General features: G+C 36.8%; 1 protein-coding gene across 4 annotated transcripts; it reads right to left on the bottom strand.

The window, feature by feature from the left end:
* Nucleotides 1–12,101: 12,101 nt before the first annotated feature.
* Nucleotides 12,102–70,872, bottom strand: BBOX1 (gamma-butyrobetaine hydroxylase 1). Of its 4 annotated transcripts, none has more exons than XM_069469729.1 (8): nucleotides 70,639–70,872; nucleotides 61,574–61,830; nucleotides 60,282–60,396; nucleotides 39,947–40,145; nucleotides 25,707–25,812; nucleotides 20,050–20,246; nucleotides 14,003–14,169; nucleotides 12,102–12,627 (listed from the first exon to the last, which is right to left on the bottom strand). In XM_069469729.1, exons 2-8 carry the CDS (start codon nucleotides 61,790–61,792, stop codon nucleotides 12,467–12,469), a joined length of 1,164 nt encoding a protein of 387 aa, XP_069325830.1. In that variant the 5' UTR covers nucleotides 61,793–61,830; nucleotides 70,639–70,872; the 3' UTR covers nucleotides 12,102–12,466. The 4 variants fall into 4 exon arrangements, with proteins under 4 accessions (XP_069325830.1, XP_069325831.1, XP_069325832.1 ...); XM_069469730.1 differs by having other exon boundaries at nucleotides 61,574–61,827; XM_069469731.1 differs by lacking the exon at nucleotides 70,639–70,872 and adding an exon at nucleotides 70,064–70,321 and having other exon boundaries at nucleotides 61,574–61,827.
* Nucleotides 70,873–72,089: the final 1,217 nt, after the last annotated feature.

Genomic DNA, 72,089 nt, shown 5'->3' with positions numbered 1-72,089 from the left:
AGTTCAGTTGAGAAATGATGAGGGCATGAATTAGGACAGAAGCAGGGAAGAATCTTTTTGTGTTTTGAATAAGATCTGGTTTTGGTAGCCTCAGAATCATTCTTCTTTTCAGGCAGGTATCTGTTCATACGCAGATCCTTCCAGATGCCACGGAGTTAAGCTGCTGCTATTTAGAACAATTGCTTAAGCACCACTGTTGAAAGAGATGTATCATTTATAATAATTTCCACCGGCCTACTTTTCTCTCTAGAGGAAACTTATGGCAACAGTTTAGTTGCATCGTGCCAGTTATTCATATATATATGTATGTGTGTGTGTATGTATATGCATATATACATACATATAAACATACATAATATGATAATATATAATGCATCCTGATTCAGTTTCCTCATCAGATAATCCCACTAGGGAACAATTTAGTGATGGCTTCAGATGTGGGCTTATTCCAATTTAAGATCAGGTCTTTCTTTAATTCTTGGGAGAGAAGGTACATTATTCATCACTACCAATACTTTTCAATTGTATCCAAGAAAATGTAGAGGACATTCCAGAGATTATTAAATGGTAGCTTTCATGAAAGTTTCATTTTAATTCTAATTTAATCCAGTATTTTAAAGGCACTGTCTAAAATTTGAAAGCAAATTATTAATATATGGGGTGAAAAATAAAAACTACTAAATAAATTTTCTTTTCACTTGTGTATTTATATTCATTGTGCCCTTTTCCCTGTCTTTGCCCCACCGCTAGTCTAAGAATGAAGTCTTTATATATCTGACTTCCCTCAAAATAACTAGACTGGCAAGAACTGCAATTTTGTATAAGTGTATTAAAAAGGAAATGTGATTTATGCCTTAAAATAAAACTGCATATCTATATTTGTTGCATCTTCTGCACCCTCCTACCCCACCTCCCATCAAAGTATTAGGTCTCTCTGCATGTGACTTAACCCAGAGCAACTTGGGTGGCAAGATCTGTCATTTTACATAAGTGCATTAAAAGGGAAACTTTATGATTTATATCTTTTAGTATATAGTGAAAAATAAGCAGCTGGGTCAGCACATTGATATTAATATTTCTTAGAATCTGTAGCAATACTTGAGTTGATCAAGCATCAGTGACAGTTATATTTTCCATATGGCTTCCAGATTTGTAAAGCTTAGCTCAGGGCTTCTGCTTATATCATAAGCAAGTAAGCAAAGGCACTCTTTGCACTCCATGTAAATGTCTTGTTATTATACTGATTTCAGTAATTTGAGAGCATTTATAACCACAAGATCTTTCCAGCCACATCATAGGATGACCATTGGAAATGCTACTTTCTCTAAAAATAAAAGGAAGAGAAAATTTCCTCTCTTATACCTATCAAATACGAATTTTGGATCATTTCTGAAAGAAAAAGAATTTGTACCCAAAAGTGATACTTTGCTTATTTATTCAGCAACTATTTATTGAGTGTCTGCTGGGTCCCATGGATGCTGTGTATTGTTAATATAATGGATGTTGTGTATGGTTAACATAACAGTGCCAATGCCAATATGTTTGCCCAAGGAGAAAAAAATTTAGATAATTAATTATGCAGAAAATCCTCTGGTCCAAATTGTAAATGTCTCCAAGGAAAAGTTTAGTGTATAAGGAGAGCATGTGGTAGGTGAAAGACTGAGGAAGAATATGACTTACTGGGGCTGAGAAAGTGATCTAGTTGCCAATCCCTAATATTGTAGAATAGGGTAAGGAGACCCTCTCTGTAATGTCTCTCTTTGCTACTGGTGTACCAAAGGAAAACAAGGGAAATCTTTGCTTGAAGAAAGTGAAGCAAGGACAAACAATGCAGGACTACTAAAGGTCCCTAAGGCTTCTTCAGTCAGAACTGAAATGCTTCCTTTGGACCAAGTGATCTGAATGCTATTTCTTAAAGTGTGCTTCAAGGACCACCTACTGCCAAATCCCTGGGATGCTAGTTAAATATCCACATTCTTAGACCTAGGCCAATTGAATCTGAATGGGAGTGGGCTGGGGGTCAACATTTTCAATAAGCTTCCCAGGTGATTCTAATGGACTGCACAATTTGAGAACTTTTGTCCTGATTTAGATTCTCCTGCTTATTAGACCCTCAAATGGCCTCTGTGCCCTTTCACATTTGTTCCTGAATCAGTTCTGGGATTACTTCAGAGGAAATGTAAAGTAAATCCATTGGTCAGACATTTGGAAACTGCCAGGAGCCAAGCTAATTCCACATGAAATTGAAATCCTCACAGTGTGAAACCGTCCAACGAGAACTGAACTGGAAACCAGAACTTGTGTTTGAATTCTGGCTCTGTCACTCACTATATATGGCCATGGAAAGTAATTTCTCTTCTGTGATTATGTTTGCTTGTTCATAAAATGATCAGCATTTTCCAAACGTTAATTGAGTACTACCTTTGAAATAGTACCACCTGCACTATTAGTAATATTTTTCTTTTAATAGTTATTAAAGTTTAATTTGAAAAGGAACTTTATATTATTATTACAAATGGAAAACCAACATCACTTACCATGATTAGAAAGTTTTAACTATAAAATATGTAACAATTAAGAATTATAAAAATGTCTATCCCTGAAGTTCTAAAATAATCTTAACTACTACTAATTATATTGTTATCATATTTTTGGAAATAGTGAATTTAATGATATTTGAGACCATTTTCTGCTTTATAGGTCTAAATATTTATTGGAGTGTTGTGCAAAGGGTTATTTCATTATTTCTAGGGGGAAATGGAGTCCAAGCGTATGAAGCAATTTCTGAAAATTCAACCTTGGGTGATTGTCAGGCAAGAATTTCATAATAAAAGTTATGAAAAAACAATAGCTCCCCCAAATGGCTTTTAATGTTACTCAAATATTTAATTAAATACTTATATCAAGCATACAGTATTTAAGCAAGAAATATTTTCCTTAATAACATCTGCTAACTTCTTCTGTTTCTTTTTTCAAATCTTTAAAACTAAATTGGAATTAGAAAAATAATTACAATTTTGACAGAAATGAAATTTAATCTCTGTTCACAGTACACTTATTGTACTTTCTTTAGGTTAATGGATGGTGGAGATGGGGAAAGTGGGTGTTTGTGGTGATAATCTGAAGGTAATACCATCTAAAGGGGCACTTTCTATTAGTAATAATTTTATAGTGTACTCTAGGACCTTACACTGTCCTATTCATACTGTTCATCTTAATGATAAAAAGGGGGCAGCCTCCATTAAGACTCGCCACAATGACCATCACTAAAGGCATTTATTATGGTTTTATGTACATGACAACAAAATAATTGGTTAATCAAAACTAGATCATAAAAATTAACAACTTTCTGTGGGACTAACTGATCCTCTTGTTCACCAGCAGTATTGAAGAAGTAAAGATGATCACAAATTCATCTTATTTGGATAGTGTTCTACCCACACAGAATGGGAAGCCTGGATCTTCTACTGGGAAAAGAGTAGAACAACCTTGCCTTTTTCAGAGTATAAGCAAGCATTCTGAGTACAAGCAAGATAATGGATTGAAAGTGTTTTGAAAAACTGTACAGGTTAATAACCTAAGAGATTATATGCTTTTTCCCCTTCAAGAGTTAATAAGAACTTTACAAGAATAGTTTCTTAATTTTTTTAACAGGGGATCCCAGTTACCTATAAAAATCTGATAAAATCATGATCCTCAGAAAAACATGGGTGGTACACACCACATGCACAAATACACAGTACATAAAATTTCAGGGTGTTCATGAACCTCCTCAAGTCAAACCCCTGAGCCTAGAATCCCATGAAAGAGAGAGTAAGATTTTTTGGTTTTATAATGACTGGAGTTTGATACCAACATGCCAATACTTATCATGCCCGATAGCAACATTATTAACATAGAAAACACTCGGTGCTATCTACTAACATTAAATAAAAGAAAAAAGTCCTATGATTTGATCATGTTATTTCACGATTTGACCAAAAGAAGCTGGAAAAAAGCTGGTTCTCTTCAGAGACATTGACTGATGAATTCACGTAACCAAATATTAATACTTGAGACCCCACCTACTGCTTAAGGTATTGTGATGTTTTATTTTACCTTCATTTTTTCATTCTCCGATGCTCTTCCTTTTTGAAATGTAAATCTGAGTTTCTGGCCCATATCATTTTCCTTCTCTCTGAAGAACTTCTTTAACATTTTTTGAAAGGCAAATCTATTGGCAACAAATTCTTTCAATTTTTGTTTGTACGCAAGTGTCTCTATTTTTCTTTCACTTTTAAAGGATTGTTTCTCTGAGTACAGAATTCTAGGTGGATTTTTTTTTCTTGTATCACTTTAAATATTTTGCTCCACTCTCTTCTTCCTTGCATGCATGGTTTCTGATGATTAGTATGATATAATTCTTATCCTTGCTCCTCTGTAGGTAAGGTGTTTTTCCTCTCTGACTTCTAAGAAGATTTTTTATTTTTGATTTCTGAAGTTCGAATATGATATAACTAGGTATAGTTTTTTCGGTTGTTGTTGGGATTTATCCTGCTTGTTATTCTCTGAACTTCTTGGATTTGTAATTTGGTATCTGACATTAGTTTGGGAGACATTTGTCATTATTGCTTCAAATATCGTCTGTTCCATTCTTCTCTTTCTGGTATTCCTATATCACATACGTTTGTTGTTGTTGTACCGTAGTTCTTGGATAGTCCGTTCTTTTTTGGTCAGTTTTTTTCTCCTTATTTTTTAGTTTGGGAAGTTTCTATTGTCGTATCCTCTAGCTCAGAGATTCTTTCCTCAGTCGTGTTCAGTTTACTAATGAGCTCATCAAAAGTGTTCTTAATTTCTGTTATAGTGGTTTTGATCTCTAGCATTTCTTTTTGATTCTTTCCATGAGTTTCCACCTCTCTGCTTATATTATCCATCTGTTTTTGCATGTTGTCTACTTTTTTCCATTACAGAAGCACATTAATCATAGTTTTAAAAAAAATTCCTGGTATAAGAACACCAACATTTCTGCCATATCTGACTCACCATTTATTGAAGAAACTATTATTTCCCCATTGTGTGTTCTTGGCATCCTTGTCAAAGATTTGTTGATCATATATGTGTGGATTTATTTCTGGACTTCATATTTTGTTCCATTAGTTTATGTGTCTGTTTTTATGCCAGTACTGTACTATTTTTATTACTACAGGTTTATAATATAGTATGAAGTCAGGAAGTGTGAGACCTTCAGTTTTGTTTTTCTTACTCAAGATTTCTTTTGCTATTTGGGGTGTTTTGTTGCTACATATAAATTTTAGGATTGTTCTGACTATTTGTATCTTCTACAATTTCTTTTATCACTGTCTTTCAGTTTTCAGTACACAGCTTTCTTACCTCTTTGGTTAAATTCAAGCTTAAGTATTTCCTTGTTTTTGATGCTATTGTAAATAAGATTGTTTTCCTAATTTTTTGGGATAGTTAATTGATAGTATATAGAAATGCAACTTTTTTTTTTGTATGTTGATTTTGAATCCTGCAAATTTACTGAATTTGCTTATTAGTTCTAATAATTTTTAGGTGGACTCTTTAAGGTATGTATAAGATTATATTATCTGCACACAGAGACAGTTTAACTTTTTTCCTTTTGTCTGATATAAGTGTAGCTGCCCCTGCTCTCTTTTGGTTACCATTTGCATGAAATATCTTTTTCATTCCTTCACTTTCAGCCTATATGTTTCCTTAAAGATACAGTGAGTCTCTGGTAGGTAACATATAGTTGGATCATGTTTTTTTTTTAATCCATTCAGTCACTTTATGTCTTTTGATTGGAGAATTTAATTGATTTATATTTAAAGTAATTATTGATAGTTAAAGGACTTATTATTGCCATTTTAAAAATTGTTTTCTGATTATAGTTCCTTTGTTCCTTTCTTCCTCTTTTGCTGTTTTCCTTTGTGATTTGATGATTATTTGTAGGAATACGCTTTTATTCTAGAGGTTTTTTTCTTTGTATTTACTATGATGCTTATATAAAGCATCTTATAGGTATAACAGTCTGTTTTAAACTGATAACAACTTAACTTGCAGTTGCATATTAAAATTAAATTAATATTAAAATTTTACACTTTTACTTTCCTCTCCCTCTCACCTTTTACGTTATTGATGCCACATTTTACATTTTTAGTAATGTACATCCATTAATAAATTATTATAGCTATAGTTATTTTTAATACATTTATCTTTTAACTCTTATACAAGATGTAAAAATTGTTTATACACCACTACTACAGTATTAGAGTATTCTGAATTTGCCTTTACTAGTGAGTTTTATACTTATGTGTTCATATTGTTACTTAGCCTCCTATCATTTAACCTTTAAGAATTCCCTTTAGCATTTCTTGTAAGGCAAGTTTAATGGTGATGAACTTCTTTGGCTTTTGTTTGTCTGAGAATAGCTTTATCTCTCCTTCATTTATGAAGGACAGATTTGCTGGGTATAATATTCATGATTGGTAGTTTTTTTCCCCTGCACTTTGAAGATAGCATCCTATTCTCTCCTGGCCTGCAAGATTTCTGCTAGAAATCCACGGATATCCTTATGAGGGTTCCCTTGTATGTCACAGTTGCTTTTCTCTTGCTGCTTTTAAGATTCTTTCTTTATTTTGACTTTTGGCTATTTGATCATAATGTATCTTGGGAAATTCTCTTTGTATTGATGTTGCTTGAGCCTTGTGAATATGGATGTCCACATCCCTCCCAAGAGTTGGGAAATTTTCCATTATTACTTCTTTAAATAAGATTTCTGCTGCCTTCTCTCTTTTTCTTAGACTCCCACAAGGCATATTTTTTTGTTTGTTTGTTTGTTTTTTTTCTTGATGCTGTCATGCTTTCTTCCCTCCTTTTTTTAATTATTTTTTCTTTTTATTCCTTTAATTGGCCAATTTCAAATGACTTGCCTACAAGTTTCTTGATTCCTCTGCATGACTGAGTCTGCTGGTAAAACTCTCTATTGATTTTAAGTTCTGTCACTGTGTTCTTCAGTGCTAGGATTTCTTTTTGGGTCTTTTCTGTGGTTTCTGTTTCTTTATTAAACTTCTAATTTTGTTCATGTATTGCTTTTCTGATTTTGTTTAGTTGTGTATCTTGTTTTCTTGCATTTTGTTGAGCTTCTTTAAGAGACTATTTTGTATTATTTGTCAGGCAATTAATAGATCTTCATTTCTTTGGGGTTGATTACTAGAACTTTATTAATTTCCTTTGGTGGTGTCATGTTTGCCCTCTTTCTTTGTGACCCATGAAGCCTTGTATTGGTGTCTGTGCATTTGAAGGAACAAATACCTCTTCCAGTTTTTATAGACCAGTTTTGGCAGTTAAAGACTTTCACCTGTTGGGTCCTTATCATAATGGGATTATCTCCAAGATCACAGTTGAGAGGGGTTGGGCCAGGTTATGTGGCTGCTGATGGGTTTGCAGTATGTTCTGTGATTGGTGGGCCATTACCAGAGGTTGGGCAGATGTGGATCTTTTCTGGTCCTTGGCCCCTGGGTGGACTAGACTGCTTCTAGGACCTGGGACAATAAGGTTGAAACTCGGACAGGGTCTATTTTATGGGCTGCAGCCATTAGGTCCACAGAAAGCAGACCTACTACCAGGTTCACAGACAGCTATGGCTCCCACCAGGTTCCAAATAGGGCTCTTGCCAGGTTACTGGGTGAATTTCTGGGTTGGTTCCTGGGCAGGCAGGACTGGAACTAAGTCACAGGGCTGCTTCAGAATCTATAGCTGAGCCTGGGGTCTGCAGATATGCCTCAGGTGCATGGATATATGTGCCAACTGCTGGATTTCTGGGAGACATTTTCTAGGGCTGCTTCAGGATCTTCACTCTAACTGAGGTTGGCAGACCTGCTTCCTGGGACATGGATGGGTATGTCTCTTGGCTTGTCCCTGGGTGGGCAGAAGCACTCCTGATCTGCAGCTGAGAGAGGGCTGGAGCCACCCCGCAGGCTGTTTTAGAATCAGCTATGGGGCTGAGGTGGGCAATTATGCCTCCAGGGGCATGGACAGGAATGTCTCCTGATGGGCCACTGTATAGGTAGGACTGTTCCAAGACCATGGCTGGGAGGGGCTAGAGCTGGGTCATGGCTGCTTCAGGGTCCTCAGGTGGTACTGGAGGCAGCAGGCCTGTTTCCTAAGGCACGGGGTGAGGGTGTGACTCCTCCTGGGTTCTTTGGGAGATGGTGCTGATTATAAGACCAAGGCCAAACATGGCTGTATTTATGTCCACAGGAATATGGGGCTGTGTCTGGGTCTGTAGCTTGGATCATAGTCAGTGAGCCTGACACCTGGATATAGACCTCCCTTCTGAAAATAGCGCTTCTTGGTCTTGGGCTCAGCTGGGGTTTTCCAGCTTCTTCTTTGGTTCTCAAAGCTCCTGCAAAGACATTTTTGTCTGTGGATGGTTGCCACATTATTGTTTCCATGGGGGGATATGAGTGGGGCATCTCCTATTCTATCATCTTGATGACCAATCTTGAGCTGAACTTTGGGAAGAGAAGTTTTCCAGGCATAAAGGTAGTAGAGAGAGGTATTCCAGATAGCTGGAAAAAAATGTGCAGAGACCCAGAGGTTTGCTCCAAGCCATAAAGTCCAACCAAATTATATTTTTATTGCAAGAAATTTTGGCTCAAATATATCCCCAAGATGATATTTAGCATAAAAGAATAGTTTTTTTAATAAAATATCTCTTATTCATAGTTTAAATTCCTGAAGAGAAATTACCCTCAGCATCACTCAGTTTTTCTATAAAATTCCTTATTTTGCTTAAATTCTCTCTAAAAATATTCCTGTGCTCACCTTTTAATGGTCAGGTAGGGGGAGAGATAGAAACCAATGAAGATACTTTGTGACATATCATTCTGGTGACCTGGAGGGTTATTTTGATTAACTAGCCAAGCAGCTAACATTCTCCAAGTCAATTCAGAGAAATCTAGCAAAGAGTAAGAATCTATACTGCCAAATGGGGGTAAATTCTAATCCAAGTTACATCAGGTCTATTATGAGTTTGGGGTGAAGTCAAATCTTCAGATGGTTATATCCAGGAAACCTAATCATCTTCAGTCAGCACTAGCTGCTGTAGCCCATAATATGTCATGTTCTATATAACACTTCAGAAATTGTTGCAACTGCATCCAATCCTTCTCTCTCTCCTTTCCAGGGCAGAAATAATATTTGCAACAGAGAAGAAATAGCCAGGCTATAGGGTGGTGGCTTGAAATGCTGTCTTCTAGAGACAAAATATGGTATGTAAGAGGTTTATCTGATTTTGAATATAAGCCCCTACTGATTTTCTAAGTTCTGAGTCTAACTGATTCCATAAGCTAAGCCAATATCATTTGCTTATCATCAAACCGTTAGGGTTGTGACTTTGGTCACATCATTAAATGTCTCCAGGAAGACAAATAATTTCAACTACCATCTATATACTTTCCAAAAGTAGATCTCTAATCCAGATCTCTGTCCTGTGGTCTGTGTGTATGTATATCCAACTGCCAAATGGATTAGCTCAAGCTCAGATTATTTAAAACTGAATTCATTTTCTTGCTGAACAGTCTTGATTCTGCTATTGTGGCTTCTTTTCCTGTGCATGACCCATTTTTCTCAACTAGAAACCCATGAGACAACCTAGACATCTTTTTCATTCTTTATATGCAATGGGTCAAGTCCTCTAGATTTAGCCTTCTAAGTATTTCTTCATTCCATTTCCCAGTGTTCTTATTTAATCCTTCCTAATTTTTCATCTGGCTTCCTACAGTAACCTCATAACTAGATTTATGGCCTTTAGTCTTGCCCATTTGTAATTCCCTCCACAATGAAGCCAGATGGATCTTTAAAAATGAATGTCTAATCAAGGCACTTTAATGCTTAAAAACCTTTAAAAGGCTCCTCATTGCTTGCAAGATAAAATATTGACTCTTTTATGCAACATGCATTTAGACATTTCATGACTTGGCCCCTGTCTCTGTTTCCAGCCTCACATATCTGTTTTCACCCCAACCACCCTCTCCCTCTACAACTTTTGTTATTATAACTAATAATATTTAATGCCTATTGAGTGCTTACCCTGATCCTGGAGCTACGCTAAATGTTTTATATCAATATTTTCCAAACTTCACTGATGATGTATATCACCTGGGATCCTTGCTAAAAATATAATTCCTGGTCCTCGTCCCAGATCCATTGAATCATAATCTTCAGGGAATGGTCTGGGAAGCTATATATTTTTTTTTTAAAGGCACCATGGGTGTGACTTATTGTCTGAGAAATTTGGGAAAACACTGTTTCACATGAACTTTCATTTAATCCTCATAAAAATTTAATGGGAGAAGAACTGTTATTAGTCTTATTTATAGATAAAAAAGGAGGCTTAAGAAGAAAAGTTATTTGTCCAAAGACACATGGTTAACTGATTTTTATTATTTTGGTTTGAACCTAGGCATCCAACTCCAGAATTTACACCACCGCCGTGATCTTGATCTTCTACTGTCACTTGAAAGTCAACACACGCCCTGTTCTCACTCTCAATTCTCTGTGCTCCTTCTGCCTTTAACTTGGAGTCATTTCCCCATCTTTGCCTGGAAAACTACTATTAACTCTCATAATTCAACCCAGACTGAAGCTTTCCTTAGCTTTCCCGGTTTGGCTTCGTTGCCTTCTGGCGAACCATTCTGTTAACATGGCACATTATCATCTTTATCTTTATTTGTTTCCCCAGCAGACTGTAAGAAGGCACACTTCAAGTCCTTCTGTATCCTTAGCCTGGCAGAATGCCTGATATATGCCAGATACGTGATAAATATCTGCCAAATGAACAAAAGCCTAAGAAATTACTTTAGCTGGGTCAGTGCCTTGGGTTTAGATGCTATGAATGGATGGATCAAGGGTCGCTCCAGCGAATTATTTGTTTTTAAGTGTTGAATGTTGTCCCTTAGAACCAGGCCATTGAACTTGCCTGTTTTTATTCTAGGAGCCTTTTAGGAGAGATGGGGTTGAGAACTCAAGCCATTCCGTTTGCAGTTCAAAGGAGTCAAACTTGTGTGATATACTACAGTAGTCCAAGTCAAAGCCAGCTGATAGGGAAGGAGGGTGAAGACCCCAGAAAGGGACTGTTACAAGGGAAGGGGCATCGGGGCTGGCGATGTGGACTTGATACCAAAGTTCAGAGCGTCGAGGGGTGTGCCCACATGGGCTAAAGGTGCTCTTGATCCAGACTTCCAGTGCCGTGGGCGTAATTTGTGGGTATGGAGAAAAAGTTAAAACATGGGTGGAAGTGGTGTTTTCACTTGGTCTTGAGGCAGCAGGTAGAGCTCTACAGTGATGGCAGTGATTAAGACTTTTAGAACAGGAAATTTGGTTAGGCCCAAAAATCTTTTGAGGGGTGGGGAACCTGCCGCCTTCTGATTTCAAGATTGTTCCTTTTTAAGCACCAAAGGAGGCAAGAAAAGCTTCATCTTTCTCTGCTGCACCCCTTTTAATAAAAGGATTTATTTCGTAAAATTTGGATTCAGTCAAAAGGCCACACTCAAGGATCCAGAAGGCCACATGTGGCCCCAAGCTGCAGGTTCCCACCCTACTGGACTCGACAGGATTGAGACTTCTATGGCTGGCAGTGACACTTGCATTTCACTGCTGGGGCAAGGCAGTGGCTATGAAGGAAGCCGAGGCCGGTAGGTGAGGCTGTCCAGAGATTAGCAGACATCCTGTTCATTCAAGAGGTGCATGCATCTTGGTTTTTCCTTTCCCAGTTGTTAGCTGGAGGCAAGGAATGAGGAGAACTGATTCACAGACAGGTGTAAGCAATTCTGTCAGTCCTTGAGAGTGTTTATTTGGGGGAAGAGAAAATTAGTGAAACCAGATTTTCTCATAATTTGGCATGCTTTGGTTTTGTTGTCATAATTTAGGTATTAAAAGGAAATGTTGAGATCACCAGGTTGGTGAGGTCTGGAAACTCGGGTAATCAAATTTTATAATAAAAGTGAATACAACAGATCTTTGAAAATATGAAGCGTTTCCCAAGCAGGCTAAAGATGGTCCTATGAAATCACGAAAAATGAGACTCTGTAGGCAACAGAGCAGAAGCATGTTTTATTTGAAACATAAACTTTATTTGAAACAAAAGCTTTATGTAAAGAAAGGTTTTATTTGATACAAAAACTATTTGTAGGCATTCTGGAGACACTCATATGGGCAAAAGAAATTAGAGCATGCATGCCGCAGAACAGAAGGAAGGCTTTATTTGGAACAGGGTGCACACTGCTAAAACATCTAAAAAGTTGACATTGTATATGATTACATAGAAAAAAGTACTTAGAGAGGTTACATGTTCAATGTTGAAGAAATTATATGTAAATGACATAGATGCTGGTCTGTGAATAACTGCCACATCTCACCCAATACATTCATTGGAATCTTACTAAAATGATAGACGGGATTTTCAGTTTCCATTCTCCACACTCTGCCTTAAGATCCGAAGCCGTGACATTACCACATCCCAGTCAGCGTAAGCTCCCTCTAGATGGCGGGATATCTCAGTGCCTGCTTCGTAGCTCCGTCGGCCGTGAAGTAAGCGCCAGTTATCAAAAGTAATCACATCCCCTAAATAAAAAGGTTTTTTTCAATATGAATAATCATGTGTTTAAATGACTTGCAGAGCTAGAAAATGTAACAGGCAAGATACGACTGCTACTTGGTTCACATTTAAGAATTGCCTATTTCTTTACATAAAACTGCATATTCACTTTTCTACACAAATCAGGCCACTGGATGCCAACTGCTTTAGTCCGTAAACTACATTGCCGGATAGGCTCCTGTAGACGGTTTAAACATTTGTACCCCTGTAATATTCTGAAATAATAAATAAATAAATAATTTATAGTGATGCCCCCCACTTTCAAAAAAAATCATTCCTATTGAAACTGTTATCTATGTGTAAAACTTTTGAATTTTTACTGATCAATACTTATCTTTTAATTAGAAATGTTTCTTTGCAGTTTAAAAACTTCAAATAATAAAAAGGACAGTGACATATTATGTTACTAGTATTTTATGTATACTATTTCTAAGCCTCATAAGAATCCTGAAGAGAATGTATTATCTCATCTTTTCCTACATGAAACAAACCAAGACTTCGAGAAGTTGAGTGATTTGCTCAAAACTACACTGCCATTAAATGGTTTGAGCTTGGATTTCAACTGCTGCTTTTTAATATGTTTTTTCTATAATGTTTTCATTTTACATGTTGCCACTCTTAAAATCAACCTGCTGTGACCAAGTGGCAGTGGATTCATGGAGATTCCTATTTTACCTTATTATTCCAAAGATCAATCAAAAAATAATTACAAGTGAAAAGGATGTTCCATGTGGCCACATCAACACCAGGGAGAAATTATGCTTTTTCCTATAGATACCAAAAACCTCAAGTTTAATGGCACTTTGCTGAGTAGAGATGGTCCAGAGAAAAAAATAATGCTTTTTGCTCACATATTTCAAATAACTGGGATACTTCAAGAATTACTTTATTTCTGGTAGTACTATCTTTGCTAGTAAGCCTAATGAATAAACATTACTTATGTATTTTCCAGTGAGAATCATGAGGATAATTTCTCTACCAGTATAGAATTAAATACAAGCCTCAATTTGTATTGATAGGCTATCAGGATAGAAACATAAAACATCCGTGTTAATAGCACACATGAGATTTCATTTGGCCTATGGACTGTCTTTCAAGTATTTATTCTTTAGGGTGGAAGCCCTAAATTTTGGAGTGCTTAAGATTATCGAGTAGCTTGTAAGAATCAACATAGCATAGGTGAGTTCCAGGACTCTGCTATTTAGGTAAGTCTGTGGCTCATCAAGATCCTGTTATAAGTGTTCCATGTGCCATACTTGAGGAAAACTGCACTGGATTCTAGATGGTTAAGGTGGAAGAAAATCCATGCTTTCAGTTGTTTTAGAAAATGTATTCACTGACCTGGATTCATCTTGAAGGTAAACTTGAATTCTTTGCTATTCATGAGGCCAACAAACTCCTTCAGAGCAGCATAAAAAGGCTGAACTCTTTCAACAGGTACATCAAATATCGTGTCCCTAGTTGCATTATTGAAGTTGATGCGAACCACTTGGCCTTTATCGTCCAACCTGTGTTTTTTAAGAGAAAAAGTTAATATATAATTTCCAAAGTATCTGTTCACATTTGTAAGGGTCAAGTCCTCTTGGAAGATATTTCTGAAACACTGTATTAAAGAATCCAAACATGTATACAGAAGATCTTAAGGTTATCTGTGGCATAAAGTATTCCTTTGTTTTTTTCATTTATTCATTTAACAAGTGTTTTTTTTTTTTTTAAAATCTTACTACCTAAGTTTCCAGGAGGATTTAACTTAAAATAAATGTTACGGAGAGATTCAAGTTAAAATTTTTGTTATGCTTAGTGATATTTATTCGTTCTTTGTTCTTTAAAACAGACTTTACATATTAAAATCATTTTATGTTATAAGTTTGTAGGTCAGTTGCTTTATGTGTTTCATCTTTGGGGTTCTAAGTATAGTTTTACTTGGAGTGTGTGATGGGAAGAAAGTTTTATTCTTTAAAAGTTTGAAATACATGGTTCTAATTCAATTTTTATTTATAGATGGGCAAACTGAAACACAGAGAAAATAAGAGACTATCTTTTAGGTACATTCTTTCTGCCTATCTACCTATACTACCTGTGTTAGTATATAGGCTTCTAGAAGACTGGTACTGTATCTCATTCAATGTTTTATTCCCAGCACTCAACATAAAGCCTGGACATAACAGGAAGTTAATAAATATTTGTTGCATATGCAACTCTAAGTAGTTTTCGGTATGTTGGGAGAATACCAAGGTTTTTTTAGTACCACGGGAGACCTTAATGTTGTGTTCTCTGTACCTTTATTTAGAATATGGATTATGATCATGACAATGTAAAGTAATACAGCTTTTAATGTAAGAAAAGCTAGCATCATTTCTTGGATTTGAGCTATGCTGATTATAATTAGTGAGACATAGACATAACCCAGATATAGAGGCAAAAGGAGGAGAAATTTTTTTTTAGCTTATCAGGAAGGTGGACTTTTAGGTAGTCCTAAAGTGTCAACCAATTTTATCTTTTCTTTAGGTGGAAACAGGAGGGGTAGATGTAAACTGAAAGTGGTCAAATATGGCAGCAAAGTGCCTAGGATTACTCCGAGGGGTAGTGTGCCTGGAGGGTGAGCCCAGGAGGTGGTTATGAGAGCCAGCAACTGACTGGGGCCCAGGCCTGGTGGGTCAGACCAACCTCATTGTCACATGTGTCTGGGCTTGGTGATTCTGGCTTGGGGTCTGAGTCACACTTAGCTGACCAGACACACAGAGTGAACACTGTCAACAAGTCAGGGTACAATTGACTGTAGTATACAAATTGTTACTATCAGGGCCGCTGTGCATTGTGCCTCAGATGAATGTTAGATTCTCTGAGCCGATGGCAACTGTCATGGTAAACTCCAAAGTTGGTGATTAGCACCAATCCTTGGCTTACTGGTGGTTTTCAACTACCTATTGAACCCACACTGGGAAAGAGAGTAAAAGGAAGGAACAGATTTTCAAAAGGCCTCTTAGAGTTTGGAAACATGAATTTACATATATTGATAACAATACAAATATGTCTCAATAGGTAATGAAGCACCCCCTCCTCCCCCCCACATACACACTTCAACATAAATAAAGGCTACTCTGGGCCTGCAGGGTGTGGCTTTATGAACACATAATCAAGGAAAAGGTAAGTCAGTAGAAAAGACTACGAACCTCCAGAATGTAGGAGCATAAAGGAGAGTGTATGACGTTTCAACTGCTCCTTTAGGGTTAATGCTGCTGGTTGCAGACCTCCTTCGCAGTGTCTGAGGCCTTTTGCCTTTTAATTTCATCTTTAAGATTCTAGTCCTACTGCTCCTGACCCACTTTCCCTCTTTTCTCCTTGTTATATATTCTGTGCGAGTAATATCACTCTCTGTGTCATCTGCCATGTTATTGAAAGGATGTCATGACTTTGGAACTTCTGGGAGGGTCTGCCATTCCACCTGCCCTCGTGATCTGTTCCCCCCACCCCCACAAATCCCATAGTTACTTTATTCAAATGGTTATGCTAGTTATGAGCTGACCATTCTAGAGTCCATGTGTATATCCTCATAGATCAGTGAAAGGAACTTTGTGATGAAGAAATAAAATGGAAATCAGAATTAGGTGCTAATGGTATACTAGATTAAGCTTTCATTTTTATGAGTTCACCTATATAGAAAAATAATCAACTTTTTTTGTGTGTAATGTAGTCCCTGCTTCCTTTCACCTGGTGTTTACTTTCTATCTGAGAAGACAAGACACAAATTCATCATTTAGCATTCTCAGCAAAGAAATGAGGGAAAATGGAAAAAAAAATTTGGCTTAAAAGTCTAGAGGGGACATTATTCTTAAAATTGAAGAACGTTAGAGGAGGTGGATGGCTGGTACCTTGAAAATCAACCTAAAATGTAAAATTGAGTAGTAGTAAGCAGGAAATTCTATGCCTAAAAGAATGAAAGGAAGGGTCTAATTTGCATGCCGAGGAAGGGTAAAAAGCCACAAAAAATGAGAGTAACTGGCTGAATATTAGCTATATATAAAGGACAGATATTTAAATGTAAACCAACCATATGGTGACTGTGAATCAGCAAAAGCAAGGTGTTATCAGTGATTGCTGACAAAAGAACTCAATGAAAGGATTATAGTCATCTCCTATAATCAGAGTTAGTGCTGTAAACACTCCTCATTAGTTACAATATTACATCTCATTGATAGATGCAATGCTTTATGCAACTTCTTGCGTTTGTTATGGAAATGTAACTAACAGTGTTGTCTGCCATGTCATATTTTATGAGAATCTGCAGGAAAAGTCTATTTCAGACATATGAAGCATCTTGAATCTTACAACTGATTATGTTCTCTCTTTACTTTGGTTTCTAGAAACACAGAGCTGAAACAGAAATCTATCACTAGTAAACATTTTGGACTTTATGCAAATTATAGCTAGCTAAAATTTATTTTGCATTTTCTAAGCTAGGCACTAGAGTAGGAGCTTCCATATTAACTCTATAATTACTACTTCAAAGGTATGTGGTAAATATTCATTTTTTGTTTTTGTTTTTTGACTGAGAAAGATACTGTGGATTAAGAAAGAGCAAATAATCAGATGAGAGATTATTAACTGGCAAGTAAAAGACTTGGATTCACATGATTGAATTTGTAGTAAATAGGATTGCTTAATTCCCACCATCATTATTTTTGCCCCAGTTTCTTTATTGGCCTATTTTTTTATTGCACTGAATTATAATGAATTCAGTCAGCAGCCTAAAATATGTTTTTGTACTAGACAGGACATAAAAATTTAACCACAAGGAAAATTATATTAACCCAAACACTCAGGAGAGGGAGGCCCTCTGTTAACCAAAAACCCTCTTTGTTTCATCTCCTGTTGTTAGAAATATGTTTCCATGTGGATTAGTGTTAGCCACTTCATATTCTCTAGGGATATTCCAGAGACTTTTCAAATGGCCAAATTCTGGAATTTTACTACAAAATTTTCAAAGCCAAGTCATGATTCAGATGGTAGATATTCAGTTAATCTCAATTGATAGCTAAATTTTTGCCTCTGTTCTCTAGTCTTGCAGAATTTATAATCCTGTTGTATATCAACAAAATTTTTATTTGCCATGGATTTTTAAGGTAATGTCTGACTAGTTAAGACTATGATGTCATTATACAACTAGGAATCTTGAGTTATTTCTTCTCTATCCTATCTTGATGACTGAGAGCTCAGGAAATGCCTCAGGTTTTCCTGAACTGGAATTTATTCTTGATGTCTAGTTTTCTCTCAGACCCCTCATCCAATCTTTCAGGAAAATAATCTGTGTCTACTTGCAAAATGTAACCAAAACTGAACCTTTTCCACATTGCCACTAGTATCACTTCGACCACTCATGTTCAAAGCACCATGATTGCCAGCCTAGAGTCCTGCAGTGGCATCCTAACTGGTCTTCCTGCCACTGTTTTTGTTTTTATGCTCTATTCAACACAGCAGTCAGGGTGATCCACTTAAAATATAATTAAATTTATATAAATATAAATGTCTTTCCTTTGGTCAAAATCGTGCAATAGCTCCCTATTTCACTCAGAGTAAAATGTTCTTATAATTTGCTAACAAGACCTTACATAAACTGGTCCCTCTCTGCCCTCTTCCCCCAATAGTCTTCCCCTTCACTCTGCTCCAGCAACACTGGCCTCCTTGCTGTCCTTGAACACCCCAGACATGTTCTTAGCACGTTCTAAGAACCTTTGCTCTAGAAGCTTCTGGAAAACACTTCTCTACACTTCTGGGTAAACTCTCTCACACCTTTAAACTTCTGCTCAAATCTCACTCATTAAAGCTTTCCCTCACCATACTATTAAACGATGCAAGTTCCCATCCTTGCTGAGTCTTTGGCCCTACAGATTCTGATTATCCTGCCTTACTTTTCTTTTTTTTCTTAAGCACTTGACATTTTTTAACATTCATTATAATTTGCTTATTGGTTTAAAAATTTTTAATTCTCTCCTCCCCCATTAGAACATAATCTACATGAAGGAAGAGATCTTTGTTTTGTCCAATTATGTATCCTAAGTACCAAGATGAGCAGCTGGCCTCAATAAATATTTGTTGAATGAATAAATGAAAGCTATATGTGTCTATCAGAAGGCTGGGTTAGTGTACTGGGGATTTGATTATTTATTAAATGAGTTTATTTTCATACTATTTGCCTATTTCTCTTAAAATAAGAATATAAACTCAATTTTAAAATTGGAAACACTACCCTCTCTCATTAACTGGGGTCTAATTAAACTATGTCCTAGAGAAACAATGGAAGATATTTCTCAAATAAAAGAATAAATCTGTGGCCTCTGTAGGTACTTAGAAAAATCATGATAAAACCATGTTAAATGGAAAAAAAAGAACACAAAATGTACCATGTAGGGAATATATGATCTTTCTTGGCTTAGCATCTCTTGGGGAAGACTCCCTGTTTCATTCTCACTCCATGTGGTTCAGAACAGGCTGGCCATGCTCCAGAGTTGAACATGTGACCCAGACATGACCAATCAGAATTCCTCAACCCCCTGGCCATGGTGATTGCTTCAAGGACAGACTTGGAGAGGAATTGGATAGTGACTCACGTAGCTGTGTTGTAGCTGTTGGGAAATAAATGCATTCTTTGTGCTATGATTACTAGCTCCAAGGACAATAAAAATTTGGAGCTTTTGCTGATCATTTTTGAAATGAAACCAATAGACGATGACAAAGCTAAGTAGAAATAAGAGACCAATTTTAGATGACATTGTTTAACTCCTAGATCTACCTATTTTGAGTTATATTTTCTCACTTCTGGCTGAATGGATTCTGACTAGTATAATCACATTGATTACAACTATGTCCAACTTATATTTTAAAAATGAAGTGTACATGAAATCTTAGTTACTTTTTCTCTAATATTAAGAACAGAGGGGATGGGGGTATGCCTACACAATGAGTGCATTGCGCACCGTTTGGGGATTGGTAACGCTTGAAGGTGCTGACTCGGGAAGGTGGGATGGGGAAGGGAGGGATATATACCTACATGATGGGTGCAACGCGCACTACCTGGGGAACAGACACGCCTGGAGCTCTGACTTGGGGGGAAAGGCGGTACAGGAGCAACGTATGTAACCTGCAATTCTGTATCCCCCATGACAAGATGAAAAAAAAAAAAAAAAAAAAAAAGAACAGATTTCTTGTAATATGATAAAAAATTTTAAGGTGAAAAGACTTTTTTTCCCTTTTACTCTAAATTTGGCTTAAATGGTTAAAAAAAAAATCTCTAGAGTTCATTGAAGCTTTGTGCTGTTTAAACTTTAGGTTAGTAGAGCTTTTGCTGTCAATTGTTTTATTGCTATGGGATATTTACAAATAGTACTTACTCTATAATTTTGTGTTTTGATTGTACAGAAAAATCACAGTAGTCCACTCCTATGTCTGTAAAGTCCACAAAGGTGGAGGACAAAATCTGGAATGCCCGAGGATGTTTTTCCTTGAGCTTTTGGCATACATTAAACCCGTCTACGATTTCTGAATCACCTCCTGTGACTGTTTGCTTTATGCAATGCAGAAGTTGAACCTATTAAAAGAAGATCATAAGCATTATTAAATAAATATTTAATTTAATTTAAAATAAATATTAAAACTAAATATCAAATAAAATAAACAATATGCATGTGCTTTTTTGATATTGTATTAAAGAAAGATTTAAAAAGCTATGAATGAACCAAAGTCAACAAACCTTTTTTTATTTGTCTCTCTTGTGTGTCAGAAGAGAAAAGAATTGGGGAGGAAAAAATTGCTTATAATCAATCCTGTGTAGTTCGAACATGATACAGTTGAAGACACAGACATAATAATGTTCATTAGCAAACAGAAGGCACAGCTCATAAGAGCTGCAGAGAGTGAGCACTCCAGCTGGAGTAGGCAGAGAAGGATTTACAGAGGAGGTGAGATTTAAGCTGGGCAAAGGAAGATGAATAAGCTTTGGGAAATGTAGAATGGAATGAGAGGTGACAGTGATAATGATGTGCAAAAATGCACAGTTCACTGGGTAAGGAAATGTTTGGCTGTAGCAGGGGGACATAAATGGGAAGAGTAGATCATGCTGGAAAAGTAATTTGAGGCCTCATCATGGACAGTCTTAAATATCTGATGAAGGGTTTTGAACTTTCTCTTGTGTAAAGAGGGGAATCATTGAAGGCTTTTGAATGTGAAAGTATGTAAGTCAGAACTGAGCTGCAGAATATTAGTCCAGTGGTGTTACATAGGATACTTTTTCTTTCTTTTTTTTTTTTTTTGAGGGGGGAACTGATCAAAGAATCTTGAGAGTCTAATGTGAATCTCAGACTTATGGGTAAGAAGGGAATGAGGTAGGGTAGGACTGTGAGGACGGATAAACCAAAAAGATAGTAAATATTAATTATTTTTACTAAGATTTTGGGGAAAATGTTTAATATTATTTCATTTTGAAAAGCAAAACATAGTAAAATTTAAAAAATATTGAGTGGAGGTTTTCATTGGTTTTGTGACTACTATTGGTTAAGTCAGCACGGGTAGGTGATTTTGAATACCTAAATTTAGACCCTAGTTTTCTGCTTGAAGATGCTAATACTATTTAGCTGCGAAACTTCATTCTTACAGAAATAAAAAATAAAAAAAACCTCATTGTCTGACTAAGTTCCTATAGAATGGAATAGGCAAATACGATCAAATACCCAGACGAGGGGAGGCCGTCAATTTTAGTAGAAAAAATATCCATTTAGCTTGGTTTTCTCGGTAGGTGGTCTAGAGCAGTGCTGTCCATCAGAACTTGCTGTGATGATGGAAATGTTCTTCTGTGCTGCCCAGTACAGTAGTCCCCAACTCCACATGGCTAGTGTGCACTTGAAATGTAGCTAGTGTGACTGAGGAACTAAAATTTACATTTTAGTTGATCTTCATTTAAATTAGAATTTAAATAGCCGTTTGTGGCTGGTGACTACCATATTAGACAGTGCTGGTCTAGAACATAATCCTGCTTCTTCTCCAAAACCACATGAGTTTCCTGAATTTTTATAATTTTGTATATACTTGTTCTCAAATTGTTGTGTTATGGTATTAATTATTCCTCATAACAGTCCTTAAAATTTGATACTTTTATGTCCATTTTACAGATGAAAAGATTGAGACACAGAGGTGTCAAAACTGGCCAACTCATAAGGACCTCACCAGAAGCCAAACAGATGGCTGGTGCCATGCTTCTTGTACAGTGCACAAAACCATGAGCCAAATAAACCTCTTTTCTTTATAAATTAAAAAACAAAACAAACAAACAAAAAAAACTGGCCAGCTAATAGGAATTTGGCTAAAACATGATAAAACTGGTATTCAAACCTTGGCCCATTTGCCTCAAAATTCACATATAGCAAGTGTCTTTCCTACAAAGGGGAAATCCTTTCAAAGTACACTTAATAATCCAGTATTGTGTGGTATGTATGTATGTGCTTTATACATTTAGAGGGAACATTCATCCTTATTTTCTGATGTTGGGAGAGAAATGGTCTAAATTAATAATGGTTCAATCCTTAAACTAATGCTATTTTGTTGAGCTTGAAAAAATACGTGTATACAATGATCATTGCAGAAAATCATTTCACCAGGGCAATGAGGGTTCAGGATGATGAAAAAGAAGAGGAGATGGAAAAGTTGGCTTCAAGTCTACCAAACTCTAAGAAAGCAAAACAATAATAGCATATCTTTGTCTCTGGGAGAATCAGAGTTCTCTAATTCTTTTTATATTTTGCAATAATGAACTTACAGACTATCTCAAATGTTAATCTTTAAAAAGGTCAGTTGATGTTATTTACATACGGAAAGGCCCAGTATTATGTTGTACAAAAGTCTAACTTTTGTACAGTTACACTTTTAATGCCATTTTATGAAAGGAGAAAGATGATGGAGCCTGACAACCCATTCACTGCTAATTCAGAAGGTAAATATATGCCTGCCCTGTATAAAACTCAATTTTATTTCATGTGAATCATTCAGAACCAAAAATATTTTCTTTCTAAATGTTACTTTATGGCAAGCATGTGACTTTTGGTCCAGAGGAAGACAATGAACAAAGTAACATCTGTGTTTCATTAGAGATGTGTCCCCTTATCCCTGCCTCATATGATCCAAATTGATCAAACCGAACTCTCCATAGGTAACTCATTACCCAGATCATTTCATCTGTACTGAAAAAACATTGGCAGCTTCTATTTGCTACAGAAATCTCAAACTTTAATGCAAAAAGTCCTGAATAATTCAAAATGGAAACTTGAACAATGGTACAAACAGATGCCACATTTTATTCTTCTACTAGAACCTAGACATTTTAGGAACCATCTGTTATTTAAAAATCTCCTATCAAGTCATTTAGCCTTGAATGTTTCATTTGCTGATGCAGACAGGTGCAACTTTGTTGCACTTCTTTGCCTCTCATAGCATATCTGTTATGTCTCTATGATGTGCTAGGTGCTCTGTTAAGTCTTGAGATATAGAGGAGTACAAGGTTCTATTCCTGTCTTTAAAGAGTTTGTAAAGTATGACAATGTCTATTTCATTATATAAATTATGGTATTTAGAAATTAGAACTCAGGACTAGTATGGTGTGGTGAAAAACTAGATGAAGGCCTGGGTTCAAATCCAAGTTCCCCATTAATGAGATACCATCTTATAAAAGTATTTAACCTTGTGCTTCATTTCCTTATCTAACATAAAAAGACACGATCAATCCTATCTACCTTAAAGGAATGTTAAGAAGAATCAAATGAAGTAATGCAAATAAAAAGGCTTTGAAAAAGTATAAAATGCTATGAAAATGTCAAGCATTATATTAAACTTCAGGAATATTTATGACATCATTTAATCACTTTTCCTTGGGCTTTCAATTTTAACCCAGAAACAAAACTTAAACCCGTAAAAGAAGATAATTTAAAAATTCAAACAGAACTTTTCGTTTTCTGATATCATTCTTCAGCTCTATTCTATCCAGCATCTTCAATCTTTCTTTGGCAGATGAGCTGAGCTGATTAGTTTGGCTTTTAACCCCAGGGTTTCAGAAAAGTATCTGAGCCACATTTAGAATAAGATCACATTGTATGTCTCCTTTACCTCCCAAGCCTTCCCCCAAAAGGTGTCCAAAGGGGTCATTTTACTATCATCATTTAGTTCAAAGGAATCCTGCGGTGTTTTATGATCAACAAAATAATGTAAAACATGTGAAGTCAAATACTAGACGAGCTTAGCTAATACTGGCGAGAACAATGGGTAAGAACACGGGCACAGAGAAAACATGTTCTATCAAGATGATGAAAAAAAGGATTAATTTTGATTTTGGTCCATTTCTCCTCTATTGACTTGAGAATTGCCCAAATTGTCATTTACCTTTGAAGATACAGATTTCCTTGTGGATATTCCATTTAGTCCACCTGGGCCAACTTATCTTTTAAAAGGTAGCAATGGGGGTATAACTACATGATGAGTGCAATGCGCACTGTCTGGCGAATGGACATGCTTGAAGTTCTGACTCAGGGGGATGGGTGGGACATGGGCAATATATATAACCTGAACTTTGTACCTCCATAATAAGCTGAAATAAAAAAAATAAAAATAAAAAAGATAAAAAAAAAAAATAAAAGGTAGTTTCCTGACCGTTTGTTTTTTAATTTAGAAAACTGATGATTTTGTAAAAAATGTAGAGGAAGAATGTCCATCCAGAAATTCTCCTGGGGATTTGTGGCTCCACATTGAGCATCTCCGTCCTTAACAAGGGATCTGATAGATGGGATGGGGGATGGTTTCCAAAAATAGCCATGGTTACTCTGTTCTTTTCATTCACACCTCGTCTACTTCCTTTATCTCTTGAATATGGACTAGATTTATGACTTGTTTAGACCAATGAAGTATTGCAGAAGTGACTAGTCTCTGCCTTTTGTTTTTTTTTTTTTGAATTCTTTTTTTTTTTTTTATTTCATCTTATTGTTATGGGGGATACAGAATTGCAGGTTATATATGTTGCCCATGTACCACCTTTCTCCCCAAGTCAGAGCTCCAGGCGTGTCTGTTCCCCAGATAGTGCATGTTGCACCCATCATGTAGGTATATATCTCTCCCTTCCCCACCACCCCCTTCCCGAGTCAGCACCTTCAAGCGTTACCATTCCCCAAACGGTGCACAATGCACTCATTGTGTAGGCATACACCCATCCCCTCCCCCACCCCCCACCTCAGTCTGATATCTGATTGGTGTCGTTCCCAGATGTGTATTTAGGTTCTCCTGGAGAGAGTTGGAACCCATTATATTAAGTGAAGTATCCCAAGAATGGAAAAACAAGCATCACATGTAGTCTCTGCCTTGAGAAGCTGTGGAGCTCTCTGGAAACTCCACCAGTGGCCACGTGCATTAAACTTGGGCTAGCCTGCTGGAGGACAATAGAACAAGGCGAGCAGAGACAAGCCATCTCAGCTGAAGTCAACCAGTCCCTAGCCAACTTAGCAGCTGACTGAAGATAAAAAGAAATGCCCAGCTGAATGCAGCCCAAATTATAAAAACATGGCCCAAGTGAATGGCTGTTCTATTATGACATAAAGTTATGGAGTGGGTTTTTATGCAGCAATAGCTCACTGATATGAATGATGGCCATATGACTGTGGGAAACTCTACATTGTAGTTCACTAATTTCTTTTTTTCTTTTGACTTTTTTGGGAGTGATATATGTGCAGAAAGATCTCAAGGTGTACTGCTATCTTAAACTTTGTGTTGGCAAAGCAAAAAGTGTCAATAGTTATTTCTAGGAAAAAAAAACAAATGTCTTGAAAAGGGCGCTTGAAAATGTCCTATACTTTAGGAACCTTACATTCAGGATCTAGGTATAGAGATTTTGTGAGCTTGGAGAAAGAAGATTTACGTAAGACAAATTAGCTGGTGAAACATATAATCTTCTGGACTCAAAATATAGAAGGATATTGGTCCTTGGCCTGCCTTGTGGAAAATATGTTGAGGTTCACCTTACCCCAGGTGGGTGATGGAGGGCTGGATAATCAGTGTGAAAGCTTAGCTTCCCAGTTGTGTAAGCCACATTGTTTGCATCGATTTTGTCTTGCACTTGCCAAGTATGTCTGTAAAATACAAGAAACACATGTTTAAACTGGTTGTTACTAAGCCAGAGGAAATGTGTTAGAATGAATTTGATATGTGGGGGGAAATGGAAACTTTTCATTTTATGAAATAATTACCATAATGCCTTTGAGCCAGAAAGGGAGTCTGACCTTTCTTTGTCCATTGTGACTATTTCAGAATTAGCATCTCCTCATTTCTCCTCTCCTCTCAACAAGAGTATATTAGTCAGACACATTAGTCTGTTCTACAGAGTTTATAAAGAAGTTTATACGGAATTGCAGGTTATCTTTTTTAATAGCCTTAATCCATTCTAAAAAATGATTTAGTGAGGTGAAAGTCACATAAAATAAACCATTTTAAAGTGAACAATTCAGTGGCATTTAGTACATTCACAATATTGGCAACTGCCACCTCTATATATCTAGTTTCAAAACGTTTCTATCACTCCAAACTAAAACCTCTTACCCAGTAAGCAGTTTCTTCCCATTCTGATCATCTCTGAGACCTTGACAATCAGTTAGCTTTCTGTTTCTATGGATTTACCTATTTTGGATATTTTATATAAATGAATGAAATTATACAGTATGTAACCTCTTGTGTCTAGCTTCTTAGCATAGTATTTTCAAGATTCATCCATGTTGTAGCAGGGATATAGTACATCATTTCTTTTATGGCTGAGTAATATTCTATTGTATGGATATACTACAATTTGTTTATCCATTCGTCCAGTGATGGGCATTTGGGCTCTTTCTATTTTTTGGTTAATGTGAATAGTGCTGGTATAAATATGTATGTACATGTACTTATTGGAGTACCGGTTGTCGATTTTCTGGTTATATACATAGGAGTGAAATTGCAGGATCATATTATCAACCTATGATTGACTTTTTGAGAAACTACCAAACTGTTTTCCACAGTGGGTATGTCATTTTACATTCCCACCAGCAATGTGTGGGGGTTCCAATTTCTCCATATCCTCACAGACATTTATTTTCTATTTAAATTTTTTTTTTATTATAGTCATCCTAGTGAGTATGAAGTGGTATCTCATTGTGGTTTTGATTTGCATTTTCCTAATGATTAATGATGTTCAGTATCTTTTCATGCACTTATTGACTATTTGTATAATTTCTTTGAAGAATCATCTATTCAATTTTTTTGCTCAGTTTTAAATTGATTTGTCTTTTTTGTTGGGTTGTAAGTGTTCTTTATGTATCCTGGGTACTAGATCCTTATCAGACATGATTTGGATTTGCAAATATTTCCACCCATTCTGTATGTAATCTTTTCAATTTCTTGCTAATATCCTTTGATGTCCAAAAGTTTTAAGTTTTTATAAAGCCCAATTTGTCTATTTTTCTTTTGTTGATTATGCTTTTGATTTTATATCTAGGAATCCATTGCCCAATCCAAGGTCATGAAAATTTACCTCTATGTTTTCTTCTAAGAGTTTTTTAGTTTTAGCTCTTATATTTAAATCATTGGTTGATTTTGAGTTAATTTTTGTATATAATGTAAGTTACGGGTCCAACTTCATTCTTATGTATGTGAATATTCAGTTGTTCCAGCACAATTTGTTAAAGAGATTGTTCTTTCCCTATTGAATGACATTGGCACTTTTGGTGAATACGAATTGATCATAGAAGTATGGATTTGTTTCTGGACTCTCAATTCTATTCCATTGGTCTATGTGTCTGTTCTTATGCCAGTATCATGCTATTTTAATTACCATAGACTAGTAGTAAGTTTCAAAATCAGGAAGTATGAGTCATTCAATTTTGTTTTTCTTTTTAAGTATTATTTTGTCTACTTGGATATGTTCACAATTTCATATAAATTTGAGAATAATTGGCTTTTCTATTTATAAAAAAAGGACATTGGAATTTTGGAAGGGATTGCATTGACTCTTTAGACTTCTTTGGGTACTACTGACAACTTAACAATATTATGTTTTCTAATCCAGGAACACAAGATGTTCTTCCATTTATTTAGGTCTTCTTTAATTTCTCAGCAATGGTTTATAGTTTTCATTGGACAAGTTTTTTACCACATTGGTTAAATTTATTCATATCCCACATGTAGAGATATTTTTCTTAATGAGCAAAAGTAGGGTTTCTTACCTGTTCTCTGGCATTAAGGATAAAACTGGCTATTTTCCTCTGTTTTTCTCATTTAAAATTAGGATGGAAAACTTGGTATATGTCTTTCACTAAAAGTCAAACAGCCATACATATGTGGCCATGAACTGGAAACAGACTGAGTGAAAGGAGATGAGGGGTATATATAGCCTGCTGCAACTCATTTCAAGTATGAGTCAGGCAATCCATTATATTGCAGTGACTGTAGCCAAGAAATACATGTTCTCTATGAAGTTCATGTCATTCCATAGCCCATATATAATACAGATCCAGACTTTTGTCAACGTGGGCATTTCAAGAATAATCAACATGTGGGAAAGGATTTAAGAAGACCAAAAAAGTAATTTCATGAAGCTGTAGAATGTATAATATCTCCTGACTAGGAAGATGATGCTGTTGACACTGTCAGTAGGAAATGACTATTCAGATTTTCTTTTTAAGAGTGGTGATGGTTTCGCATTGATCCACCTATGTTCTTTTTCCTGGTTCCTCCTATGATCAAGGGTAAACACAGAGTTTTGCTGCAGCCAAGCTCTGGCTGAGTTTCAAGGTGTAAACTTTAGCCAGAGAACAGATATTTTCTTTGACGTTAACTGGATTCTATAGGGATAGGGCCTGTGACTTGGCTTCACCAGAGCAGTTCTCCAGCCCTCTAAGCTAAATGACAAGGAATGATAATCATTTTTTAGCCCTAGAGTGTGTTAGGCATGGTATGGGATGTGTAGCCTAGAAGTCTATGCTAATACATTATGATAAATCCCAGGAAAGGAGCTCATGAATTTCAAACATAAAACATTCTCCTAATGGTTATAGCACAAATCTGGAAAAATCCTAGGAATGTCATCTGGTTTACCTTTCTACCTCCTTGTAGAAGTAAATCATGCCAAGAAGGCTGTTGCTGATTGTTGATGCCTCTGTTTTTACTTATCCATCCCAAATCCAAATAGACAGGAAAATACAGCCAAAATAACTGTGAACTTGATCCACTGGCCAGTGTATGAATTATTTTTTAAAGTTCAGTTCTGGGGCTTTGGTGAAATGAGGGTGTATTTGCAAACACCTCTATTTAGAGATAGATTCTAATATTAGTCTAAGTAAGGCAACAACTCAAACAGATTACAGAGAATTGCCATGACTGAAGCAGAGGTGTGGGACCAGATTCTTATAAAACTGAAGAGGCAGCTCAATTCACAATTGCAAAGATGTGGAAACAACCCAAATGCCCATCAATACATGAGTGGATTAATAAAATGTGGTATCTGTATACTATGGAATAGTACTCAGCCATAAAAAATGTGAACTATTATAATACTCTTTGTAACAACCTGTATGGAACTGGAGACCATTTTTCTAAGCTGAATATCACAAGAATGGAAAATAATAAGCTTTAAATGCAAAATTATGTACAAGATGTTAGAGTGAGAAAGCGAGATTATATGGAGACCTGAAGACTAAATAGATTTTCCAAGGCAAAGAAAAGGATAAAGGTCATTGCAGGGAGGAAAAATAACATGTGGGAAGACCCAGTGGAGAAAGATAACCTCTCCTATGTGAGGAAGTCAGAGAAGTCCAATATAGGCTGGAGTGGGAGGGTTTGCTCTATGGCTACTCTTAGCTTCTCTTCAAATTTCTGCTTCCCTTAAAGTCTGTAAAGTCCTGTAAAGTCTTAAAAAAGTCTTATTACTTTAGGGAACTAAGTTCAAACACATTCTTTATCTCATGATATTTAACACACTGCCAAAAATGTTTGTTGAGTAAGGACATAGATTCTAGAATAGTAAATTGTGTTATTTTCCTGATTGACCATTAACTTTTACTTTAGAAAAAGAAGAATAAGTAGCAAAATAGCATATTTACAGACAATACAGGCCAGAAGAACACACCCCCAAAAGATGAAAAAATTATATTTTTCTGGCCGGGCGCGGTGGCTCACGCCTGTAATCCTAGCACTCTGGGAGGCCGAGGCGGGTGGATTGCTCAAGGTCGGGAGTTCGAGACCAGCCTGAGCGAGACCCCGTCTCTACTAAAAATAGAACGACATTATATGGACAACTAAAAATCTATATAGAAAAAATTAGCCGGGCATAGTGGCGCATGCCTGTAGTCCCAGCTACTCGGGAGGCTGAGGCAGTAGGATCGCTTAAGCCGAGGAGTCTGAGGTTGCTGTGAGCTAAGCTGACGCCACGGCACTCACTCTAGCCTGGGCAACAAAGTGAGACTCTGTCTCAACCAAAAAAAAAAAAAAAAAAAAAAAAAAAAAATTATATTTTTCTAACTTTTATTTTTGTAACACTTCTAATGAATCCAGAAGTCTTTTAACAAAAATGCATGATATATGAAAGAATAACCTACATCAGAATTAGAAACTAAAAAATGGAATAATATATTTAGGAAAGAAAAAACATTATTAAATAAAGACTAAACTAGGAGGAGAGTAAAATCAAATATGCATAACAGATAATGCCTTTAGGTGACTAGGAGTTAAAAGGGAGAAAATTTAAATACCAAAAAAAGAAAGAGATAAAAAGAGTTTGAGAGAAAATAACAAGAAGATAGAAGAAGAAGGCTTTATATATGCGTAATAGAAGTCCTCAAAAGAAGAAAACCAAAGCAAAGGAACAGGACAAATACTAGAAATTACAATTCAAGAAAAATTTCTTGAAATTATGAAAAAATGATTTGAAACTGCACATTGAAAGACCAAATCATATCCTCCCTGAAAAAGTTGCCCCAGAATGATTAACACCAAGACATGGTCTGTAAAATGACTGGACTTCAAAGAAAAAAAATTTTTTTGAGGCATCCAGGTAAAAATATCAAATTGCTTATAAGGAAAGGAAAATTATATTACCAATAAAACCACAGTCAAATATTAAAAATGCTTTGAGCCCAGAATTTATATTTAGCCAAGCGGATTTTCAAATATAAAGGCCTTAAACTGCTGTCAGCAGGCAAAAATTCAGAGAATATTGTTCCTATGAGTTCTTCTTTAGAAATTTACAAGAGAATGAGCTTCAGACAACCAAAATAAATAGAGATACATTGATGGCTGATGTAGGATTGGTGCTGAGCAGTACATTTATGTTTACTCGAGCTAATTGTAGGGGAGGAAAAAAAAATAAATATTGAAAAGCTAAAAAGTACAAAAACCAAACTGCAGGGCTAAGGGCTGTACACGTGGGTGATCATACTCTAAACCAGGAAAGAAGGAATGCCATAAAATTCAGGAGAACCATTATATTTGGGGAGAAAAGAGAGGTTTGTGATTAGTTGGGTTATGTGGATGGGTTTTGGGTATACGGCAATGTTGTTGCGTTTCTTGACCTGGGTGGTGTTTAAGGGTATTTACCTTGTAATAATTCATTAAGCTAGACATTTGTTATATGCAATATTTTATATTATATTGTACCATGAGAACTCATAGTAACAGAGTAGAATGGTGGTTACCAGGGGCTGGGGTTATGAGAAAAGAGAAGATATCGGTTAAAGAATACAAACCTTAGGTTATGATATGAATAAGTACTGGAGAGCTAATGCACAGCCTGGTGTCTATAGTTAATGTATTGTACACTTGGAATTTGCTAACAGAGTAGATGTCAAATGTTCTTGCCACAAAATAAAAAAATAACTCTGTGAGGGGACAGACATGTTAATTAGCTTGATTGTGGCAATCATTTCACAGTATATGCATTTATAAAGCCATCCTGTTGTGTACCCTAAATATATAATTTTTGTCAATCATATCTCAAAAAAGCTGGAAAAAAAAATAAAAGAAAAGAGGTAAATTGCAAAAGAAGTTTTTATTTTTAAATTTATTTTTAAATGTCAATAATAATCCTCTTAATAAAAATGAAGTCAGGTAGTGATAGAAAGATAACAACCACCTCTAAAAACATAAAGAAAACAGTCATAGCAATTTGCTCCAAAGGAAGTCCAAAAGGCCTTCATTAGGAAAAACTAATAATGTAGAGCATTGCAAAAAATGAAATAATTTATGAGAACTCCATAATAAGCATATTTATAACGGGTTTTTTTTGGTGTGTGGGGGTCAAATTGTGCTTAATTTATTTCATCAGAACAAGAATTGGATACTAGTCTTGATTTTTAACATGAAAGATTAAATTCTCTCTTGTGATAAGTTATCTGATTGTGTCAACTGACATTTTCTCTTTTCATAAAAAGTTGGCTATAATTTGAACTTAAAAGAGGGGAAGGGAATGAATACTCTGGCGCAGTCCTTGTGACTTAGTTTAGGAAATGTCCATGCAATCCTATTTCCTTGTATCTGAGCTATACATATGAATAAAAGCCGCATTTGACAGTTTACAATATGGCGTTAGAAATTATGGGGGAAATGTAGTAGAAAACAACCTCCCTCCATGGGTAGCATTGTGTGAAGGAAAGACTACAGGCTGTTGAGTCAAATAAACCTAGGTTTGCAGCCTGATTCTTCTGCCTCAGTTTCCCTGGGGATAATGATTCTTAAAGAATTGTGAAGATTCAAAAGAATGACTGTAAAGCACTGAGCTCCATCCTTAATACGTAAGAGGTTCTTAATAGAAAATTTTTCCTTCCGTCCCACTAACAGCTGCCGGTCCTGGCTGCACAGAACGTCACCAAGGAGGCGATGGGGGCAGAGGACGTGTTGAGAAGCAGTTGCCTTACCAGCTTATCTGCTAAATTTCCTCAAGTGATTTCTAGAAGAGCATAAGACACAGAAATTATTTTTCCTTTCATTCATGAGATGACTTCATACCCAAGTGGTTTTGTTGGCAGCAACATTAATTACTATGAAACTTAATATTACAAAGGGAACCCCAGGGACTGGCTCTTGGCTGATAACATAAGCTGAAGTTCACAATGACTGAAGGAACTTAGCTTGTTACCCTGCTTAAGAAACTCTAACACTTACTAGAATACACATTTTAAAGTGGTTTTTCCCCCCTACCCAGACATAATAGTACTATATCTAAAACAAGTCATTTTTTTTTTTTTTTTTGCAAAGGAGGACAGGATTACGACTAAATTCAGAACTCAGACAAGTTTTCTTTGTTTTCTTCCCATGTTTGAATTGCTTCTAGCTTGGTTTTTCATAACTCAGAAGCCATTTTTATTCAAGAAGGGCTGTGTGGTTTTCTGAAGCCATATTTTGGTTAGAAACGTCAACAAAATGGATAAACTTTTTTTTCTCTCTTCATTCCCCACACTTTGCACATGTTTTTCTGGTAACGTGTATCAAACAAGTAGCTATTTCAAAGTCCGATTTGGAGGCAGTGCTAATGGTAAGAGGAATTTCTTAGGGGCTAAATGCCAAGAAATAATAACATTTTTCACTCGTACATTCCCAATCTCCAATACAACCTAATGTGTGAAATGCTGCCAGGCTGGCTTTCGAGACATGTTTCAGAAGTGCTAGCAGAAATCCAGTCGATGCTGGAAAGCTCTATAGCTGTACTTCCCAGAGGCCATTTCAATATTGTTAATTCTTAACTTGTCTGGCTGGTGGATTTGACAAACAGCTTGCTAGAAACATTTTCTGTTTGACTTTATTTTATTCATCTGATGAAGCCTGAATGCAAGGCATTCATACAATATAAAACTGGGTTAGTAGTAGTAGCGTTTTATATTTTTCTAGCAAACTTTCATCCAAGGGCCTCAAAAGGCAACACAGGTATTGAAACACTCCTGCAGGAAGAGTGAGACAAGTCTTCAGCAGAGGAGAATCAAGAGATCTTGGAAATTACAAGAAAAGCTCAGGTCAACTTCTCACTTACAAATAGCCCACAGTGAAGCCATGATTAGACTCTGTTTCCCTGTTGGTCCTCTGGGCAGCTCCCTGGGCAGTAATGAAATATAGGTGCTCTGTGGCATTGGGTCCTCAATTCTTTCCCAAACTTTTTGGAGGTAAATATCCCAATGTGTTTATTTATATTTTCTGCTACAACCCATGGCCTTATAAGTTTCATTCAGCAATTGTATGGCTTCTATGCAATGCTCCACAAGATAAAATCTGACTACCACCAAGATTTATATGTTTCTTTTCTTTTACCTCCTTTCCTCATTTTCTTTTGCCTTCTTTATTTTATTCCTTAAAGTTAGTATTTCAGCATTATTTTTCAATTTCACTCCATTATTCTTATCAGTCTAACCCTCGCTACATGTATTAATGCAACTTGCTTGTGCCAACCAATAAAACATTCTTAGAAAAAAAGCACATCTGAACTTCTGGGCTCAATTCTGGAAAGAAGGCAATCTTGCTAGCTAAGCTTGAAAGTTATATTTTTTTCTGCTTGACTTACTGAGGAAGAAGATTCACTCTGAGTTGCCCATAAGGTTAATTTTTGGATTAAGGACTTATAAATGTTGATGTCTTGACCAGATGGAAGTTTTCAATATCTTAGCACACATCACCGTTCATTAAAATTTCCTGAGAGGTAACTGTGTGTTAGACACAGATACAATCTTGATTAGTTCACCATTTCTGCCTGCAAGGAGCTCAGTATGACAGTGGCAATGGCAATGGTACATGCCTGTCTTAGTTTCAAAGTTTATCCTGATGAGTAGAGCTACAAGCAGGACAACTAGTTAATACACAATGCAGGTGATAAGCACTTTTTTATAAAAATGACACCGAACCCACTCCTTCCAAATCTTTCTTCCCTTCTTTCTGTTTCTCTGTGTCACACATACACATACACACACACACACACACACACACATGCACACAAATGAGCTTATGTAAATAATAATACTCTGACCTAGCCAGTTTATTTAGTTGCCCAACTAGTTAGAAAAGGAATTTTCAGGGTATGATTTTTGTCTTTTTAGAGAAGATCATCTGAACTTCTCAATGCTGTTTTATCAAAATCAGTGTCTCAAAAGACCGTGTATTACTGCAGCCAAGCAAACACACAGTAGTGACATCTTACACTGGTTTAGCTCATTTTCTTCTATATTGCATGCATCACCACTAAAAGTAGAATCTTCAACAAAACGTAGAAATGCCTTACTTTATGTTATGAATTTATGGGAGAGAGAAGAATTCCCACTTCTCTTTCCTGATGGGTCATCCAGAATGCAAAATTAGCTTATTTGGGTAAGGAGTAAAATAATCATTTTGTTTTATTGTAATGCCCGGGCTTGAGGATGAGGTGCTGATGCTGATCTCACAAAGCAGAGGCTGGAAGAGGGAATTTCTTCCCTGAAGCTGCAGAGGCTGCCAGGTCAAGGGAGGATGTAGCAGGGGAGGTGACTGGAAGGGAGGAGGACAAAGGTTAGCAAGTCAAGTGAGATGGACAAGAAAGGCTGAAAAGCAGCCCCAGAGGAAGACTCTGCACAGGTTGTCTGTAGGCAGAATAAAAGTCTGGGAGATAGGAAAACAAGAGTGATACACGCAGCCAAGAATTGGTTAAGTAGGGAGCGAAGCAAACTACTGAGAAAGGGACAGTGGCTGGAGGCGGTGTGGGGGTGGCCAGGAATGGGGAAGAATGGCATATGACAATTGGAGTTGGATTAGCTTGGGCATAGGGAGGAATGGCCACATGGCACTGCATAGTCTTAATTAAATTTATGTTATTTATGCCACACCGACTTACACAACAGTAGCTTGTGTAAATTTTGAGAAGTCTGGCTTCATTTTGCCTAAGGCCATATTGTTAGCTGGATATTGCCCCAGTTTGACCACACTTAGCAACCTGCTGGGAGAGCAGCACCTTCCAGTTATCTACCACCTTGGAACTGCTGTTGGCAGATACTGACTGTCATGTTCCCTCATTTGTTATGCCAAATGTCTGGGGTTACTTTTCACTTTGTTCCTTAGCTTTATGGAATTTTTATTGCTCCAGATTATTTAGATAAAGCCAATTCAAGTATTTACATTTACCCATACACTGCAATCACACAAGATAATTTTCCATGAAGCAGAAACCCAAATCTAGTTCAAAACAAAATGCCTAGCACAGTGCCTTGTGCATGCTAGTATTCACGAAAGACACTCTGTTTGACTGACAGCAATTGTACTTTCTTTGGGATTTACTTCGTAGGATACATTCTTGAAAACATTCTAACTTGTAATTGTTGAAGATGGCAGTACATAGGTACAGTTTACAGTGGCTATTTCCCATTGAGTTAAATCATGTCATAAACTTTAAATAATTTCTTTAAGAATAATATCACTTGTCCCAAAAGGACTCCAGAAAGTTATTTTTATTTATTTTTGGGGGTCTTGGGGGTAAGGATGTGGGATAAGGCTTTTTGGCTCCACTCTGTTAAAACTACATTGCCCCAAATCAAAGGTTTAACTCCTCCTAAAAAGGATACCCTTTTACATACTGCTCCATATCCACATATATTTATCAAAATTGACAATGGGAGTTTCTTTACCAGTTCTCATTCTTTTCTCCCAGGAAAACTTTCATCATTATCAAGGCAGTAAGGTTACTGAGCATTTCACATGGTTGCATAAAAATATATTGTCTAGATGATGTACTGACAAAATAATAAGCATCTGAAAAATACAGATGTGAAAAATGATGTATACTTTTGTCCTGAAAGCTATTATCATTTTGATTTAGTTGAGTGTAAGTTTATAATTATGAAATACTATAATACTTACTGCATTCATCTGCTAGCTTATAGTCCTTTAAAAACACCTATGCACACATTTATTCATTAAACATTTATTCTTTGCCTTAGTATGAAGACTACATGAAATGCTGGAATCCAGTGTTTTTTGTTCATCCAACCAACCACTTAACAATTGAGATGACAGCCAAGAACCAAAAATAGCTACTCTGATTCTTGTTTTAGATCCATGCATTTAAATTTCTTCAAACTAATAACCCTGCTTGAATGGAAAAGTGCTAGGTGGGTATGAGTTTCCTAAAAGAGGCATGTTTAAAGTGGTACCAGAAACAAGCTATTATTGTTTTTGGCATCTAAGAAAGAACAGTCACAAAGTTCCTTGAAAAATCTGTGTGGAAAGCAAAGCTTACTTTTAACCTGGTACACTTTCCTCTCCCTGTCTCTCCTATTATTTTAGTCCTTCTTTTTCATTATTTATTGCCTTCATTTATTTATTCCTTTCACTCATTCACCAACTTGTTTTTTTCAAACAAGAGTGAGATACTTTTTCAGTGCAGAAACAAAGGTGTGAAAGAGAGAGACCTTGTTTAAGGCAGCTACTGGTTTTGTTATGAAGATAGGTCACATCCAGGCACAACCAAAGTAGAAAAAAGAACGTGGTGAATGTCATTTAGTGCACATCATTGTGAGCATTCAGAGGATGTCAAGCACCCAAGTTCTAGTTCAACTGAACCCTGCCTTCTTGTGAAGTTCTCCCTCTCCGTCAGAGGTTCTCAACCTTGGCTGCACATGAGAATTTCACTGATGGAGTTTTGAAAAGTCCTGAGACTCAGGCCAAATAACCATTCCCACTCAAAAGAAAAAAAAAAGAAAAGAAAGGAAAAAAAGAAAAAAAAACTCTGGAGATGGGACACAGATGTCAGTATTTTTTAAATTGGCTATTGTTGAGAACCACTGTTTTAAGTATCCCTCTTTCTTTTAAATCTCATGTTACCCAGAGTTCAATATTACTTTCACACATTATTGTGGAGAGGAACAGAAAAGGAGGATAACTTTAGAGAAAATATTCACTTTTCTTATTCTCTTAATAAAAAAACTAGAAAAGAAACAAGCAAATAAAAGAACAATGGCAATAGCAATAAAACTCTTCTGTTAATGCTTGAGGATTAAAAATTGCCAAAAACAGAATGGCGACGGCTTGGTAATCAGCAGTGGAAGTAAGGCGTAAGGTGGCAAGAAAGGCGTTTCTTGGCTTGTGTGTAGTTTGAGAGACTCAGAGATGAAATGTGGTCATCTAAGGAAAGAGAGATGCGGTAGGTTCAACTTATCTGGTTAGATGGGAAGGTCCATAAAGGACATGGAATAGTAGAAGAAGGTCTGATTTATTTTGGCAACAGACCTTCAGTATTTATTCCAATAAATTTCACAGTATTATATCAGTGCCCAAATTATTAAGCCCTGTTATGAAACCTGTAAAAACAAAACAAAACACAAATCATAAATCAAGACTAAGATTCCAGCCCTCCGTGTGATGGTGGTGGGGGAGGATTAGGGAACTCCAACAAAGGGCCCCAAATTTGACCAGTGTTATGAAACTGTGAAGTCCTTTGGAATAGATACAAGTTTGTTGTCAGCAAATAAAAACCAAGTAAAACAGCTTACAAGGGAATTACTGTGAAGTGTTCTGTTTAACTCCGGTGGCTGAAGGCATCCTTTCCATGTGCTTTGTTCATATTACTTACAGCATGGCAGAGTAGAAAGTCCATGGATAGAACAGACCCGGATTCAGACTCTGTTTTTTTTTTTTTTTTTTTAATCACTAACCGTGGGCACTTAGGTTACAAATTAATCATTGGGCAAGTGATTGAGTATTTTTGACCCTCTGTTCATCTATAAACAAGGTCTTCTTTTAGATCAAGGGTGGCAAGCTCAAAGGCCCTTGCAGGGCTGGAGAAGGGGGGAGGACTTTGGCAAACTGGAAAGTGAGTCTTTGTTTCCTCAAGGGCAGCCTCTGCTTACATCCAGCAAATTGTTGGCATGTCGGCAGTTAGGCTCGGTTGTTGCTAGATTTGATTTTTCAAGAAAAGTCGGGTCCACATTTAATGTAAAATCTCCCAGTTTTTAAGTGTTGACAACTAATTCCATTTTCTTTCAACATCATGTGGGCCAAACCAAACATCTGAATACAGCCTGTGTGCTACTGGTTGCAACCTTTCAATTTTGAAAGTCCCTTTCACTTTCAATGCCCTCTACTTTATGAGCTTAAGAATAATTGTATGAATCTCACATGAGGGGCTCATCCTAAAGACTAGAAATGGAGTTATACCCCTACTTCTAGATAAATGTTTACTCTTGTTAGTGTTTCACCATCCATAATTAATGTTACCTCCCTGGAAATTCTTATGCACACAGCTTCTTGTTCCAAGATTAAAATTAATTATATCTCCTGTTACTTATTAAAGCATGTAGGCTTAATTTTCTGAATGTTTGTTTTATTCATATCTTTTTAACATGTCTGGTGGCTGATTTCAATTCCCCAGGGCCCAGCTTTATTTTATGTCAAGTCCTGGGAGGTAAAAGTTTAATCAACTTCAACATTTATAAAGTTGAGTATTTTATAAAGTCTTGGAGAAATATAGTCTTCCATCCCACCAGTTATAGACTGAACTTTTGTCCCTCAAAATTCATAAGTTGAAGTGCTAATGCCCAATGTATTTGGAGATAGGGCCTTTACGGAAGTAATTAAGGATAAATGAGGTTATAAGAGTGAGGCCCTAACCTGATAGGACTGGTGTCCATATAAGAAGAGGAAGAGACAGCAGGGGTGTGCTATGCACAGAGGAAAGACCATGTGAGGACACAGTGAGAAGGCAGTCAGTCATCTGCAAACCAGAAAAAGTAGGACTCACCAGAAACCAATCCTGCCAGCACCTTGATCTTGAACTACCAGCTTTTAGAACTATGAAAAAATAAATTTCTATTGTTTAAATCATTCAGCCTGTGGTATTTTGTTAGGGCAGCCTAAACAGACTAATAATATAACACCTATAACTAGTCTAATGTCTTTCGTGCCTCATGTTTTTGATCTTTTAGGCCCCTTAAAAATTTCAGTCATTCTCAGAGAAATACTACTTTTAGACTCCTCTTTCCATCTGACTTCCTGTTCAAGAAACCTAATGTAAAGAAATGATAAATGCCTGAGGTGATGGATACCCCAATTACTGTGATTTGATTAATTCACATTCTATGCCTGTATCAAAACATCACATGTACCCTATAAATAAATGCAACTATTATGTACCCATTATAATTAAAAAATTAAAAAAAGGAAATTATAGAAGTTTCTGTATCTTCAATCCAATGTATCAAACTTTCTTTGTGATGGTAGAATACAAACAGTTTGGTGACTCACCCATAAAATGTAAGATAGAGGAAACCAATCCTTTTTCCAAGTTTTGAAACTTCTCCTCGTTTGTCAGATGCTCCTGTGAGTCGTACTATACCTACTTTCTTGAGGGTAGAGAGCCACTTGTATGCATGTTCGTCATTTCTTAAAACATCTTCAAAATCCAGAGTAGGTAGCTGGAGCTCTGAGCCCCAGTACTGACATTCTATGAATTAAGAAAATGAAGAAACAAGATGGGATTACATTGTTTTCACATACAATGATAACCTCGAAGGAGGGACTAATTCATTAGGGTCTATCTTTGATTTATCACAGAGTTTACTAAATGTTAGTGATCTTAGAGATGCCCACATCACCAACTAGGCCTTTCTTCTTGGCGCCATGCCAATCTATTATATGTCCCCTGCCTACAAGTGTGTCTGCCTCAAAGCAGGTATTCAGTATGTCCCATTTGTTGAGCGACTGTTGTTTAGCTTATGGATAGCTCTTGATCTGTATATCTCAGGGCTTCTATGCCTGGACACTGCTTAGAAATAACCTTGAGATAGTGTGTGTGTTAACGGCCAAGTTTTATTGCTCAACTCCAAATAGGTGATAAAATCAGAATGGTGGACTAGAACATTATGCCCATTCTTGGGGTTGGGGGTGCTTTGCCATGGTAGGTACAGTTCTTTCTTCCTTTCATTTCACCTGATAAGAAACTACCTCTGGGCTCAAGTCATTCTTTGGGGTCAACAAGAAAAGATGAGGGTGTGTTCCTGGGATGCACAGACCCTTCAGTGGCCGTGTCACACAAGATCAGGTCAAATGCCTTCCCTTAGCTCTCTCATTCCTGATAATGAAATACTCATAAAAATGTTTACTTGAGAAAACAGAAAGAAAAACAAATGTAAAAAAATAATTGTTTTGGCAAACTGGACTCTCCCCAAGGAAGTGAAACATAGAGGAAATGGAAATTTATCAAGGAAAACAATGCAGATATTATCAACTGCATTCAGGTAAGACCTAACTCTAGCTAATCCATTTGAGTTCCCTCTTTCTTGGGAAGGAAATTGTCTTGGGAAGGCAAACCTTCCTAACGAGTGACAGAATGGGAACTTGTGATCTCAGCATCATCCTGAGCAATGCTTTACTTTTCTAACTGGGGGATATGTCATGTTGTGGAAAACAAAACCAAAGCCCCCAGTTTAAGAATGAAGACTGGGTTAATGCTTCTTGCAGTAGTTGTGGACTGAGAATTATTCCCTCTTTGATGTCAGCATACCTGTTTCTGCAGAAATAGGACTTTTTTTTAGGAGTCGAATAGTGGCGTTTGTAGTAAAAAGATACATGCAGATGCAGGGAGCCACTTTATGCTATTTCACCAGCTAGTTGCACAAGGACATTTGCAGAGGTGAGTAGGTGTGTTTATGTAGGAAAAGTTAATCAGCTTATAAATGCATATATTGCCAAAGTTTCTGGGTTATTAAGCATAATAGCTTGCATAATGAGCCAGAATTTCCGGGCCTTAATTGCAAACAGTAAATTAGGCCTCCCTGGTGGCTATATTAATTTTTTTAGGCTATGCTAATATTCTTTAGTATTGAACACATTCCACAGGCCCAAGTCAGTTACTGTATCTTTTCAGAAATTGGAGCTGGTATCCAGCCACTTGTTCCTAATTTCACATTTTGGCACTTTTCCCCTTCAGACTAACCAGAACTGAAAGAACTCCAGCCTTTCCCATTCCTTTTTTTCCCTTGATTTTAATTTTTTAATGTTTAGCACTGCTTTTCAAGTGCTCTGACATTTGAGAAAACTTTAGAATTTAATATCAGCCAAATCACCTTGGCAAAGAGAAACAGGTCAGCACATGGGCTATGTTGTATTAGACCAGAGCAAGTTGGTTAAAGCAATAACAGACAATGAGACATGAAGGCTTCAGGATGATGATTATAAATCTGGGGGGAGAGAAGGGTGAAGAGTGGCTTTATATAGTTTCTTGGTATTCCTTGATTATATTAGCTACCCAATAATCATTTGTTGGTTTATCTTTTCAATAAGCCTGACGTTTTACCATGTCGCAAGGCACTGTGATAGGCGGTAGGTTTTAATGAGCTCACAGTCTATGGGTGGATTGAACATGGAAGCTGACAACTAAAACACAGTATGATAAACGCTGTAGTTGAGGTATGTTCAGGATACCAAGAAGGTATCAGATCTTCTGATCCCTTATCTAATGTTCTTTCTGTGATGCCTAGCTACTCTTTAACATGCATGAAATTCTCCAGGTCTGTTCCTCATGCCTCAACTATTTCTCCTTGAATCAAAGAGGGTTGGTTTTATATGAAAGAGCCTTTTCTCAAAGAGGCAATTGATATACTTTTGTTTTGAATATTGGATTATGTGGCTGTTTGCTTTGCCACGCCCATTTTTCTCATTGCATCTAAAGTCCCTGGGTTGTAATATCTGATACCAATCAAAAAGCTCTGCAGAAAGAGGATGATAAATATAAATAATGCACATTGGCTGCCTAACCAGAAAGATCATTTGGTTTTTAGTTAGGAGAAAAATTTCACTCAATCAGTTTAAGGGCATCAATAACAAATCACCATCTCCTCTTTCCAAATTTATACCTAAGCAAACTATTAAAAGAAATGTTGAAAACAGCTTTAAGCGTATTGAACCTCAAGTGGAAATCATGGACTCATAGAGTATTAGAGGTGGATGGATTGTTAGACATTCATCTGGCATTTCCATATTGGCTTTAGGATTTCCCCCCACCATTAGATCTGATCATTGAACAAAAAGGTTGCCTGAACTTCAACTGAAGATTCTTCTAGTTTTCTGGCACAGTGATGATCTGCCCAAAGACAGGTTTTCCATTCCTATGTAGACTATTGGATAGAAATAGCTATTTTCTTCATGACTCCCTATAGTAAATGTGTTGTCTTTATCAGAGAGGTTTAAGTAATTTATTAAAGAATATTTATTATAATTAGAAAAATTTATTATTTCCTATTGAAAGTAAACCAGCCTAGAGATTTGTATAAATTACAGTACTGCTCAATAGAACTTCCCACAATGCTGGAAATATTCTATAACTGCACTGTCCAATACCATAGCTATTAGCAACATATGGCTATTGAGACTTGAGACCTGGCTGGTGGATCTGAGGGACTAAATTTTTTGCTTTATTTGATTTTAGTTAATTTAAATAGCCACATGTGACTGATTCTATATTAGACAGGAAGGACATGCAGGGAGAAAAGAACACAGAGACAGAGAGGCCTGGGTTTGAATCACTGTCTGTCCTCTTACCAACTAGTTTCTTGGCTTTTTCTCTGTGCCTCAGTCTCTTAATTTATAAAATACAGACAATTATATTTACCTTGTAGGTCTTTTGTGACCATTCAATGATATTACGCCAAGAAGCCTAGCATAGTGCCTGATGCATAGTAGACCCATAGAAACAATAATAATAGCTAATATTTGCTGCATACTTTCTAGGAGTAAGGGCACAGTGTTAGACACTTTCCATGCATTATTTCTTTTAATCTCCACTGCAAATATATGGGATAGATAATTTCAGTATCGCCATGTTATAGGGAAGGGAACAGAGGTCCAAGTCATGCAGCTAATGATTTGCAGAGCTAGTTAGTCAAATCCAGGTGACTGATGCCAAAATCAATAATTTTAACAACCACATATAAAATAAACAGTTGATGCCTTAAAAGTACCTACTACCCTCATAGGTACTTTTATGTCCCATGTCTGAATGTCCATAGCTTATTCTGTCTCTTTGGAAGGAAATCTATTAGATAAGAAAGAGAGCAGAGCAAGTTACAATTAGGAACATTTTGTCTCAACTTGTTCAAGCATGGGTGTTTAAAGATAAACCTTGGCTCCTGGTCAGAATTTTAAACGCAGAAAAAACATTATGAGCAGTTTTAATTGCACAACACTGCAATAATATTGTTATTCACCTTTTGTGAAATGAACTGTGGCTTTGCATACTTAAAAATTGCTAGCTTCTCTTTTTATGCCAGCATGTTTCAGTGATCTGTGCCCCTTTGGTTTTACTTAAGGCCATTATCACTTTCCAGAGAGTTTTAGTGACTGGGTGGCAGGGAAATATAATAAAGATTGAAAACTCATTTTCACAAGATATAATTTATTTAAACTTGGAGTTTATATTTTGACTACTTTGTGGATTCAAGGAGGATCTGTTTAGGACATACACTGTATATTTTTATATCACATTTTAATGAATTTTTGTTTTTATATGAGTCATTTTCCCCACTGTAGAACAATACACACACTCAGACAAAATATTCTTTGTTTTAAAAATACAAGCAGGTTTAGATTGTTTTAATAAATATGTTACCCTTTAGATGTGTACAATTAGCAATATTGTAGGATAATGCAGGGCTGTCAATACAATAGGCAGCATAGTTTGTAGTATACCTGATTTCAAATTTACAGGCTTTTACTACCAGAGTGTGGTTACAATGGTTTTTAAGTTCTGCAAAGTTTGTAATTTTCAACCAGAGCTCTCATTTTAGAGAGCCTATTTTGGGGAGGAGCTTTGGTGAAATCAGAAACTAAGGGCCACACCCCATCAGAACCTGTGTCCCAATATAAGCCACTACTACACTGGGTTATGCTAAGCATGACTTTCAGAGATAGCACCGTGACTAACCAGTTTCCAGATGCATCATAATACTCTGTAAAATACTCTGATTTTCAGGGATACAGGCTCACCTTGGAGATATTGTGGGTTTGGTTCCAGACCACCAAAATAAAGTGAATATTGCAATAAAGTGAGTCTCACTAATTTTTGGGTTTCCCAGTGCATATAAAAGTTATGTTTACACTATAGTCTATTAAATGTGCAATAGCATTATGTCTAAAAAAAAAAACCCGCCTTAATTTTAAAAATGCTTTATTGCTAAAAAATGCTAATGATCATCTGAGCCTTCAGCAAGTAGTAATCTTTTTGCTGGTAGAGGGTCTTGCCTTGATGTTGATGGCTGCTGACTGATTAGGGTAGCGGTTGCTGAAGGTTGGGGTGGCTGTGGCAATTTTAAGACAACAGTGACGTTTACCACATTGATTAACTCTTCCCTTCATGAAAAATTTCTCTGTAGAATGCAATGATGTTTGATAGCATTTTACCCACTGTAGAACTTCTTTCAAAATTAGAGTCAATCTTCTCAAACCCAACCACTGCTCTATCAACTAAGTTTATGTAATATTCTAAATCCTTTGCTGTAATTTCAATGGTATCTTCAGCATCTTCACCAGGAATAGATTCCATCTCAAGAAACCACTTTCTTTGCTCATCCACAAGAAGCAACTTCTCATCTGTTAAAGTTTGATTGAAATTGCAGCAATTTGGTCCCATCTTCAGGCTCCATTTCTAATTCTAGTTCTCTTGCTATTTCCACCACATCTGCAATTACTTTCCCCACTGAATCCTTGAACCCCTCAAAGTCATCCATGAAGGCTGGAATCAACATCTTCCAAACTCCTGTTAATGTTGACATTTTGACCTCCTCCCACAAATTATGAATGTACTTAATGATATCTAGAATGGTGAATCCTTTTCAATTTACTTTGCACAGATTCAACAGAGGAATCACTAGCTGTAAAAACTATAGCCTTATAAAATGTACAGTATTTCTTAAATGGTAAGACTTGAAATTTGAAATTACTCCTTGATCAGTGGGCTGAAGAATGAATGTTGTGTTAGTAGGCATTAAAAAAAAAACATTGATCTCCCTATACATCTTCATCAAAGCTCTTGGATGGCCAGGTGCATTGTGACTGAATAATAATATTTTAAAAGGAATCTTTTTTCTGAGCAGTAGGTCTCAACAGTGGACTTAGAATATTCAGTAAACCATGCTATAAAGACATGTGGTGTCATGAAGGCTTTGTTGCTCCATTTATAGAGCACAGGCAGACTAGATTTAGCATAATTCTTAAGGGCCCTAGTATCATCAGAGTGGTAAATGAGAATTGGCTTCAACTTAAAGTCACAAGCTGTATTAATCCCTAATAAGAGAGTCAACCTAATTTTTGAAACTTTGAAGCCAGGCATTGACTTCTCTTTAGCTATGAAAATTCTAGATGCTATCTTCTTCCAACATAAGGCTGTTTTGCCTGCACTGAAAATTTGTTGTTTAATGTATACACCTTCATCAATAATCTTAGTTAGATTCTCTGGATAATTTGCTGCCGTTTCTCTATCAGCATTTGCTGCTTCACCTTGCACTTTTATACTATAGAGATGGCTTCTTTTCTTAAACCTCTACTAGCTTCAAACTATTTTTCTGCAGTTACCTCAACTCTCTCAGCCTTCACAGAATTAAAGAGGGTTAGGGCCTTGCTCTGGATTAGGCTTTGGCTTAAGGAAATATTGTGGCTTGTTTGATCTTCTGTCCAGACCACTCAAACTTACTCCATATTAGTAATAAGGCTGTTTTGCTTTCTTATTATTCGTGTGTTTCCTGAAGTAGCACTTTTAATTTCCTTCAACAACTTTCCCTTTGCATTCACAACTCGGCTAACTGGTGCAAGAGGCCTAGCTTTTGGCCTATTTCGGCTTTTGATATGCTTTCTTCACTAAGCTTAATCATTTCTAGCTTTTGATTTAAAGTGAAAGATGTGTGGCTATTCCTTTTACTTGAACACTTAGGAGCCATTGCAGAATTATTAACTGGACTCAGGAATAGGGAGCCCTGAGGGGAGAGAGAGATGGAGAAATGTCCAGTCGGTTGAGCAGTCAGAACACAAATATTTATTGATTAAGTTTGCCATCATATATGTGTATGGTTCATGGCTCCTCAAAACAATGCAATAGTAATATCAAAAATCACTGATCACAGATCACCATAAAATAATAATGGAAAAATTTGAAATATTGAGAGAATTACCAAAATGTGACACAGATACATGAACAGAGCACATGCTGTTAGAAAAATGTCACCAATAGACTTGCTTGAAAGTTGCCACAAACCTTCAATTTGTAAGGGCAGTAAGGGGAAGTGCAATAAAACAAGGTACGCCTGTGCTAATATCCCTGTGATAATACCACATTTCATTAAATCCACCAGGAAAATCATTCTGTGATATCTGCCCAGAAACTTTAACATTCAAAGAGTAATTTAGAAGCATTTTCCCATTTTTCCCCAACTACAAAACAGAACTATCCAGGGAACCAAAATAAAATACTTTCAACTAGCGTAAATCATTGGTAAGGGGAATACATTAAAAACAAATTTAAATTTCACACTTGGGCCTGGATATATAAACAGTATGGAAAATGATGGAATATTTAAGGTATGAACCACCCTTCCTAATTTAACTTATGGCCTTACTAATAAATACTTCCTTGAACATGCGCTTCACACACCATAAAATTTATGAACAGGCTACATGCAGGCTTTCAAGGAACCATTTGTACAAGGTTTCCTTCTCAGGGTTAAGCATCACATTCCTGGATCTTGAGTTGTGTTTCAAAAAAGGAAAAGACACAAAGAAGCTTTTTAGTTAAAGATTCATGAAGACAGCATGCTGGGTTGCAATGTGTTATTTCAAGAATGTAGAACCTTCTGTCCACCTGCACTGAACCGAGCTGTTGGCCCAGAAATAGCTTATCTAATGGTTGGGGATCAGCTGATCTCTCACTGTCTTTTCCTGTAAATACCTTGCAGGGGCCCTACCAAAAACAAAATCTGATCCTTAGAAGAAAGGCAGCTGAGTGGAAATATTTTATTCTTCTGTTCTATGGGGATCCTATCCTGTCCTCTTTGTGTGTTTTTTTTTTTTTTCCCCTTCTTGTCCACTGAAATCTACATGCCTTTCAAGATTCTGGTCACTTGTCCTGTCTTACACTGAGCTCTTCCAGAAGCTGACCCTGAGATAAGGTTTGAATGCAAGAAATGTATCAAAGTACCCCTGGAAGCGCTCATAGGAAATGGGGCGGTAAGACAGGGAAGAAGGTCTCTGGAAGGTGTTGTAATGAATGGGTTATTGCTTTTGGCAACGGGGGCTCCGCACCACCAGACTTCATAGAGACGTTGTCGAGTGTGCCTCAGAGGTGTCTCACCTGGGCGCATACAAGCTGAGATGCACAGGCTGCCTCCCTCCCGGCCCCACCCCTGCCCCTTGTTGGTTGAGGGCTGCTCCTCTGGGCATCCACTCCTGGGTCTTTTTGGCCTTCCCTCGGTGCAGGCCAAGCACACTCCTTCAGCAAGACAGGGAGAGCCGCAGTCTTGCAATGAGAAGCTGCTGGCATGTATGGGGCAGTGCTGAGGGGCTCTGGTGGGCACCGACAGCCTCTGCAATGCCCTCCTCTGGAAACCTCCTGCATCTGACTGCTCTGGGTGCCCGCAGTACCTCAGTCACAGTGCTCGCCATACAATGTTGAAATCTTTCATTTATTCAAGACATATTTGTTGAAAGCCTTGCTAGGGGAAAGAGATCACATTCGTGAATCAATAAACAGGTACGATTGCTTCCCTTGTTGGGGGAAAAAGGTGCATAAACAGGGAAGCAAACAGATAAATACATAAAAATAAAAATGTTGGCAAGTGCTTTGAGGGTTACTAATGGGATATATAACAATGATAAACAGATGTTGGGAGTGGGATGGGAAATTTATTTTGACGACATAGTGGTTAAAAACGGTCAAGCTGAGGAAGAGCTGTTGAAGCTAAATCCTGAGGGATGAGAGACGGCAGACATGCAAAGAGGAGAAGAGCGTCTGGGTCGGAGGGACAGTGGGAAGATGGGGGACCCACTTGCCTGAGGAACTCAAAGCCACTGAGGCTAGAACTGAGACAAGAGGGGGCTGTACCAGATGAAATAGAAAAGTAGGCATGGGTGGGGGCCAGCAGGACTTCATCTCTGTCTCTTCCACTAGACTTTAAGTTGCTTGTGAGCTACAGATAGTGTCATTTATCTTTATTTTCTCACCAATATTGTCCTTTTCCTTTTCCCCCACCCTGGCGTGTAGTTCAGGGTTAGCACATAGAAGGTTTTCAGAAAAATAATATGTTCTGTATTCCAAACAAATCTTTTCTCATTTATTAATGACTAGAGACTAGAAGTGACTTCCGAAAAATGGATTGTGTCTGAGCACACCTTAGTATGTTAAAAGACTAAATAAAACCTTTTCTCTAGGTGATGACCCTACCCAACTTTGAAAGTCTCCCTGAGAATGTACAAATGAGGCTTCTAAACGAGTTTAAGCTGCTCGAAAGGAGAGAAACACACTTTTGTGTTGGACTATTAGGTACCTGGCATATTCTATATGCTCAGCCCTATAACAAGAATGACTAGCTGGAGAAAACAAAAACAACATATAAAACAATGAAGAAACAGTCAATAGCAATGTATGATAAAGAATTTTAAAAATAATGACAGCTAACATTTATTGAGCACCTATGCTTCCAAGCACACTTCTAAGCACTCTATATGGATTCGTTCATGTGATCCTCACAACCACCCCATAAGAGACGGTCTATTATTGCTGCCATTTTATAGATGAGGAGATGGGTACAAGAAACTTAGATAATTTGTCCAACATCACATAGCTAAGGTATCAGAGCTGGGATTCCCACACAATTTGAGTAAAGACATTGAGAAAAAGAGTTGTCTGGTGGAAGAAAAAAAGCACTAAAAGATGGCAGGAAGAGAGATTATTATCCCAGGCTTCCTTAGAGTTGGCAGGGAAAACAGATAATTCAGTCTTGCCCTCTGTCCTAGCTGTGACTATCTTCTATGACATCCATAAAAAGGTGATCTCTTTCAATGACACAGCACACACATCCCCATGGAACAGCTGGCTTCAGACAGCTCCAGTTGTCACAGCTTCTTCCTCATGCTTGGCTACAACATACCTTGGTGACCTTCCCCTTTTTTTTTTTCTTTCTTTTCTTTTCTTTTTTTTTTTTTTTTTTGTGCTATCAACCCTAATTCTGTGCTCCAGAATTACAGAATATGGTGGTCTTGGAGATGTGCATAACGATAGCTACTGTGCTAAATATTTCTTTCCAAGGATACATAGCCTTTTCCCTCTCCCACATATCTTCATGATTTCTGGGTGCCAAGCCCTCCACACCCTCTCTGCTCTGCTTTGGATGATGTGTTTGAGTTTGCAGAGGCCTCATGACAGCGTTGGCATCTTGAATCAGACATAATACTACAGGTGTGGTCTGGCCTATGCCTGCACGGTGAGCTAGCTGTTACATTTTTATTAATGCAGCCCATATCTAATTAGTATTTTTCGGCAGTGTCAGCTCCGTTGATTCATCTTAACTTTTCAGTCTACCAGAACACGTAACAAGTGCCTGTTAGCCAAGTCTTTGTCTCCTGGACTCATGCACATCATTTCCTAAGCTAGTTCATTGAGAACTTACTAAGCACACGTAGAGATGAGGATAAAGGCCCCGCCTGATGTGGACATAGTGTCAAAGTTAGTAACTTGAGCTTTGAAGATGACAGATCTGGATTCAAATCCGAATTCCGACACTTCCCATCTGTCTGACCTTCAGAATGTGAGAAATTCTCTAAGTTAAGCTTCTTTATCTGGAAAATACAGGATGAACAAATCCTACAGGGTTGTTGTGAAATTTAAATGAGATGATATCTATAAAGAACTTAGCACAGTGTGCCTGCTGTCTGGTTAAATCTTCACTTGAACCGAAGCTGCTGAATGTGGCTGGAAGAAAACACACTAGGATGACTGATCTTATCGTATGACCATTAATCTCTAGTTAGCTATATGTTATACTTCCCTCGCTTACTGTTTCTCATGTTCTCTATCCTCAAACCTCCCACACTTCCTCCTTGTACTTATACCCAGCTGATGACTTTGCTTCTTATTTCAGTGAAAAAGTAGAAGGACTCATAAGCTAACTTTCCACTCCTACCACCACATCCATCAACCTGCCGTGACTGTGTCCTTATTGCACTTGATGTGCTATAGATATATTTGCAAACTTACCAGTCTCTTTCTCTATCAAAATATAAACTGCTAAGGGGCAGGGTCTTTCTCTGTTTTGTTTGCCCCTGAATCCTCAGCACCTAGACTAGCGCCTGGTATATATATCAGACAATCATTAAGTATAATGAGCGACAAATGCACACTTCACAATCGATGCTTAATTAATGATATCTGTTACTAAAATTAGTTATTTCTCTGGATTTCAATTGTCTAGTGAGGAAAGGAGTCAAATACACAAACAATAACCATTCAGTTCAGTTCAATAATTGTAGTGACAGAGAGAGAAGCCACACAAATTGCTGTGAGCACATAGCAGAGGAGGAATATAGGAGGTATTTAATAGTATGAATGCTCTTTAGTCAAATCTGGGCTCTGCTACTTCTTGTCTCTTTGCGTTTGGACCAGTTATTAATTCCTGTCAGCCTCATTTTTCTCATGTGTGAAATGGTTGTAATAACAATGCTGCCTTTATAGAATTATTCCTAGTGTTAAATAGGACAATACATATTAAACACTGAGCTTAGTGACTGCCATATGGCAAACACTTTAAAAAATGTGAAGGAGGAGGAGTTTGGGAATAGGAGAAAAGGCATGGGAAGAAGAAGAGGAGAATATGATGTGGGTGGTTCAGACAGAAGGTTAATAGCGGAGGTAGTGAGATATGGTTGGGTTCTGGATTATTTTAAAGACAGAGCTAATAGAACTTTTTAATAAATTGGATGGGGAGCATCAGAGATAAAGATGAGATAAGGATCTCTCTCTGCTACTGGAGAGATGGAGTTGCCATCAGCTGAGATGGGGAAGGCTATGTATGGAGGAGAATTAGTTTAGACCATCTGCTCCCAGTAGAGAGTTCATCATTTCTCTGGTTTTCCTCATTTTTTTTCTTATTGGTCCAAGTAAATCACTTCATTAATCCTCTTTTGGTTGCCCATGACATATTTTGATTGATCAGTTTATTCTGGGCTAGAAACTCTCAGAATGCCCGACTGAAGTCAGAGCTTAGAGACTGTGTTTCCTCTTCGTATGGGCACATTGTTTTCTTTAGATATTTGTTCTTTATCTTACTAAGATTATCTGCTTTTGTATGGTGATGGGAATATACTTACTTTGGGCTTAGACTTTTTCTTTTTCTTTGTCAAACATCTAGCATATATGTGACATATAATATATACGATGATTGTTGTTATTTTCATCGCTAGCTATCCTTAACTAATAGATAACAAAGCCACTTTCTCCCAAGTTTTTTGGTCATTCCAGCTTCACCAAACGTTTCCACATCTTTAATCAATATTAGGTTCATAATTTATCAGTCTTTTCACTGACTTCTTTAGTCCTATTTAAATGAAATTACCTGCCAGGCAGGTAAATTTTGGCCAGGAATCAATGTTTGGATAAATAAAGTTTTTTTTTTTTTTCCTGGCAATTGTTCACCTTTGAGATACCCTCATGTTTTTATTCAGGAATATAACATGATTATTTTTCATGTAAGAGGAGCCCAATCATCAGATATTAGAAAGGCATGGTTGTTTCTCTCCCTCTGTCTTTACCCAAATGCTCTTTACTGTGCCTCTGCTCTTTTGTTTATGGGTCTCTAACTAGGAGGAAAAGGGGAGAGGGAAAGACTCTAACAGGTTTTGAGCATCCACAGTATGCTGGGCACTATGCTAAGCACAGTCCTTCCAGTTTATCACTTATTTTTTAGCCCCAAGGCTGAGAGGCCTTGCCACTTTTACATATGGAACAAGCGAGGCTCACGTCATTTGTGAAACTACGTTCACAGAGCAGAGAGTCAAAGCCAGCTCTGCTGACTCCAAACCCCGTGCTCCTTTGATAATACTATGTTTTCATGGGTGAAGAGCATTCTTGACATATTATACTATACTCTTTCACTCTCTCTCCTAACAAATTCTAACAAAATTCTTTTTGAAAAATGCATATGTTTCACTGTTATATGACAGCCTAACTGTTTTAGTGCTACCAGTGAAATTATGTCTATTTCCTGGGCTTACTTTCTTTTCTATTAATATATAGCTCTTTTGTGGTTTTATGCAGGGATAAATGTAGTATTATTGGTAAAGGGCCTCAATGGGATGTGAATAGACCTTGTAGGATGGGCAGGTGAAGTTTGACCAGACAGGAAGAATGGAATTCGTGATCCAGGAAGCAGGCAGAGCTTGGGCAAAAATAGGAGTCCACTTGCTTGTGGAGTGGGTACAAGACTGTGAGATGATTGGAAAGCCCCAGGGAAGACTTTTACCCCGCAGGCCATGAGACAGGAGAGCAAGGGGAAGCAGAGATAATTGTAGGCACCAGGGGGCTTACCCTGCAGAGTTAGTTGTGCAAACTGGGTGTGAACAGAGAGGCCAGGAGATGATAAAAGGCTCCAATTAAGTTGGTCAGAGGAACAACCTATATAATTTTTCCCCCCAAAATCTCCTCATAAGCTATCAGTCTTCTCTGTGCAAACAGGCAATAGGCATGGGAACGTGAAAAGCGATGGGAGGCAAAGAGAAAAGAATTTTGATAACAGAACTCTGCATTTTTAAAAAACAGATATACCGTTCAAGAGGGTCAAGAAAATTCTCAGGGATGCTGTCTATAATTATTTCAAGAAAAACTTGTGAATAAAAAGTGAGTTCATATGTACTGTGTAACATTGGCCTTCACCCAACATTGCATTACTTAGGAAGGTAGGTAGATACCATTATGATCTCTATTCTGCAGATAAAGATTTGGCAGCATAGAAAGGTTAAATAAGTTGCTCAAGATCACAGACCTAGCAAGGCCTAGGGCCAAGAGCACTCTTAATTTCAGTACTATCCTGCATTTTTGATTAAGAGCAAATTTATAGACTAAGAAAAATACAGAACTCTGAGAAAAAGAGAACAAAAAGATGAGAGAATTCATTGAATGGAATAGAACTTAAACATTTTTTATTTAGTTTGCTCAGCTAGAAATTAGAAAAAGCAATAGAACATATGAATAATAATATCAACATTTTTTTAAAAAATCCATTTTTTTCCCTACAAGAATAGCCTACAGCTATTCCATGCGTACATTTGAAAGTTTGGGTCTAGAATTTAAAAGAAGAAATTTAAGTATGATGAAACTAACTACAACTCCAAACCTAAGGTTGTGTAGTTCTATGTTCTGCCATCTTGAAGACGCAAGGTGGAACCAGAGTGAGGGGGTAATTGTTTTTGAATCAGTTGTCCTCTTTTTTATTAACTGGTGAATCTCTTGATGTATAGGCACTAGCAAAAATGCAGGCTAAATTTATCTCTTATGTGTAGGTTTGGTAAATGTGAAACCAGCATATAAGGTAATCCAACTTCACTTTTTCAAATTGCAACACTTTGGAAATTTTCTAAATTTATAAATTCTAAATTTGTAGTCCAAATGCCAATGTTATAAAACACATTCTGGGGTTGCAAAAAAAAAAAAAAAAGTAAGAAATGGAAGCTTATCACTCATTAACGAAAGCCCACTCTACTTTTACTCTGTTTGGAAAAAATATAATAAATTTACTGGCCAGGCGCAGTGGCTCACGCCTGTAATCCTAGCACTCTGGGAGGCCGAGGCGGGTGGATCGCTCGAGGTCAGGAGTTCGAGACCAGCCTGAGCAAGAGTGAGACCCCGTCTCTACTAAAAATAGAAAGAAATTATATGGACAACTAAAATATATATATACAAAAAATTAGCCGGGCATGGTGGCGCATGCCTGTAGTCCCAGCTACTTGGGAGGCTGAGGCAGTAGGATCGCTTAAGCCCAGGAGTTTGAGGTTGCTGTGAGCTAGGCTGACGCCACGGCACTCACTCTAGCCTGGGCAACAGAGTGAGACTCTGTCTCAAAAAAAAAAAAAAAAAAAAAATTTACATTAGTAAAAATATAGAAAATTATTTTTCCAAGAGTAAAAAAGTTAGAATATTTTCCTTAATTCTTAATGTGTCAACTACAATGAAAAAAATATGAAAAAAGAATGGACTGTAATAATTCTTTCTTGAAACAGATTTATTTTATTTTAGGTTTTCAAAAATATCCTTAAACTTTTCCAAGGCATTTAAACATTTTAAGATACCAGCTTTTCAAGGACCTGCCTAGCACTAACATTGTCTTATGAAGTTGTTAAATAATAAGAAAATAATTTCTGAAAAGGGATATAATTACTATATCTCTTACCTAAGCATTAAAAAAGTGAACAGGCTTTCAAAAATTGTCTGTAATATATCCAGTTGTAAAATAGACTTATTTTTAATATTTATCTCTGAGCATGCAGTTATATGTTTTCTAGCTGCAAGTATGGGTGATGTTAAAAGGGAAGAGGAAGAGAAGCTTACCTAGAGTTTACAAGTGAAACCAAGAACTAGGCATATGGCTGTGAGAACAACATTCAGTTTAGCGACTTCTGCTAAAAGCACAGGGCACCGCAGGGTCCTTCCCAGGCTCTGAGTCTTCCATTGTGAGTTTACTGTCAGAACAAGGGCAGCCCTGTCTTGTGTAGGCATATTAGACCTTTTATATATGATGCCTGATTTTCCAAGTACAATGCATAAATTAAGTAGAAATACTAGATTACATATAATCCAGAAAAGGATACATTGAAAGATATCAATCAATATGGCACAGAGGAAAAATGAAGCAAAATACATATTCATAAACCTATATGCATGTGAGATAGCTGTATTAAATCAAAATCCCAAAGGTCCCTTTCTCTGAAAGTCAATAGGTCTATTTCAACATATGACAGGCATAACAGAATAGAGAGAGACTTGCTTTTTAAGCTTATGAAGTCTGTGGGCAATTGTCCCACCTGCACATCAGAGCACGAGTCTGGGTGATCTCAGGGAAGGAATCTTTATTAGGTCTGTCTTGGGAAGGGAACACATTTGGGTAGATGACATGGTGGTTTGATTGTTCTGAGGCAACTGCTTTGACAGGACTGTTTGGAAGCTGTTCTAACCTGGCAGTCCTAATATTGTTGGGACATTCTAAAATAGCCTGGAAAAAAGAAACAAAACAAAACAAAAAACAACAGTCCAGCTCTTTTGCTCTTTTTACAATTACCAAGTAATATTTCAAACAAATAGCCTTGCTTCATTGTTAACTTGTACTACAGACTCCCACCTCTGGGCGTTAAAGACTGGGATGGGCCAAGGCTTAGAGGTAAGGGTAAAATATCACATGGGGCGAGGCATATTTATTGTGTATATTACTTGCTAATTTTAAAAACATGTGATTTTTGCTTTTTGACAAGGCTCTGTAAAAATGGCCTCTGCACCAAACCAACTTTGTTCTTTGCATTATCATAAAATCTTCATCTTCAAGTAAACACATGGTTCTCTGCAAGAAAGGGGGAGCTTTCTATTTTTTCTTGGCATGTGCAAGGCAGATAGATTTTAGAGGGTCCTGACAGTTACTTGAGAGTTTTCATTTCCTCTTATGGAATGTTCATTTTGAAACAAAGGAGGGAGTTATAGCTACAGGCTGAAGGGTTGGACTCTGATTCAGTAGGTGGTAAAGACTGGCTCTACTATAAGAGGAGCATATAGAACTGTAGGGAAATGTTCTTTTCTGACTGTGCAGTGCACTCAGTCCCTGGATTGCTGAGAAACCTGAGCAGACTGTCTTCACAGAAAGAAGCTTTTCTTCTAATCACAACTTTTTAAATCTCAATTTTTAATGACAAATTAAAATCAGAGATTAATATAAAAATAGTTCAGTACCAATTCAAAGAGATAAAGCAAGCATTCATTCATTCTGACACTAATTATTAATAAAAATAACACATATTTAGATTTATATATATTTAAGATCATACTATATAGTGATTTTTTTCCATTTCAGTCCTGTTAATTATATGTTCAGAAATTTTGCATCTCAAAGTTAGTCACAAAAATGAGTATATAATTAAGTCAAAATTTTGCATAGAAGCTAAAGTACAATTAGTATATAAAAAATCTTCATGTTTCTGATATTCTATTAAAGTCCCTGATTTTCATCCAGATGTTTGGAAACATATACACGCTAGGCTTCAACAGTCAGGTTTTCAGTTGGTAGAGACTAGGGAATAAAACGAGCAACTTCCTGTCCTATAGGTCAATATATGTTTCTCATGAATACAGATTCTACCCCCATCTTCTCTGCCTCTTAAGCTCTCATTGACTCTTACAGGACCACTTTTAGGCCATGCTGTGGTCACCCTGCTCCCAGTCACTCCCCAGGATGGTCCCTCCAACACACAAAACCATGACCAAAGTCTTCCTATGACACAGATCTGATTACTTCACTCTGTTCTGCAAGATAAATATAAACTAAGGCCAAACGGGCACATTGGAGGAAGAGACAATGCAACAAGAGAAAAATGAAGCATAAGAGATTGTTCAGAAACTTGCAGCCATTTGAGAAATTGGACTCACTTGATCAAAATCAGAAACACATAACTCTGAAAATATAAAATGCAGACTAAAAAATTAAGGCAATCATCCTCGTAAACTTCTTATAGTCTTAAACTTATTTCTCTGGCATTGTAGGAAGAGAATCACCCTGAGGAACTAATGGAATTGGATTCCTGAGTTCTTGTTGGGAAACTTCCTTGCCTAGAGGTCTAGGACTAGGCAGTGCACGTAAGCCAGTTCATGGTTTGGTCCCTTCCTTATTCTCTGTTGCCTGACAATTTTAACTTCACCAATATTAAACTAATTGCAGTTTCTTAAACCCATCCTATATTGCCCTTCAATAATCTTCTACATGCCTTTTTCTCCATTAAGAATTTTCCTTACTTTCTATCTTTGCCTGACAAACTGATTAATTCTCCAAAACTCAGCTCAAGCATTACCTCATTTCCGAGGATCATTCTCTCATCTCTTCAAATTCCTCCCTCTATGTCATCACTAGCCTTCTCTGTGTGGTTTTAATGTACTTAAAACAATGTATTATACTTACTTATTTTCATGGCTATTGTTCCCTTCTGGACTTGGTAAATCCTCAAGGAAAGAATCCATGTCTTTTTTATCTTGATATTTCCTTACAGAGTTTTTGGCGCAAAATAAGTACCCAATATATGTGCAACTGGATAGAAATGAGGGAATGATTATTATCCATGTCTTCCTTTCAGCTGTGATTGTCCCATGACAAAAGTATTTTTGGATGATGATCATTTGTCTTTTCATTTTTGAGTTCAACAGCTAGTGCCAGGGGAAGATCAAGGAAAAGTGGTCTACATCTTGACTCCAGATTTTAAACAGCCTGTAACCCTCACTCCAAAGATTGTGCTTGCAGAAGGGGAATCATTGCCACTCTGACTAGAACACAATATCCTTTCGCAAATCTAACTGAGTTTGTTTACCTGCTCTGGAGTATAAATGTTTGAAAATATGCAATGACCGTGAAATAAGGTATCAAATTCTGCAGGCAAAAAGCCACAGGACCAATATTCCCAAAATAGCCCATTAATTTCTTCTTTTATTCACCAACTGCACAGCTTGAGAATATATTTTAAAAATTCGATCTTGTTTTAAACTATTAAAGTATTTTCCAATGTCTAAACAGCAGCCAGTTCTCCTTACATTATTCATGCCTGTCATTGTGACTAGTTTTTTCCACTACTTAACTGAGTATAGTATCATTTCCATTTTGCTACTGCCTGATAATACAGAGAAATGGAAGCTATAAAACTGTACTCATCAAGAAATATTAATGGAGGGGGGTGGCCAGATCCTTTTACAATGCTTAAAAGCTTAAGCTGTAATAATAACAAGTTGGCTTTTATTTCCTGAAATAATCAAAAGAAGAACTTGAAGGAAATGAAAGTAAAATCCAACAGGATTGCAAAATTAGGTCAGAGTTAAAGAAAAATATTTTGAGTACCAGCAGAAATCTAAAATAAATAAAAAATAATAATACATTCCTGATACTGCTATTTGACTCAGATAATTGCTACTAAGTTATATAACTGGAGACTCCTTGAACAATCAAGCAAGGAAGGCAGAAAGGCAGGAAAACCATCTTTTGCTCAAGGCCCATCTGGATTCAACCAGCTAGACAAAGGGGAAAATGGATTCATGGTTTAGAGAGAAAGCGATACAACAAAACCTTGTTGGCTGTTAGAATAATGAGACTAAGGGAATGGAGGAACCAAATTCTTGACAAGATCAGTTGATGCCTGAAGAGAAAGGGGACAATATCATGCCCTGTTATTGGTAACCACAGGAAATGGGGAAGCTACGTGATTCAAGTTGATTAAGTAGTAACATCTTCATACCCAGTAACTGTTGTAAGTCTAGCATTTAAAGCCATGCAAAGTTACCACACGTGTTTGAGACTTTCAGATTTCAAAGGAGTTAAGGTATAATCTCTATCTTGATACATGATCAAAGAAGTATTACAGAATTCAACAAGGCTGGTTAGTTGCTCAAAGGGACAGTGGTTTAATATTCCTGGTTAACAGCAGAAAAGAAAGCTCAGGGAAACTTGCCTTGTTAGTGTGTTTGTCGAAGTCGAGGTTCTAATAAACAGGTAAGAATCATTGTATTTTTCAGTTTGCCTTTCACCCACATAGTCTCATGTAACAAATTTTCAAAATAGAAAGTGAATAGTAAATACCTCTCTCACCCATCACCAATGACTCTGCTTCAAGTCTATTATTGTGTATCTCCTAAAAGTTATGTTAAAAAAAATTTCTACCTATTTATTTTATTTTATCTCTTACCTTAATAATAAATTTCTGTTTTTCCACTGAATCCATCCTTCAGCTTTTCTGAACATTTTTCTGGTCACAGATCCCCTTGCGGTCTACATAAACTCTTCCTAGACAAATGTGTCTGTGCGCACTTGTGTGTGTACCTGCATGCACACAGCACACATGCACTCACACGCTCACATGCACAGTCAATGCTGTGCATGCCATTGCAAGGGTTTATGGATCCCATCATTTCATCTGTGGATACAAGGTTAGGAATTTTTGCTTTGTTGACTTGTGTTGTTCTGGCCTTAGACAAAATTGTTAAAAAGGCCAGTCCACCTCTATCTAGTTCATCTTACTTCTTCGTGATGAACATTTATGGAGTGTCTGTGGTGTGCTGTGCCAGATTTAGCTTTAAATGACAAGGATACAAGTTTGCTGCACTTATTTTGTTTCTTCCTTTATAGAATGTCTAGAAGTGCTCTACACTTCTTTTCATCTCTACCCAAATGATCTTTGTTGGTAAAACTGTGAACATTCCACATAAATTACAATATTTTAACCAAAGCACAAAAGTTTGAATTTTCTGCTGAGCAAATTCTTATTATAAGATCTGCACTATAAGGGTTTTAAAAGACATTGAGGACCTTGGCAGGGTTACCTGGCAAAAACAATTCTTGTTGGAGCTGTGCTCTGGCCTGCTGGGAAAAGCATCTTTTCTTCAGCCAATCAGCTTCGAATTCACTGTAATGCTCATCGGGCCACGTGATATACACCTTGTAACACATAAAGCAAGTATCACCTATATGTATATTATACTTCTGTCTACTTCAGTTCTCTGCTGTTGCTCTGTTTCTGAATGTTACTTACTATAATCAGGGAATCCAATTATTCCTTGCTTCTTTTTTTTTAGACATACAGTAAACTTAACTTTTTGGAAAACAAGAAAACTGCAAGTCAAAGGGATACATCTGAGCTCTGAAGCCCTTAAAGAGCATGCAAGAAATGGAGTCTGGTTAGATCTAAAGTTCTCGCCCTATGGCCTCTAAACCTGTGGTCCCCAAACTTTCTGTGACAACTGAAGCTAGATAACAATTAAGACCCTGCCAAGAGTATTAGAAATAGTAATGATGATAATGAGAATAATAATAATAAAAATAATACCACTATGAGTGTTTACTATATAACAAGCCTTGCAGACATAACTCATTTAGTCCTCGCAACAACTCTGGGGAAAAAGTACTACTATTATTCTCAATTTTCAGGTGAGGAATGTAAGATAAAATAATGTTTCTAAGGTCGTATAGCTAGTGAACAGTGAAACCTGGGAGTAAGTCCTTAACTTGAGGCATGGGTGGACAAGAAAGTATTAATAATAAGAATCCTAGTAAATTTGGAAGACAGAAACATGGGATGGTGGCCTCATCTAGTTTGTAGTTTTGATAGCTGTGCTTTTCGGGAATACCAGAACAAGTCTTGTCCATCTGCCTACTAACTTGATGAAAAAATATATGCAATACCATTTTTTGAGCGCTCACTGTATGCCAGGCACTATGTTAAATACTTTTACCCATATTATCTCAGTGAGTCCTCACGACATTTCTATAAGCAAGTTCTGTTTGTATTCCTATTTACAGATGAGCAAACTGAAGCCCAGGAGCATTGCTTTTTATTGTAGAAATAGTTAGTTAGATTGTCTCTTCAAGGCTGCCACACTCACTGAAAAAGTAATGAGCAACCCTGAAAATTTTATTAAAAATAGTAGTAGTAACAATAATAGGGGAAGCTTCCATTTACTGAGTTTCTTTAATTTGTACTAAGCACTATACAAACATGGCTTCATATATATGGTTCTATATATACGACCAAATAAAAATAGTTCTTTAAATTATTGTAGACTAGCCCTTTTATTTAACTTGGGAAAGAAACGAGAGATAATTTAGAGATGAATACCTTTCTTCTGTCAAATGTTAAGGCTTCAATACCAATGTTCACATCAAGAGCTTCAAAGAGAAGTTTCCGTGCTTTTGCAGAATCCAGGTAGCAATCGGAGCACTGGCAGTTGTCTCTCAGCCACACTGCTGGGTAGAGAGATTCCGCACCATCATCCCAGAGGATCTGCATCAAATGAGGCCCGTCCAGTGCTTCTGCCTTTTGGATGGCACAATGCATGTTTCCAGTCTGCAGCAGTCAATCTCGGCAGCTACCTGCTGTGACAAACGAGTGTCAAGAGGAATCTCAGGCAGACCAGATCCAAACTTTACCTGTAAGAGGGTGAACACTTCCAGTGGACTCTGGCCTCTGCTGTTCATTCAGCTGTCAGAGTCCAAGGTTTGACTTATCAACTCTGGAACCTTTGTTCTAGTAAGAGTTTTTCATATGCGGTAAACAGAAACACAGTGACCAAAAGTTAAATAAGATAACAAGTGCTGTGTCAGATGAAAAGATGAAAGAAATTTCTTGTTTTTCTCGCAGGCATTTGAGATAATAAGTTCAGAACCAATGACACGGACACTTTCATAATTATGTTTGCATAAAAGCTCTGGAATTTTTGAAGGGAATAAAATGTTCCGCAAATTGAAAGTGTAACAATCATATCTATGTTATTTTAACTGATGCCCAATTGCACACGGCTTTTGGAAAAAAATGCTTCTATGATACTAGATTAGTAAACTTGTTCTAATGAAGAGAATATTAATACAATTCATTTATTTTAAGGGATATTATAATTCAGAACATTGTGCTATTTCTGTTCTATCTTTATTTTTTACTTATATAGTATGTTTTCTCAATGAAATATAAACGTCCCTGGGCTCTACTAGGAACTTGTTTGGTTTGTTCTCTGAGATTTTCCGCTTTAATACACATCAATGCAGCATGACTTGATATTTTTGTTAGCTTATTTTGAGCCTTTATGGAGTACTTTTAAGTTCATATTATTTGGGAATACATGACTTCTTTTTTTAATTAAAAAATCCACCAAATTTGAGGACATGTAATATTTACAAGAAAGGAAATTTGGTGAAAGATAGGCACCATGGTATTATGAACTTAGCCCCGTGTCCCTTCTGATTTCATAATGACACACATTTGACCTTCAGAAATCATGCCAATCTTCTACCTTTTACTTTCTTCATATATTATTTTCCAGGACTCTAAACTTATATATTAATCAGCTCATCATTAACAGAAAATGGCATGTGACAATGGAAACAAGACTTTATTGCCTTGAAATGAATGGGAGGTAGGCATACACACACACACACACACACACACACACACGCACAATGACTACTTATAAAATCCCTTCTGTATAGCAGGCACTGTAATACGCATTGGAAACTTCAGTGACAAGCAAGATAAAATTTCTCCCTGTCTTGAGCTTATAGGAAGATTTTATGCAACATTAAAATAACTTAAACATACTCTACATAACAATAAAATAAAATGACTTTTAGGAGTTGTCTTACATATACTTCTCCAAATCATTGGCTTGGATGATTTAGTCAGGTTATGAAGCAGAGTCAAGACAAAAAAGATTGCTTTTTCCATTTAGCCTGAACTACACTAGCATTATCTAATGGCTGAATGGGAGAAATGCCATTCACTGGGCATTATGCTTACGCCTGCTGGGGAACTCTTACCTATTTTTTCTTAAAAATTCATATAGTGACAGGAGAGCACTATTACTTTAAAAATCATCAAAAATTATAATTTAGTTCAAATCTGAGAATTTAACTCCTAAGTTTGAGTAAAGAGCTCTGTGGAAGTCCTAACATCAGTTTCTCTATGGCATGGTTAGGACATTTGGTTTTCCTGATGGGAGAAAGTGTAGGCTGGCAGGTTTTCTCATGTACTTGGTTTCAGAAGACAACGATGGTTTCAGTAATTCTGGAATAATATAACTAGATCCTGAAATCACATTATACACAAGGACAGAAAAAGAAATATAGTGAATTTTTGTCTATTTCAGGGGATGGCAAATATTTTCTGTAAAATGCTAGACAGTACATCTTTCAGGGTTTGCAGCTTATATACAGTCCCTGTGGCATATGTCTGTCTTATTTTTTTAAACTCTATAAGACTGTATCAACTATTCTTAGTTGATGGCATGCACAAAAATAGTCTGTAGGCCATATCTAGCCACCAGGCAAGAGTTTGCTAGTCCTTGATCAAGTTATCTAAGTTATGCTTTTCTTACAGTGGAGTACAATCATGTCCAAATGCAGAAAATAGTTCCCTTTTCCCTCCATATATGTAAAGTTGAATTTATCAGCCAAATATATATATATATGTAATAAATATCTTCTTGGTGCATGATGTACTAGTGGGTATAAAGATGATCTTGAAGTTCCAAACAAGGAAAAGTGAGATGATTATGAAAGTAAACAAAATATAAGGCCGAGGACAAATGGCATTGATAGTTGTCTGAGAGGCTCCAGGACAACTGCTTAGAGGAGATGACTACTTGAGTAAGTCTTAAAGGATCTGTGACCAACATTGTTGAATGCATATTGATTCTACCTTATTTTCTTTCTTCACTAATAAAATATTGATTTCTTCAGAGCAAGCATGTGACTAGCATATAGATATATTTCTCCACTTCCTGTATAGCTAAGATTAGTGTGTGATATAATTATAGCCAATGAAATATATTTGGAAGTTGCTGGGTAGGGAAATTTTTAAAAAGGTAGTAGACTTGGCTGCACATGTGGTTTTCCCTAATTTTCTTCCATTTCTTCCTTTCTGGAATGCAAATGTGATATTGGGGGTGAAGCAGTCATTTTGCAACCATGAAGCGATAAGCAGAGCTATAAAATCTAAAAGGAGTCAGGGTTCTCCATGGTTCTATGAAATCACTAATGGACAGCCATGTCTTGACTTCTTTTTATATGAGAAAAATAAATTCCTTACTTATTCAAGCCTCTATTTGCCAGCTCATCTGGATACAGATATGTTGAGTCTCAGGAAGAAATGTTTGTGAAAGGTTATTCCATGCTGAGGGGGAAGGCTGAGCCAAATAACCAAGATGTGACAGTCTAGACAGAGTTTGAGCAATAGAAAATAACCTTGTTGGGCTGGAGCCAAAGGCTAAGAGGGGAAATGGTAGTTGAGAGACATTAAAAGGCATGTTAATACCAGATCATGAAGCACCATGTTTAGCAAGATAAGAACTTTGAGCTTCATTCTGTTATGAATGGTAATTTTTAAAATTTTTGTTCAGTTAGGAGATTGACAATGAAGATGACAATGATAGTGTGGATGGTGTATTGAAAGCAGGAATAAGGACTGAAATCAGACAAATCATTTGGACCTTTCTGTAGTCATTTAGTTGATAAGAAATGAGAACCGTGGGAGTGGAAATGTATATGGAAAAGGCAGGAGGATAGATGTGAGCAGTCCTGCAAAGATATATTTTAAATTATCCTGAGTTTATGTCTTCATAAAAGATTTTACTGTTTTCTTTGGCTGTTTTATTAAAGATCTTTTTATGAAAGAGAATGACTTTGTTCATAAAATCAATAGCAGGAGGAAAACTGAAAAATTCACAAATATGAGGAAATTAAACAACACACTCCTGAGCAACCAGTGCGTCAAAGAAGAAAATCAAAAGAGAAATTAAAAATATCTTGAGACAAATGAAAATGGCATACAAAACACCAAACTTATGGGGTACATCAAAAATAATTCTAAGAGGGAAATTCATAGTGATACATGCCTGCATAAGAAAAAAAAAGATCTCAAATTAACAACCTTACTTTACATATTAAGGAACCAGAAAAAAGAACACACTAAGCCCTAAGTTAGCAGAAGAAAATAAATAATAAAGATCAGAGCAGAAATAAGTGAAATAGAGACAAGAAAAACAATGAAACTAAAACTTGGTTTTTTGAAAAGATAAAATTGACAAATCATTAGTTAAACTAAGAAAAAAAGAGAGAAGACTAAAATAGCATCAGAAATGAAAGAGGAAACATTACAAGTGATATCACAGAAATACAAAGGATCATAAAAATTAGTATAAAAAACGGCAACAATTAAATAATGTAGAAGAAATGGAAAAATTCCTAGAAACATAACAACCTAGCTAGACTGAATCACAAAGAATAGAAAATCTGAACAGAAGGATAACAAGCATGGAGATTAAATCAGTAATCAAAAACCTGCAAACCATGACAGGTTTAGGACCTGATGGCTTTGCTGGTGAATTCTATCAAACATTTGAAGAGGAATTAATGGATGTTCTCAAACTTTTCCAAAAATTTGAAGAAGAGGGAGTACTTCCAAACTCATTTTATGAGGCCAGCATTACCCTCAAACCAAAGCCAGACTAGGTTACTAAAAGAATACAAAATTACAGGCCAATATTCCTGGTGAACATAGATACAAAAATCTTCCACAAAATACTAGCAAAATGAATTCAGCAGCACGTTAAAAGGATCATAAAGCATGATAAAGTGGGATTTATTCCCGGGATGCAAAGATGGTTTGACACATGCAAAACAATAAATGTAACACATTACATTAGCAGAAGGTAGGATAAAAATCAGATGATCATCTCAATAGATGCAGAAGCAGCATTTGATAAAATTCCACATTCTTTAATAGTAACGACTTTCAATAAACAGGTATAGAAGGAATGTTCCTCAACACAATAAAGGCCATATATGACAAGCCCACAGTGACATACATCAAAACATCACATTGGACATCATAAATATATACAAATTTTCTTTGTCAATTATACCTCAATAAAATTGAGGGAAAATAATAAAATAAAAATATTAGTTTTAACCATATTGACAGTAAGGTTACAATAATAATAGTAGTGGAGGTAGCAGCATCAGTAGAAGTAATAATTTACATTTACTGAACGCTTTCTTTGTGGCATTCACTGTTTTAAGTGCTTCATGTCTAATAACTCACGGAATCTTCATTTCATCTCAAAAAAAAAATCTATTGTAATTACCCAAATAAGCAGAAGGTATGGAGAGGCTAGGAAATATCAGCATACAGATGATGATAGTAAAATCCATCTTAAGTTCTTTTAGGAATAAAACAATTAAAAAAATATTTCTCATTTATTCATTAATTTTTAATTAATTAATTAATTTTTATTTCAGAATATTATGGGGGTACACTTTGGCCACCTATATTGCCTTTGCACTGCCCAAGTAGGAGCTACAAGTGTGCCCAATCCCTAGACATCATGTACTATACCCATTAGGTGTGAATTTACCCATCCCCTCTTCCCCCTCCCACCTGCCCTATGCCCTGTGAATGTTACTTCCATATGTGCACATAAGTGTTGATCAATTAGTACCAATTTAATGGTGAGTACATGTGGTGCTAGATCCATACATGTTGGTATGTATTCTAAACTAAATACATGTTCAATAATGTGTTCATTAATGGGTCTGAACATTTTTTGGTTGAAAGAATTTTTATACAACTTGAAATCTGAAACATTGATACTTAATGAATACACTGTTTGAGGGGTGCATTTTCCACCACGAGAAATACCATTCCTGTACTTAAAGATGGTGCTGTGTCCACATTGTATCTACTGTTGAAGTGATCGCATCTCTGGGCATCTGCACCAACAAACACTAATTACATTCTGGACTGCTATTCTGAGGTTTCTGTCTCTATTTTTTCTTTTTATTTTTCTTTTGCATCTTCTACTAATAAGTAGGTTTGAACTGGAGAGAGAATAGCATATTTCCAGCTATTAGGACAACCTGAGACCTTTCCCTCCAATCCCTCTGGCCAAATGGATATCTTGAGGAAGATATTCCAAGAGAGGTGATGTCAGGCCTGTGGCTGATGGGAGGCTGCCAAAGCCACATGGGAGAGTGTGGAAGAACTGGAAAGACTTGGGTGTTGCTGAAGTTAAATTATTTGGGTATCTCTGTAGGAATGTGGCAGGTCATTCTTTCTCTTCACAATCACTTCACAAATCCCTTTCTTTGTGATAAATGTGAATGGTAATCCAAAAAAATAAAAAAGCATAGCAAAATGGTAACATAATGTCCCATCTTAACTTTTTTTGAATTATTTAAAGCTCTACAGGGGCAAATGTGATAAAAATTTATAAAAAGAAAAAACATCAAGAATCATCAGTATTTAAAAGCAAATTCTTTCTGAAAATTTATAGGCTCATACATGAGTATAGGAATTACTTGTCGAAATCTGTTTTTGAACTTAGCCAATATGACTTGTTAGAATTGAGCTCAGTTGAAGCATCAGGGCAAAAATTTTGTTAGATGATAAGCTATTGTGTTTTTCTGAAAAAAAGAAAAAAGGAGGTTCTATCAGATATGATATATTTTTATCAGTGAGATTTCTTTGCTAAATTAAAGAACACCTAGAAAATAAAAATTATTGTTTTACACTTATCATTTGATTCTCCTTAAGATTATAATTTAGTTTGTGAAATATCAGATTGATATTGGTAGGAAGGAGTAGTTTTGCCTGTTCTGAAAAACAGCCCTTGGACTTTGGCAGATTTCTATCTGATGGGATAGGTTTCTTTTCACGTCATACCATCACTTGATACGTGTGTGTGTGTGTGTGTGTGTGTCTGTGTGTGTTTTCCTAATTCACCTACCATATTTTTTCTTTTCAGAGTTATGAAAGTTTGGGACTTCTGTTTGGTACAATGAAATTATTTCATTTCTAGATTATTCTACTTCAATGATGGAGGTCGGTTTTATCTTTTTTTTTTTTTCCCCTAATATTATACATTCAAATTTGTTACCTGATTACTCCAGCACTGTTTGGAAAACCAAGAAAGTAGCTCTGAAAGTTATTTTATGCAGTAATCTTGGAAATAAGAATAACTTAGAACTAGAAATTTTAGAGTTGGAAAGAAACAAACTGTAACATTACTGGATTCAGGGCACTCATCAGACATGCAGGGAAAGTGGAAGCACAGACATATTGGGTGTGATTTGCCTGATACCACATTGCTGGTTAGTGAGAGAGATTGCCCCAAAGTAAGGTTTGCCAGCTCAGCATATACATATAAAGTGAACATTTTCAAATTCTAATAAAAGAGAGTGCAAAAATTCCTCAAATGTTAATTACAGCTAATTTCAATCCTAAGCTTTGGAGGGAATTCAGAGGACATTGATGTAGAAACTTCATAGTTGCTACACATATAAAATTGTAGGAGATCAATAATATGCACCTAAGAATGCTGATTCTTCTACCAGATTACTCATCCCTCAGAATAAAAGGCTGTATTTTTTGAATGTTTTTAGTAGTAAAAGATAAGAATAGCATGGACCTATGTTATCAAATGTCAGTATCCGTTAATTTCCATCTTTTCTTCCTTAGGGTAAGTTATCAGACCTGCTAATCATATAGCAGGATCCACTAATGCGTTTGATCTCTTGCCTCTAGATGGTAGGATCAGAAAATGATCAAAATTGAAAAAAAAACCATGCAAATTTTATGGTGTATGTGTGAGGCGTGTGTATAAAACAATCCATTCAGCAATTATTATGTTCTAGCCACTCAGTTGATGCTTTCTTCACTTATGCATTTACTTCCAGAGAACCCTATAAGACCAGTGCCATCACCTTCACCTTATAGATGACCATGAGTTTGAAAGGGGGAAGTAACTGACATGAAAGCAAAGGAAACAGGAATTTGGACATACTACTCCACCATGGAAAATGTATGGCTGAATACTTTTCCAGGTGACAACTTCAATTTACCAAAAATGTACTATTAAAATAGTAGCTAAATCTCAAGATTGTTGTTAGCTAAACTTATTATCTGACATTTCAGCTTTGGAGGAGAGGGCAGGGAGAAGAAGTTTTCCAGACATTATACCATAAAGCCTTAAAAAATTATTATTCTTTTATATTTCAAATTTTAAATCATAAAACTCAATTAATTTCCACTTGGTAAGGTAGAAGTTGACCAGAGTATATTTGTGGTGCCTGAACTTTAATTTCATTTGAATGCCTAGTACATACTCTACTCAAGACACTTGCTACCTAAGACCCTTCAGCTTGGAGATTTTTTAAATTTTAAGATTTTTTTATTATTATTTTTAAATTTTATTTAATAAGTGGCTGAGGAACTTAGTAATTTGTGAATATATTCTCATGAGAATAATGAATTCTATAAAGTCATTAGAAAAACCAGTCAGTCCATTCTCTTGAGTAGGGTCACCATTCTGCCTATCTTGTTTATAGTATCAAATTTCATATGAACACTTCCCTTGTAAATTATAAAAAGGAAAACTTTAGCTTCACTCCAGTGGAATTATCATATTTAGATTGGAACTCAAATTATCAAGGCATTTGTTTACCAATATAATACAGAGTATTAGGTCTAGATTTTAGAAAGACTTCTAAATACTTTGAACCAGAACATATATTCATCATGAGAAAGCTTCTTTTTTTAAATTAAATCAATTCAAAATACCTGTGATATATCTTCTCGAGCTTCATTAGGGAGCAAAGCAATTGAAAGCATTCTCAATGGCTTTAATTGACCAGCATTTTAAAGAAGCAGGTTATATTCAGCCTTTGGGGCTTAACAAAGTGTGGGAGTATAATAGGCGGTCACCTTTTTTGGGGCTGGATTGTAGATTATTCAGGGAACATTTTGAAAATCCAGGCAGAACCCTTTTCCCCCATCCCCAGTCTGCCTTTGAGACAGTATTCTCTCTGTCCCCTCTGTATACTTTCTGGATCAGTTTAGGGATTGCAAAGTAATTTGACTACCAGACTAAGCCAAACATAATTGGGAAAGGGAAGCTGCCAAGAAACAATCAAATCCATTGCATTCCAAAATCAAGCCTATTCCAAAGGCCTGATGGACCAGCCTGATCGCAGCCCACATGGCTGTGAGCTATATGTGACTGGAGTTCCAATTAGATGCTCTCCCAAACCCCAATCCTCAGACCTGAATCTACAAACCCCTCAGATAAGGGAAAGTTGAGCTCAATCTTACCTGTTCACAGATATGGTTTAGGCACCAAACCATACCAAACTTACCAAGTGAAGAAAATTCCAGCTTTGTTCCTTAAGTCCTTGGTAGAGAAAGCCTTCCGGTGGCGGTCACATCCCAGGATTGATCTGCCCCCACTTTCCAGTCGGATGTGGTACTTTTCCTTGGAAGCCTTTCTGCTCCTGGCAGCTCCACTAAGGCCCTGCCCCCAGACACAGCTGAGGTTTGCAAATGAGGAAGGATGTCTCAATCTGAAGGTGTAGCAAGGAGTTTGGAGGTTTAAAAAAAAGAAAAGAAAAGTAAAGAGCTTTTATGGCCTAGAGGGGAAGCAGTTAGCAAGAGAAAATACTTTGACTACTACTGATTCCCAGAATCACAAAACTCCAGGACTCAGTTTAGAGTCTTTCTTGAATAGAAGGAAAAGCAGTTCTTACCTGTCTTATCTCCTGTCCCTGGACCAGCAGCAGCAATGGGAGCAAGTGAACAAGGTGTTCACTTACTTCCCACCTGTTCACAATGACAGCTTTTTTATTGCACAATTCACTTGGAAGAGAGACATTGAGATGTGCATGTAACAGGGAGGAGCTATCAGCTTTCACTTGAGCAGAGGTGAGTTGGTATCTACTTGCTCACATTAATAGAATATTCTAATAGGAACCTCTTTGGAGGAAGCTTTACTAATTTAAGGGGCTGGTAGGAAGGCTGGGATTGGTCTCCTAAGCCTGATGCCCTGCTTTTTCTGCAGTTTTGGCTAGAATAAGCAGCAGTTACCAGAGAGCATGAGGCTTTTCTCAAGGTACCTGGTTGCCCAATGACTTGACTCACAACACATAGTCCCCAGGGCAACAAAAGGAAAAGGCCAGGCTGGGAAGCGTGCCAGGGATTCAGAGCCTGGCTGCCCGGCATGTACTTGGAGAGTGACCAGTAGAGGGAGGGCTTGTGGGACCAGCCCCAGGTCCTAGTTCCTAACAGAGTCCAGATTACATTAAAAGAGAGTCTGCAGGTGGCATGGCAACTAAAGCCAGGGAGAGAGATGCACAAGTCTTCTGCCTTCCTCCCACCAACACCACCTTTCCCAGGTAAACACAGAAGCAGCCTCAGCCTGCAACTTGTTACGTCTTGCCCAAAGAACTCACATGGCTGTGAGTGAGACTCAGGCAAAAAGGAACAAAAGAACTAACCACAGAAATAAAATGAGGCCCAACTTTCTGGTGGCCTCCTTTATGGGACAATCCACCCCCTTCCAGAATTGTCTTGTTCCCTCCCTTAATGATGCTCTGTCAGTTCCCTTCACAGTAAAATTTAAACTGTGTCCCTCCATTTCTGGTCCCCTCCTCCACCTCTTCTTCCTTTCCTCCCCCAAATCTCCAGGTTAAATTTCTGACACCCAGTGTCCAGTGAAAATAGTGGCAAGTTTGTCATCCATGCGTGGGAGAAGGGTGTGTGTATGTGTGTTGTGGCCATAAATAGGGTCTGGAGTTATAGGAATGCCAGAAGC

The sequence above is a fragment of the Eulemur rufifrons genome, chromosome 6, assembly GCF_041146395.1.
Source record: "Eulemur rufifrons isolate Redbay chromosome 6, OSU_ERuf_1, whole genome shotgun sequence".
NCBI classification, from domain to species: Eukaryota; Metazoa; Chordata; class Mammalia; order Primates; family Lemuridae; genus Eulemur; species Eulemur rufifrons.
Note: the sequence above shows the minus strand (reverse complement) of the source record. Positions and strands in the feature narration are given on the sequence as shown.

What these genes read in the sequence shown, in the direction of transcription:
- BBOX1 (XM_069469729.1), bottom strand. Translation starts at nt 61,792, where the DNA reads ATGCATTGTGCCATCCAAAAGGCAGAAGCACTGGACGGGCCTCATTTG. An exon ending in ACAAGAATTGTTTTTGCCAG is followed by an intron (nt 40,146 to 60,281) that starts GTAACCCTGCCA and finishes CTTAATTCATAG; the next exon opens with AATGTCAGTACTGGGGCTCA. An exon ending in CCCTCCATCACCCACCTGGG is followed by an intron (nt 20,247 to 25,706) that starts GTAAGGTGAACC and finishes TTCTTTTAATAG; the next exon opens with GTTCAACTTCTGCATTGCAT.